Consider the following 72,089-nt stretch of genomic DNA (forward strand, 5'->3'; position numbering starts at 1 on the left):
TTCCTTTGACATGGACATGCCAAACTGGACAATTCTTCCAACATATTTCCACACAGAGAAATAACAGCTTATTTTATTTTTTTTACTTGGTCTTTCAGTCATGATACAAATTAATCACATTCCCAGTACCAGAGTAATTTATAGATTGGGTTGTGAATTAACTCTCAGGTTTAAGGATACTTTTGATTTTACATATTATGAGACTAAATCTGCAAAAAAATCTAATTATACAATTTGTATATTATTAATTCAGCTGCCCTATTGCTCACCAATCAAAGTTTGGAACTGAATATTACAAAAGTTTTACACACACACACACACACACACACACACATACACTTTTTGTTTTTTTCCTTAGAGGATATAGTTTGAGAAAATATTGGAATGGAATTTAAGAAACCTTGGGTCTACTTTTTTTTTATGTAACTAAATGATCTTGACTCATTAATGCCACCTCCATGAATATCAATTTCTTTGATAATTAACAGGCTTGACTAACATTTTCCAAGGTATTTGGTCATGTTTAACCATGATCAAGAAACTTCGGAGAACTCTTATAATAAGTGGATTCTAGAAGAACGAAGAGGAATGACTCCTGCCACTGCCATTTAAGGTCCAATGCTGTTGTGGAGGCCTGGGGAAGAGCCATATGGCTATCCAAGACCTTGCTTCACAGAGCTGGAAACCGTATTTCAGGATCTAGTAATATGCGTCATACCTGCAGAAGTTCCATGTTATCAGTACACATTCAGATAATGTCTTTTAGGAGTCCAAGCTACTAATAAAGTTCACACAGGATTGATGTAAGGATCCTAGGTTTGATTTATTTGTGTGGAGCACAATTATAATCACTGAATTATCAATTTAATTTTATTTACCCATGCAATTTTTTTTGTTGTTGTTGTTGTTGTTTTGGAGAGTTTACATAGGAAACTAACTTGTAATCCAAGAACTACTTGTCAAGCATGGAAGCACAAAAGCAGAACTAGGTATTATAGAAAGGTACATGGTTTAAAAAAAGGAACAAAAATAACTACATGAGTTTAAACTTCTCAAAATAGACAGTCCACAAATTCTTTGTTCCAGGCTCCAAGAGATAAGAAACCCGTGGCAGAATGTAAATAATTGAAATCTCAACTGATCTGAATTAGTATTCTATTGGCCTTTTTGATTTGAATTATAACTCAAACTCCTTCTCTTAGGTGGACCAGTAACACATTTTCTAGACCACAATTTAGATAGCACTAGAATATAGGATCATTTCATGTGAAGCCATGGAAACAAGATGACCATAATTTGCTATTTTATACCTGTTTTTCTGACATATTTAAAAGCCTTTACCTTTAACAAGGTTTTTTTTTTTTTCATCAAACAGAGTGAATGAAATTGTTAGGGACAATTTTTTTTATCACTATAATCATATTCCTAAATCTCTTTACCTTAAGTAGCAGATGCTGCTACCAGGCCAGTTTACCCTCTTCCATGAGAGGGGCCTCAACTTCAAATGTCCATCACCCACCTGTTTTACCTAATGCCTTTCTGTGTAAACCAAAGCCCTCTCTGCCCAGGGCACTAGAAGGGAAGTCCAGACCGCCAGTGCTGGGAGCTGTCTTGGATTAAAGACTGTTAGCAGTTATTGCTCACACCCAGCCCTCCTTTTGACACATCTAGGCCTGTGTTTAAATGATTCCTAAAATTCTCCAACAGGATTGTGCTCAGTTTGCTCACAGTGGGATCCTGCTTGCACCCTTTATTTGCTTTCTCTCCTTCCTATTTCATCTTCCTATGATCCAAACACTGTTCATGGAATCATTTTCCAAATAATCCATTTGTACTATGATCTTTGTCTCCATGTCTACTTTTGGAAGAACAGAAAACAACCCAATTAGAAATGATTCACTGAGCTTCTTCTATTAGTGGATAGTTTGCACTGTTTTATCTCATTTCCTTTTTCAAATTTAACAAGTTACTCTTCAAGGGTCTTCACAATGTGTTTTGCATACGATTTAAAAATATTGTTCAAGTAAAGAATGAGCTTAAAATTCTGAGTGACAGTTTTTCACTGGACTTAGATAACAGTGTCTTAGAGACTTGAAGGTAAGATCATTAGGAAAAAAAGTTGGTGGTAAAAAGGAAACTTTACAGACAAATTGGGTTTTGAGCAAGTTTTGAAGATATCTGTGCAACTGTGCATATCATGCTTTTGGGGCCCAATGAACTTGAACTGTAATTGGAAGACTACATGGGGAGTTTGTAGATAATATTTGAAAAGAGAAGAAAGCATATTGCAAGAATTATGGACAATAGGTTAAAGAGTACAGCAACCATACATGATGGAGTAGCACTGATGTATTTTACAATATAGAAGGATGATATTATAAATGAAGCTGTAGTCTAGTTACACAAATCTGACATCAGCAAATAGCACTGTGAGTAAGAGAAACTAGGATAAAAGACAATTGATCTGTTGTTAAAACTGACCCAAATAAATATTTTTCCAAGTTACCCAATACCTAGCTGTGCCATATTCAGGGCTCAGGCACATTTCAGGAAAAATTGATCATATTGGCAAAAAGAGATTAGAAAGGACAGATTAGGCAAAAATTGTCTTCATGCCATAAGGCACTAAATAGGAAATAAGCAGAGGCCCAAGCATGTGGGCATCACACATCATTATGTATATACAGAGTCCCCTGGAGCTCTGATAGCTGTTCTCATCCAGGTTTCAAAGCAAGTAATATGAAAGTGCCCACGAAAATGGGTTTTCTCTCTAAGGATGAAATTAGCAAAGAAGAAGAGCAGCTGCACCGGAGAGCTCAGTTCTAGGAAGGAGCACGCCCTGGAAGCAGAGAGATAAAGTGATGCTCGGGGAAAGACACAGAATGAGACACGGACACTTTTGCTTCCACAAAATGAGACTTCCATTGCAGTCTCAGAAACCTAGTGATGAAGTCCAGGATAGAGGTCAGGGAAGAGAACATGACTAAATTTTATATACAAGTGATTTCTAGTAAATTGCCTAGGTATATGTATCATCACAGTACTTTATTCATAGGACAGACTTAAAATGGTCTATCTTCTCCAGAGGGATTATGAGTGTTTAATAAGTGAGCCATCTATAAAAAAATATGTCATTACACCATTATGGTAACATAATGTTAGAAGAGCAATGGAAGGTGTTGAGGAATTTAAAGCTCATGCAAGGGACAGATGGCTTGGGTTTATATCTTAGCTCTGCCATGGGAAAAGTGATGCATTCACTCAACTTCAGATAGTTATTTTTGGAGATTCAAAGAAAACAGTGCACACAAAATTCTTAACACAAAGCTTGTATTAATATCCGCCGGGCCCAAACCCACAAGGGATTCTGGAGTAGACCAAAGTGAGGTCTATGTACCTGAAGCAGAGAGAGCACACCCAGGGAAGCCATATGGCCCATCAGTGAGGAGGATTTACAAGAGATCTAACTGCAGTTTTGGTTCAGGAAGAGTTTTAAGAAGTAAGGATTTATTCTAGATTTTATGCTTTCCAGGGTAGGGCAAATTTCATAATTAGGTTTCATAATTTTTATTTAGAATGCAAAAGAAATAAAGCTTTATCACAGGTGGAGAAAAGTAGTGACATATATTAGGCAAAGGTGACATGTTGGGTTACCTGTTGGATTCTATTGTATTGTCTTTTTATTCAGACATGATTACTGAGAGGCTTCGTTTTGCCTTGTTTCACTGTGGTCATGGAGTAACCCTGCAGCGTATCTTATGAAACTCCTTCATGTTCTGTAGCAGACAAGCTTCTACAATCACCCCCAATCCTCCACGCTTCCTGATATTCATGACGATGGGTAATTTTCTCCCTTAGATAGGGGCAGACCTAGGAATTTGTTTCAAAGGAATAGATTGTTGGCAAAAGCCAGAGGGTGTCACTTCCATGGTTAGGTTGTGAAGACTGACTTCTGTTTTATGAGTTCTCTCTCTATCTCTTTTGCTAACTTTCTTTGCCTCTTTCCCTTGACTTTTTGGCCTATTCTCTTTGGGGAAGAAAGCTCCCAGGAACTGGAAGTGGATCCTAGCCAACAGTCAGTGAGCAATTGGGGATCCTGGCTGGCACCTGGCATGAGCTCTGAGCTCATGAACTACTCAGCCTGATAAGAATGTTTTATCTAAGGCATTGGACCACACAAGTCCCATCATGTAGTCTGCTAACAATGTGATTTAGGGTACATATCTGACTTTTCTCTTGGAGGTTGCACTCTGAGTAGCTGAGGTCTGTTCTGCCTGTCTATGTATCTAAGCCATAGCAGAAATCCTGGGCATCCAGGCTCCCAGGAGTTTCCCTGGTAAATAACAATTTGCATATGTTGCCACACTTTGTTGCTGTGAGAATAAAGGATTCCTGAGGATTCCTCTTGGAAAGAGCACCTGGAAGCTAGTGCCCACCTTCTCCTAGATCTCTTTCTATGCACCTTATCCTTCTGCTGATGTTAATTTACATTATTTCACCATAACCATGAGGATACTAGGTACTTTGAATCCTGTGAATCTATCCAGCAAATTCTGGAGTCTCAAGATGGATCTGGCTTCTGAACACAGTCGCAGAGCAAGGCATCCTTGTCTCTTGTCTGATTCCTTGATTTTTTAAAAGGAATTTCCAAGTGCATATAATAAGTGCAGAGTAAATATCAGCATAATAGTTTTCTTTAAAATTACTCAACTCTCCTCTTGATAGCACAAAAGGCTTTCTAGAAAGAGACAAGTCCCTGCTGAGTTTTAAACATTTATTTAACAAGCAGTTAAAGGAGAAGCCAATCCATATTCAGTGATCAGCCACTGCAAAAAGGCATGTGCAGGAAAATTTATGGAATATGAATGTAATTACAAATATTTCTATCTTGGAAGACCTCAGATAAATGTGGCTCCCTTGTTCATGGATTGGCAGAATTAATATTGTCAAAATTACCATACTACCAAAAGCATTATGCAGATTAAATGAAATTCCAATCAAAATCCCAATGACATTCCTCATATGAATAGAAAAAGAAGTCATGAAATTCATCTAGAGAAATACAAGACTCAGAATAGCTAAAGCAATCCTTAGCAACAAGAGTGAAGCAGGTGGCATCACTATATACCAGACCTTAAATTATACTACAGAGCAATAGTAACAAAAACAACATGGTATTGGCACCAAAATAGACTGGTAGACAAATGGTACAGAATAGAGGACACAGAGACTAACCAACATAAATACAGTTATCTTATATTAGACAAAGGCACCAAAAACATACATTAGAGAAAATATAACTTCTTCAACATATGGTGCCAGTAAAACTGGAAATCCATATGCAATGAAAAGAAATTAAACCCCTATCTCTAACCATGCACAAAACTCAACTCAAAGTGGATGAGGGACCTAGGAATTAATCCAGAGAACCTGCATTTAATAGAAGAAAAAGTAGGCCCAAATCTCCATCATATTGGATTAGGCCCCTACTTTTTCTTTGATAAGACTCCTATAGTGCAAGAATTGAAATAAAAAAAATAATAAACGGGATGAATTCAAACTAAATCTTCTTCTCAGTAAAAGGAATAATCAGTGAGGTGAATAAAAAGCCTACATCTTGGGAGCACATTTTTACCACCTGTACATCAGATAGAGTACTAGGGTATATAAAGAACTCAAAAAGCTAAATGCCAAAAACCAAATAACCCAATCAATAAATAGGTCAAGGAACTCAACAGACACTTCTCAGAAGGTGATATATAATCAATCAACAAATATATGAAAACATGTTCAACATCTCTAGCAATTAGAGAAATGCAAATCAAAACTACTCTAAGCTGTCACTCCAGGCAGAATGGCAGCTATTAAGAATACAAACAATAAGTGTCGGCGAAGATGTAGGGAAAAGGCACATTCAGACATTGCTGGTGGGACTGCAAATTGGTGCCGCCAATATGGATAGCAGTATGGAGATTCCTTGGAAAACTGGGAATGGAACCACCATTTGACCTAGCCATCCCACTCCTCGATCTGTACCCAAAGGACTTAAAAACAGCATAGCCACATCAGTGTTTATTGCAGCACAATTCACAATATCTAAACTGTGGAACCAACCTAGATGTCCTTCAGCAGATAAATGGATAAAGAAAAAGTGGTATATATACACATGGAATATTATTAAAGCAATAAAAGTGAGTAAAATCGCATTTGGAGGTAAATGGATGAAGTTGGAGAATATAATGCTAAGTAAAGTTAGCCAATCCCCCCCCAAAACAAATACCTAATGTTTTCTTTGATATAAGGAAACTGATTCATAGTGGGGCTGGGAGGGAAAGCACGGGAAGATTACAGGAACTCTAGATAAGGGGAGGGAGGATAGGGGAGGGAGCAAGGGGTGTAAAAAGATGGTGGAATGAGATGAACATCATTACCCTAAGTACATGTTTGAAGACCCAAATGATGTGAATATACTTTGTTTACAACCAGAGATATGAAAAATTATGCTCTATACATGTAATATGAATTGTAATGCATTCTGCTACCATATATAAAAATTAGAATTTTTTTAAAAAAAAACAAAAGATGTTTTAAGTGGAGGAAATATAAAAACCTGGAAAGACCTATTTTATTTCCATGTGATTGTCTTTCTCAAAATAATTTTTCTAGACCCTGAAAATTAAACTACATTAAAATTGTGAATCAGAACCTTTCTCAGACAAGATCAGGCATCTTTTTTTCTTCTAACTTAAAATTATCACTTTTACCAGAAAAAAAAATATATATATACATACATACATACATACATATGTGTGTGTGCATACACACTAAAATTCAAATACATCTAAATATATTTTATATAAATTTAATATTTAATAATTACAAAATATTTTAATATGCCCTATATGATTTCCACCCTGTGGATAAAGTTTCTGACAAGAAAATATGTCATTAGAACTTTCTGCTATTTGAGATATTATAGAAGTCTCTATTGTAAAAATTATGCTCACTAAATGTCCATTAGCTTCTAATTTGTACTGATCATAATATTAAGTGTCATAGATTTGTCTCAAATCTATGACAAAATCACTATCTTTTATTGATCTTATAGTTACAAAATAATGTATAATAATAAAATTTGAATTATATTTATGAACTCATATTTAATTACTATTGCATGTAGTCATTGAATTGAAAAATAATGCATTTTAAAGATATGTTTAGATATATTTCACTACTGTTATTTCATCATAAAATTACATAGCTTTAAGATTTGTTTTGCTTAGTACTTTTCTGGCATGTAGATTTAAAGACTTTATTATATTATATACTTAAAACAACAGATGTTGCAAATATTTTCTTCAGTGGGTTTTTATTGTTTTAAAACCTCTTTAACACAGTCTCTTTACTGAATCCCTTAAAGGAGTATTTAATTTTCATGTGACAATTACTAAAATGAATTCAGCATTCTCAGCACAAAAGAAAATATTACCTGGTATCTAAATAGAATCATCACATTTAAAAATAATGTTGAATTATAAAGATGTATACATTTTTCACAGAAGGAGATTCATGGAAACAAATAATTGTTCAAACATTTTTATAAGATATATAAGATATATAATCCCCAAGGAAGCGAGTAAACAGAAATTATTATTTTTTTGTACGTGACCTTAATTTGGTTTCCATGTTTTTGTTTTCTTTCAATATTGTATTCCAAATTTTTCATTTAATTTTACATTCTGAATTTCTGGTGTTTTTTAGAATTGAAGGAACTAGAATGTAAAATGTAAAATATTTTCTTTGCATGTTGTGTTTCTGGTGGTCTATAAGCCTTCTTTATCTCTGTCACTATTTGTTTCATCATTACTAGAGACACAGCAAACCATTTATTAAACCAGTTTCATACTCATAGTTATACACTTGCTAAAACCAGATTAGCCAGAAACTAACACTGCAGTGAGATGGACTTGTGCATGGATTATTTATGAACCTTGCTCAAGATTATATGGCCATGGATAGAAACTTGAATTACTGCAAAAGGATAGTTGCCATAGTGACTAAAGTGCTCAGTGTGGGCCATAGATATGAAATATACAGGTAAGCCATTGGGAGTACAAGTGAAGAATATATCCCACTTGACAGCTCCCATGATTTGAGTATAGAATTGTCAATATATTATCTAGCTATTTTTTTTCAAAATGCAGGTATGATGCCCAGGTTTTAAAAATATAAGAAATATCCTTATTGGTAAGCTACATTAATACAAAATAACCTTTAATGACCCTATCCTATATAATGTATTTTAAGGAGAAGTTAAAATTTATAAATAATTTATTTTCCTACATATTTAGTTTCAAGCTGCCATGGAAACTCCCGGAGAAGTTTCTAAATCAACTATATATCACACAGCCTATATATCTGACATTCCACCCATCTCTATTTACCCCTTATAAACTTTAAAAAAAATGAACAGAAATTTCTATTATATGAAAAGGAATAATTCATTACAAAAATTCATATGAAACATTAATATCATCAAAAGTCAAGTGTCTATAGATGTCAGATCTGATCTCAGCTAATCTTCTACAGAGATAAATGATGTACCAGCTACTTACATGTTCCCAAACCAAGGATCTTTGAATACTTGGCTTGATAAAATGTCAGAAATAGTCAGATATATGTTCTTGAGTTCATTGGTCACATTGTCTTGTTTTAGTCAGGTTTTGCATTGCTGTGACCAAAATAACCAACTAGAACAACTTAGAGGAGGAAAGGATTATTGGGAACTCAAGGTTTAGGAGGTCTCCATCCATACACAGTCAACTCCTTTGCTATCAGGCAATAGGGAAGGGCCCAGGTGAGGAGAGATGCTTAGGTTTTGCTGGGGTCAGGAAACAGAGGGTAGAGAACCAGAGGGAGAGGGAAGGTGCTACTGTAGTACTGTAGTCTCACCTGCCCACAGTTCCCTCCCAGTGAGTCTATTCACACCAGCATGGGCTGATTAGGTTGCAGCCCTCACAATCCAGTCATTTCACCTCCAAATATCCCCGCATTGAGGAGAGCTTTTGGAGGACACCTCATATCAAACCTATAATAAGTTCTGATGTGAAGGGATTGGGGGAAAGAAAAGGCAGGCAACATTTTTGAAGGTTTTAATCTAACTCTGTTTTCCTGTGTTTATTTGAAAACATATCCAGGGACAGTTTCTTCCTGAAGAGAATTTCGATTCCTTAGATAAGAATACACGTAGCCATTCTAAGATAAGACTAAGTTATCTTCCTGAATTATATTTAGTTATTCATTTTAAAACTACAAAATTTAATTAAAATGTAGAAAATTGCTGATTAGTGTGATTATATTATCTATTTATTACTAGGATTATATTACCTAAACTATTTGATTCATAAATCATTTTCATTTGTAATTAATAAATCATCATCACACTGTCATATTAGCATATACATATATGTTTGTGTTTATGTATCTTAAATGAGTAGATAACTACCATTTGAATATTGTCTTTTAATATTTTCGTGTCTATTTACCTGAAAATTTTATAATTTTTATTTTCTATTAATGCTGAGTAATATTCCATTGTATGTATGTATGTATGTATATACATATATATCTATATCTATCTATCTCTCTCTATATATATAAAATCTCACATTTTCTTTATCCGTTTATCTATTGAGGGACATCTAGGTTGCTTCCATGGTTTAGCTATTGTGAATCCAGCTGCTGTAAACATTGATGTGGCTTCCTCACTATAGTATGCTGATTTCAAGTCCTTTGGGTATAGAAGGAGTAGAAAAGCTTGGTCAAATGGCAGTTCCATTCCAAGTTTTCTGAGGAATTTCCGGACTGCTTTCCAAATCGGTTGCGCCAATTTGCAGTCCCACCAGCAATGTATCCTCGTCATTCATTATTGTTGTCTGTATTCTTGATAATTGCCATTCTGACTTGTGTGAGATGATATCTTAGAGTAGTTTTGATTTTCATTTCTCTAATTACTAGAGATGTTGAACATTTTTTTTCATATAGAATATCATGCTAAGCAAACTAAGCCAATCTCTAAAAGCCAAAGGCTGAATGTTCTCCTTGATAACTGGATGCTGATCAATAAAGGGGGAGACCTGGGAAAAATGTAGGAACTCCGACAGGGCAAAGGGGAAGGAGGGTTGGGGTGGGGCAAGGGGGCAGGAAAGATGGTGGAATAATTATCCTAGGTACAGGTAAGACTGCACATATGGTGTGATGCTACATCATGTACAACCACTGCTACAATTATACAATGAATCAAAATGCATTCTGCTGCAGTATATACCTAATTAAAATAAATAAATTAATTAAAAATTTTGGTGTCTAAAATAATGTGATTTCAGTAACATAAACCTGTTTGACAAGTGTCATAAAATCTCTAAGAGATATCTCTGTGTATTCTTTCTATTTTGGAATCTGAGGAGAACATTAAACTTTTTTATTTCTTTTTTTTTTTAGTGTGTTACTTTTTACAGCAGACTCCTCCCAAAATAATGCCAACTGCACTTCTGCAAACTGAAATTTCCTGCAAATGTAGAATTTTTTTTATTTGTAAATCTTGATCCATCTAATTACCACTGAACACTATTTCATACAATACCATAACTATTTAATTATATAAATTCAGTTTATAAATAAGACCATTATACCAGATTTTCTGTTAGCATGAAACTAATTCCGAAAACTGTAAATTTAAAACAATTCCAAGTACTATGTTCGGAGATTTAGGAGAGAAATGTACAAGGCAATGTCTCTGGCCTGAGAGAATTCACTATGAAATCATTATTAGTCTTGGTATCAAAACAATAATGTTAGAAAAACTCTCAATAGATGTCGTCTTATTTAATGCTTACTCTGGAGGACATGCTATGCTAAATATTTGAGGAAATAATAATTCATTTAATAAAACAACCCAATGATGTGATTATAGAAATGAGATATAAAATATGCAGCATCAAAACATGTATTTTTCACTGTGGTGCATTGTGAGGCTGAAGGGTCAAACTTTCTAATTGCAAATACTTTTTCTTCTGTAAAGTCTCCAGCAATTGCTTATTCTCTCTGCCTCAGTTTCCTCACTTTGTTCTCAGAATAACACATAACATTTGTTCAGTTGTGTGTAAAATTACTCAAAAGCATTAAATAAGAACATGATTTAATATGTTTAGGGCAGTATTTATAATTAGTGTTTAACAAATAATATTATTCAAATAAACATAATTGATAATTTTTTCTATCTTGATAATAAACTATGACTTATATTCAAAGTTTATACACTTGAGTTTAAATGTATGACATTTCTGTCTCATTCTATGATGTTACAGGTTTATTGGTCTTAGGAGAACAGAAGAACTTGGTGTAATTTAGAGTTATAGATGTTAGTGTAAGAATCATGAATTTAAGGGTTGGGGTTGTGGCTCAGTGGTAGAGCACTTGCCTAGCATGTGTGAGGCCCTGGGTTCAGTCATCAGCACCACATAAAATAAATAAATAAAATAAAGGAATTTTAAAAAATTATGGATTTATATTGTAATTATAATATTTGACCAGGAAGCCCAAGTAAGTATTCATTAAAATCTGGAAAAAATTGAAAAAATCCATCCCATTTATTGGTTCTTGATTTTACTTTTTGCACTTTAGAATTCTTGTTAAGAAAGTCAGATCCTAGGCCTTTATGTTGAGGATTTGGGCCTGCTTTTTCTTCTTTTAGGTACAGGGTCTCTGCTCTACTGCCTAAGTCTTTGATACACTTTAAAGAAATACAGTAGATTAACAAACATATGTAAAAGTGTTCAACATCTCTACCAATTAGAGAAAAGCAAACAAAACTACTCTATGATTTCATCTCACTCCTGTCAGATTGGCAATCATCAAGAATACATGTAACAATAAATGTTGGTGAGTATGTGAGGGAAAGGGAACACTCATTCTTTGCTGGTGAGACTGCAAATTGGTACAACCACTCTGGAAAGCAGTCTGGAGATTCCTCAAAAATTTTGGAATGAAACCACCATTTGACCCAGCTATCCCACTCCTTGGTGTATACCCAAATGAGTTAAAATCAGCATACTTCAGTAATGCAGTCACATCAATGTTCATAGCATCTTACTTAATTCTCAATAGCTAAATTATGGAACCAACCTAGGTGTCCTTCAATAGATGAATGGATAAAGAAAATGTATATATATTCAATGGAATATTACTCAGCTCTAAAGAATAATGAAATTATGGAATTTGCCAGTAAATATATGGAGTTGGAGAATATAATGCTAAGTGAAATAAGCCAGTCCCAAAACACCTAAGGCTGAATGTTTTCACCTATAGGTGGATGCTAATTCACAATAAGGTGGCGGGCGGGGAGGGGGAAACTAGAGAAGAATAGCATTACCTTATATTAGGTAGAGGGAAGTGAAGGGAGGGGAGAGGAGGGAATGTGGGGATAGGAAAGATAGTAGAATGAAACAAACATATTACTTTAGGTATGTATTTGTCTGCATGACCAATATGATACTACAACATGTACACTAAGAAAAATGAGAAATTATATCCCATCTATGCATGATATATCAAAGTACATAATGTATTCTATTGTCATGTATAACTAATTAAAACAAATGTTTTTTTGTTGTTGTTGTTTTAAGAATACGAATAGGAATAAATGTTGGTGATGATGTGGAGAAAAGGGTACACTCATATATTGCTGATAGGACTTCAAATTGGTGCAACAACTCTGGAAAGCAGTATGGAGATTCTTCACAAAACTTGGAATTGAACCACTATTTGATCCACTATTTGATCATGGCTTATATCCAAAGAACTTTAAATCAGCATACTATCATGACACAGCCATATCAATATTTATAGCAGTTCAATTCACATTAACTAAACTATAGAACTAACCTAGGTACCTTTAAGAAAATGAATGGATAAAGAAAGTGCAGGTTATATACACAATGGAATATTACTCAGCCCTACTGAAGAATGAGATTATGGCACTTGCCAGTAAATGGATGGAACTGGAGACTAGCAGGCTAAGCAAAATAAGCCAGTCTCCAAAAATGAAAGGCCAAATTTTCTATGTGATATGCAGATGCTAACACACAATAAAGGCAGGGAGGGAAGAGTATATAAATTCAGTGGATTAGACAAAGGGGAACAAAGGGAAGGGTGGGGATAGGAATAGAAAAGACAGCAAACTGAATCAGGTTTCACTTTCTTATTTTCATATATGAATATACGAATATACGACCAGTGTAACTCCAGATCCTGTACAACCACAAGAATGGTATCATAATTAGAATGTTACAATCCATTTACATATAATAGATCAAAATACACTATACTGTCATGTATATCTAAAAACAACAATGACAACAACAACATCAACAAAAACAAAACAAATAGATGATATCATGGATACCTTCTTCTTTGATGCTTTACCATGGAAGTGGTACTGCTATTTTACAAAATTACAGGCCCAAAGATGTGAAATAACTTGCCTAACACTACCAGGTAGGAAGCAGCAGAGTTGGGATTCGAACCCAGTTCTATGGACTGTAACACTGTATTTCATTACAACTAATGGATATGATCTTTCCTGGATGAACCTAGCCCAAGGTACAGCATGAAAATAAGAATCTTTTTAAAAGATGGTCAAAATATTTTATTCTTAAATTCCAATAGCATAGAAAATTTATACTGGACAAGTAGAATAACATTATCATTTTACATTTAGAATTGTATTTTTAAAGACATCAATCAAAAATTAAAAGTGTGCAAAAGTTCAGGTAATTGAGAATTGAACAAAGGAATGTTATGGCTAAAAAAAAAGATAAAATGAAATAATTTTAACCCTGAGTAATTGAAAACTGAATATCCTCAGAAGTGCACATTTACCCTGAGAAGCCAGAGCTTAAGGGGCTGTACAACATGATGTTAAGAAACAAAGGAATAGAAGTATGCTGACATTTAATAATTATCTAAGATATACTGTAGATTGTTAACTGAAATTCTGTACAGAAATTGGATGTTAAATTTGGAGGCAAAACTCTTTGAGTCTCTGACAATGTCTCATATTCTAAGTCACAAAATGGAACAGCGTTTGGTTGAATAATTTTCTTTATTCTGTTCTCAGGATGAACATCCACTCTATATGCTGAGAACCTTTTCAGAAGGAAGTTGTTCAAGAGGCAGTAAGTATGTAAATCCACTAATTACATTACTGCAAATACCAATAATACATCCAGTAGTTGCTTCCTCAAGAAAACAATGTAGTCTCCACAATATATTCACTATAAAGTAAACTAAATATTTGTCTGACTGCTGAATAGAATTACTGTCACAGTAGTTGGTAGCAATATGAATCCTGATGGTATAAGTCGCCTGCACAGCCACTTGTCTTCTCAATGAGTCATGAATTTAGAGATGCCGGCAACTTCTCCATGGGCCTGAGATGCAGATGTTGTATGGAAAATTCATTTGAACAAATATTCATTTAACATGCATCATTATTATTATTTTGCTGATATCTGTTACAAAATCTCAAAGAGGAGCAATTTGAAATTGCTTTTGCATTCAGAATCAACTTAAAAGACATACACATCACTAAGGAGAACTTTGTGTATATTTTTTAAACCTGAGATGGGTCATGTATTCACTGGTGTTGTAAAAGAATTTGTTCACTATAACTTACTAAAGCACTTTAAGAGCCAGTTTTGTTTTTAATTTAATTTGAATTGTTTTCAAATGAAATACATCATTAAAATATACTATATAAGAAAAAGGGATGACTTTATTATTGGTGTTGTTATTGTGCATTACTGTATAAATCATATAATTCTCTGGTGTCCAGGCCTAGACTGCAGTATTCTTTCCTCTATAAGAGGATGGGATATTTTCTATAGCCCATAAAGGTTGTAATTTTTCTGATAAATAGTATAATATTTTGCCATTCTTGCTATACTATCAAACCAACATTTCTAGAGAGAGCAAAATCATTGCATGTGAATATTATATGAAAAGTAAACTCAATATTGTTCTTCCTCAAGCACGATTTCCTTTCATGTTTATTCTATACCATTGTCAATTGTACATACACATATCTCTGTGTTTCTCATGAAATGATAAAGGTACAAGTTTTCACTTGGTTTTATAGAACTTGAGTCTTAAAATGATGCTTGTGTTCAGTATTTAATGGACCATTCAGCTGTTTCTTTTCAGAAGTCCTATTGGCATTTATTTGATGGTGGCAATTCTTTAAGGGCACCTGCAGCCTCCCCGCTGGGGAGAATTTTTGCCCTCTGGTGTCCAGGCCTAGACTGCACAAGGACAGGTCATTGTGGCAATTAAAATAATACCTACATCTAAAAATGTGCTTTAGTGAAGCAGTAAAATAAGACTTTATGTTAACTGTCACTTGATAATATGATGCCATAGAAGTATGGGTTATTTTCCAAAATCAAATACACGTACAAATAGATTTTAAAAATGGAAGCAAAATCATCTTTGTGATCACCATTAAGACTCTACCTCCAAATGGGTTCTTTGGGTATTTGTAGCTTAATTATTCATTTTTCCTAAAATGTAATATCAAGCAAATATTTAATTCTCATGATTATGAAAAGTAGGATTGCCTCTGCTTCTTTCCTTACTTCTTTCTTTTACATGAATTCTTCTGGATTAGACTTTTTATTTGCTTTAATTAGCATCACATTGAAAATTTCTTTCCTCTCTCCTGTGCACTTGTACTATTCTCATAACTGCAGAAGCTCTCTTCAACCTCTTCTTCAGTGCATTCTGCTAGAAGAAAAGCTATGCTTTCCTTGGGGTAGTCTTAATAGATTTATTGTGCAGAAAGGCAATGCATACTTTAAATTTTACAACGGGAGATGACAAAGCTTGGGGCCACTGGTTTTCAAATTTTAATTTGTTATGTATGACAGCAAAATGCATTATAATTCATATTATACATATAGAGCACACTTTTTCATGTCTCTGGTTGTACACAAAGTAGAGTCACACCATTCATGTCTTCATACATGTACTTATGTCCATCACATTCCACCATCTTTCCTACCTACATGTCCTCTCCTTCTACTCCCTCCCCTTTGCCTTATCTAGAGTTTATCTAATCCTTCTATCCCTCCCAACCACATTATGAATCAGCATCCTTAAATCAGAGAAAATCTGGCTTTGTTTTTTTTTGGAATTGGCTAACTTCACTTAGCATTATATTCTCCAACTCCATCCATTTACCTGCAAATGCCATGATTTCATTCTCTTTTAATGCTGATTAATATTCTATTATATATAAATACCACATTTTCTTTATCTATTCATCTACCAAAGGGCATCTAGGTTGGGTCCACAGTTTAGCTATTGTGAATTGTTCTGCTATAAACATCTATATGGCTGTGTTCCAGCAGTGTGTTGTTTTTAAGTCTGTTTTTCTTAAATTTATTTTTAGGTGGTACTGAGGATTGAACCCAGTTCTCACACATGCAAGGCAAGCACTCAACCACTGAGCCACAAACCCAGTCCCCTATTTTTAAGTCCTTTGAGTATAAACCAAGGAGTGAGATAGCTAGGTCAAATGGTAGTTCCATTTGTAGTTTTCCAAGGGTTCTCCATACTGCTTTCGATATTGGCTGCACCAATTTGCAGTCCACCAGCAATGTGTGTGCCTTTTTCCCCACATCCTTGTCAACACATATTGTTTGTATTCTTAATAGCTGCCATTCTAACTGGAGTGAGATGAAATCATAGAGTAGTTTTGGTTTGCATTTCTCTAATTGCTAGAGATATTGAACATTTTTCCTATTTTTGTTGATTGATTATATATCTTCTGAGAAGTGTCTGTTCAGTTCCTTGGCACATTAGAAGAAAAATTAGGCCCAAATTCCTTAATAAAACTCCTATTGTGCAAGAATTAAAATCAAGAATCAATAAATGGTTTCAAACTAAAAAGCTTCTTTTCAGCAGAAGAAACAATCAATGAGGTGCATAGAGAGCCTATAATTTGGGTACAATTTTTTATCACACACACACATCAGATTGAGCACTAATCTCGAGTATATATGAAGAATTCAAAAATCTTAACATCAAGAATCCAAATAACCCAATAAAAAAATGAGCTACTTGTTTTTGTCTTTTATATTTTTATTCAGAGACTTTAACTTATAAAATAAAACTACATTATCACAAATTTATCTCACTGGAATAAAAAAACCAATATACAACAATTCCTTCAGAATTTGTCCTTCATTTTATTTGGCCAAATGAGCATCCAATTGTTGAATGGAATATTTTATTAGTTAGCATCATCTATAAGAAAAAATAATGTAAATGTTAGAAAGTTCTTTTCCTATTTCATGGGTAAATCCACATGTTTATTGCTTCCACCTTTTAAAATTGTTCCAGTTATATTGCAGTATACATAATTCTTATTTTATTCATATATATTCCATGATTTTTAAAATTTTGCTGCACAAAGTGATTTGTTGTGATACAGAATATTGAAGATAAAAGTGAAATGAAAAATACACCAGTTAACTTCCAAACTGCTAACTACTATTTAGTATCTTCAGAATGATGAAAATTTCATTCTTCCAACTTTTATCTATTAATTAATGAATTAATTAATATAAAGACCATTCAAACCCTAGCTGGTTGTTAAACATCCTTTGAAAATATAAAAAAGAAAGAAAGTGACTGACTTTGAGAAATATGTAATTTAGTGAAATTCGGGAGATGTTAAAATGTGTATTTTAAAAACAAAGTATACAAAAATCCAAATATGGATTACTAAAACAGTTTATGCTGACATGAATGACTCTCTGGCCATGTGGTTTGATATATGATTAGAATCTAGAAATCTTTCTTGTTATTTTTCAAGCTACTTTATATTTTTTTTCCATCATTGCCTGTACATTAGAGCACTGTCAATAGCTATGTACAGAAACTCTGTGCTGTTATTCAATGGAAAATAATTGTTCATATGATGATACTACACTGCAAGATAAGATAGAATATTTTTTGTGAGAACTATTTATAAGTAAACTATTCAAGAATACACTAAATTGATTTCAACACGAAAAAGATCCTTTCAAGAAAACTGCAAATATTTTTAAAATTCCTTGTATTAAATACTGCTTCTAAAATTATAAATCTCAATCAACAAAATATGTACCCCACACAATCAGAATATGAAGAAAATACATTTGTCATGTGTTATCATTTCCTTATCATTTCTGTAATAATAGTGACTCGCAAAAGCCAATATTAGTGTGCATTTTAAAATTTTCTCTTTTCTTATCCAAACACATATAAACATTTATATCTAGAAATATATTTCATATTGGAACAAAATATATTTAATTAAATATTGTACCACATGTTCTCTCAAGCATTATTCAAGAATATAATTTTCAAAAAAAGTAAATCTCTCTTCACTCTGTCTTTTTTTTTTTTTTTTTTTTTAAAGAGAGAGTGAGAGAGGAGAGAGAGATAGAGAGAGATAATTTTTTAATATTTATTTTTTAGTTCTCGGCGGACACAACATCTTTGTTGGTATGTGGTGCTGAGGATCGAACCCGGGCCGCACGCATGCCAGGCGAGCGCGCTACCGCTTGAGCCACATCCCCAGCCCCTCACTCTGTCTTAATATATCCTCATTGTTTGGAAATTTGCTTGATATATAATAGGCATTTTTAAAACAACCCAAGGCACATTCCTAGCAGTGATAGATGAAAGGGTATTTTTCTCAAATCCTGCTGACATAGAATTTATTTGTCTTCCAAGTATAGCAAATATATTCAATGCAGTATGGATTAATTTGATCCTAAATCACTATTTTTATAATTTCTTAAATTTATCTGAGGATTTATTCAGTTTTATATTCTATTTTGATTTCTTTCTGCAGATTTTTTTTATTCATATCTTTTGCCTCTTTTCATTGAATTGTTCAAATTATTTTCTTATGAATATTTCTATTGAACATGTAAGCCCTCTTTCTATCAATTGCCATGTAAATACTTTAGAATTTTAAGTTATTTATTTACATAGAGTCTTTGAGAGTCAATTTTGTTGGTATATCAATTACTAAACAATTTAATGTCTTAGAGTTTAATCAATATTATTAGAACCAATTCTGTTGAATAATTGTCACTTTTGGTTCTAATGGATACATATCTTTCATATTTCCTGTTGAACAATAAACATTTCTTCAGTTACAGTGAATAACCATTCCTATGGTGAGGTACTTTTTAAGTATTTCTAATATTAAACTTGCATCACTTAAATTTTGTATGATATGATCATCAAGCATTTTTAAGCTGGAAGAATAAGATACAATGCCATGGTTTCTGAGATCAATATGATTTTATAGAGACAGAAACTAAATTCTAGGTAATTTTTCTGCATTCAATTTGATGAAACTTAATGGAACAAAGCAAAAATCAGAAAAATTTTCTAAAAATATTTTAAAATATCGAAGTATATTTCCATTAGAAATTCTGCTTAAGAAATTCAAATTGTTATTGCCCCATGAATATCATTCACCCAATGACACAAGTTTATGTCTTATGACACACACAAAAATCTAGTATTATTTTCTCATGCAACAATATCATAATTGTTTTAGTTTTTGTTTTTGTTTTCTTTTTTTTTGGTTATTTGTTTCTTTGCTCTTTTCTTTTTTGTTGCTGGGGATCATATCCACAGTTTTGATTATGTTTTGCAAATGATCTACCACTAAGTTTTCCACTCAGTCCCTATCCATTTGTCTTGTGGATAAGAACAAAAATAAGGCAATAGTGGAGTTATTTTTTTATTATTTAATGAATGCTTTTCCATCCAATATTGTAACTGACAAAAGAAAAATGATTCACACAGTAGCAAAGATATTAGAATGTTTTTTTTTGAGGCATATCTTATCATAAATGGTCTTCCAGTTTCACCTCAAATTTTTTTTAAATAAATAAATCTTTGCCAGTAAACTTTATTACAATGTCTGTGGTATAACATTGGTTTTAGTTATGTTTTAATGTTTTCTCAGTTTGATTTAAAAATTTTGTCTATGTATACAGTAAATATGTAATAAATAAGTAAATAAAATTTGTCATTAATGTCCCTCAACATCCTAAGGAAATGTTAATTTTGGAAGAATGATATAGATAATAAAGTGTAACAAGCTAAAATACTTCAGGAAACTGGAAAATTACACTCTCTAAATTGCATTTAAGTCTCAGTTCTCATAGAATATTTCATTGTCCCAAGTTATATCTATCCAAATTGGGTTGACACAATACATAGAAACTTGTTCTGAATATTTTTACATGCATTACATATGTATTCGGTTTTTATAACTATTTATTCTTTTCAGGGAACATTATGAGTGGGGAAAAATGGTGACCACTTTATTCTTTTCAGTTTATATGCACATGAATTTTCACTGTTCAAGTGTTTGAAAGAATACCTTTTCTATTTATCTGAGAGGAGCCCAATATTTCCTTTAGAAAAAAAATAAAGCTGTTATTGCTTGGTGTAATTAATTTTGATGATCTTCATGAGGATTTACGCAAGAAATAAAAGGAAAACAAAATAACTATGGTTACTCTTGACTTAGATATAGTTGACATATTTTTCATATCTTCCTCACAAAGTACAGTCTTGTAATTTTTGAAGGGAGACTTTCCAGGATGGGCTTTAGTTTTCGGTACTGGCAGTTGGTTGTACTTGTCCTTCAAGTGAAAATCCTATAATTTCTATCTGACTGCAGTTTGAAACAATACACTAGGAATTATTGTCATAACATCATCTATTTCTCAATATCAATTATATATGTATATACACATATATATCATGACTCTGATTTGAAATAATAATTTACTAGGAATTATTGGCATGAAAAAATAGATATTCATATTTATTTCTGGTTGTTTATTTTCCCCAGATGTCATAAAGCCTTGAGAATCATTTCTCCAATTAGAGTTCAGGAAGTGTTGGAAGTCTTCCTGAAGGCTGCGTAGGTGGAGAGCCCCAGGCAAATCTGAGGTGCCTGGGCTTCCCTGGTCACTGTCAGGTAGCAGACATGCACTTTAAATTAATTTCAAGTCCAAAATAATAAAGGATGATAGAAGCACCTAAATGGGCATAAGACAAACTAAGGGTAATTTTTTTTCTATAAATATCTCAAGGGAGACATCCCCTGGGAAATATGGAGGCCCACTGAGATCTCTGCTAGGAAGATTTTGAGTGAGTTTTATCAGCTGTTTTAATTTATCTATGACTTGAATTCTGATAACTGATCAACCCACACTTGAGTTTCCATTTCCCTCTATTCTATCAGGGATTTGGGTAAGATTTTAGAAACAGGAAGGATCAAATTTTAAGATTTCTTGAAGGTGAATTCCTCAGAGTTGGGGTTCACGGGCTTCAGACATAGGATATTGAAGGACAGCACTGAGCCACCCTGGCCGGGGACACACCACAGCAGAAGACACCAACTAGCTTGCTTCCCGTCGGTACACTGCCTCTTGTCTCCTCTTTTGAGTTTATTTATGCAAGCAGCAGATATATGTGTGACCCATCCTTTGTTTTATAGTTTTAACTTCTTTCCTCAGCACATTTTGTTGACAGCCATTTTGAAGTGATCAGGTTAGTTATTCTAATTCATAGTTTTCAATTACTACAAAGTTTGAATTATGTAACAACCTGGACAAAGCACCATAGCAGGTACAGAGTTCTGCTGAACAGCATCTTCCTTCAGATATCATTGTCCAACAAAACGAGAGGTAAACGTTTATAAAGAAAACCTGTAGTGTAAGGATACAAGAATTCCAAGGACTGATTATTAATGCAATATCTAAAATCAGAAAATACCTGTGTAGAATGTTGAATTTTAGAGTTTTGGTAATGGGAGACAATCCATTATTTAATAGAAAAATATTTTAAATAAGTTTAACATGGCTAATCATATGCCAGTTTTTTGAATATTACATATATTTTTTCATTTTTTTGCTACATCGAACAATTTCTTATTTTGAAATTGTTTTAAAAAGTGTTTTTGATAATTCTCTCCAATACTTTTTTCATATTGTTTTAAAATAATAGCCACTGTTGCTAAAGAGAAGTGATGTGCATGTTTAATATCTACACCTGACTTCTATAGTGAAACATGCTTTGTACAGCAGGTCACCAAGGAAGTCTAGTCAACAGCAAAACAGGTTAGAGCCACCTTGTGTGTTTGGGAAGAATGGAGGATGAGATGAGGGAGGCCGATTAACTAGCTAAGCAGTTACACAAACATAATCGATTTTTACAAGCATTTTAGAAGTAAACAATGTTACATGGGAACTACTAGAGATCTATTCAGGGAAAATAAAATATTTTATTTATACTGAAGAGTCTGAAGCATTTAGATAATTCTTCAGCTCTTCCTTGTCCCACTCTTTCTGTAACTTCCCTCCTCTTAAGCCTTCGGTGTGCTCTGTGAGTTCCCTTGCTTTCTTTTCATGTCCTTAAAAACATTCCACACTTCCCCTTTCCTATCGACAGGTGATTGTTCTTGATTCACACTCTCCTTCTCCAGGGTTCTAAATTCTGCAAGGGAAGAAGCCTTTAAATATATATACATATTTGTTTTTATCTTGCTCACTATTGATAGTATTAGAAACTGCAGATGCATAATAAGTTAAGTAAATACATTAACTAATTCCTTGAACTCAGTTGGCTTATCTTTCAGCAACTTGCCAATAATTATTGCAGTTATTTTGTGTGATTTCTGTTTGTTTCCTCTTCCTCCTCCACCTCCTCCTGTCTTTCTCTCATATTTGTATTGATACTTAATTAATCACTAGTCACATAAATATGCATTAATATCTACAATATGTTAAGCCATGTGGTTTAGTAGAGGAAAAAAAATAAAACAAAACCTGCTTCCTGCCCTGATTCAGAATACATTTCATCATGTTTCAAGATAAATAATTTTTATGTGTTTGTGTCTTTTCTTTCATTGTGGCAGAATGCCAGCTTTTACTTTCTTGATATTTTTTTGTTTGTATCCCACATTGTTTGTGAGTCAAGGGTTCTTTGGGAAGTTGTGCATTGAAATACAAGAAAATAGAGCTCAGAGAGTTAGAACTGGTATCTTAAACCATCCAGCCTGGTTAACAGACACGTTCTTTGCTTCCTAGGACAAGTTCAAGCATCACTTTTACCAAGAAGGAATATGCATAGTAAAAATATAATGAGAACATATATCAAACATTTAGTGTTCCCTTATACTTTATAAGTGGTTGATGTTGATCCATTTTTGCTACTGTAGAACAACAGATATTATACAGAGAGCATTACCTGTTGAACTGTGATTGTTTTTCTTTGTTCTAGCAGAGGTTAACTATGATGTTTTTCTCAGGGAAGGTGGTTAGATTGAATGTTCTTTAAAGACCTTTTTCTTCACCTTCATAAAAGTAAGAGAATTATATATGTAATATATAATTATATATGATATCTGAACTAAGGCCATGCATGTACAAATTAATACTCTGATTATTTTTATGCAGTATAGACTATAGTATGCCAAATTTGTCTATATTAATGTTCTGTCTATTTGAAAATTTAAATTGCCCAATCTATGAATGGATATTCAATTTTATGGAATTTCAATAACATAGTAACAAAATGTATTCAAGTGGCCTCTCTGTTTTCTAGAGGATAAATAATTCTGCAAATTTGTACTATAAAGCCTATGACTCATTGTCAAAATTGCATGCATGGAGCCCAGCACGGTGGCACATGCTTGTAATCCTAGTGGTTCTGGAGGCAAAGGCAAGAGGATCCAGAATTCAAAGTCAGCCTCAGCCAAAGAAGATGGTAAGAAACTCAGTGAAACCTTGTCTCTAAATAAAATACAAAATACGACTGGGGATGTGGTTCAGTGGTCAAGTACCCTGGAGTTCAATCCACAATCCATTCCCCCACCAAAAAAATTACATGCATTGACATGAATGCCTGTTCATATTTTAATTTTAATATCTCATTGTTCTTCATTTGATCACTCCTAAAATCAATGAGAAATATGGAGAAATAAAGGAGATAAAGAATACCCAAATGACCCCTTGAGTACTTTCTATTACTTCTTTGGAAGGTTGGGGAGACAGGTCATTCTTTCATTGTCTTGCATACATGACCTTCAAAATAGACAGGATTATGTTTCACAAAAAACGTGGTTAAACATAAAAGGATCAGTACAAGTTAAGCATTAATTTCTTAACAAAAAGCAATTGTAGCTTTTTGAATCAAGTGTAAACAAATAAACATTGCAATTTTCTTCTAATTTATTTAATTGTTTTTAAAGAAAATTTTTGTAAAATTCAAATTATAGCAAGAATTTTTGTGTCTGTTTTGGGAGCTTGTTATATACACTTGGTTTAAATGAGTGTGAAACAAAATGTAAAATCTAAATTTTCAAAATGCATGGCCTTAGATGATATTTAGTTGGCCTTTAGCAGTGAGATATCAGCCTAATGAGGTAGCAGCAAATGTTTGGCATGTGTGGAACAATCTGTTTCTCAAACATTGTTAGCTGTGTCTTTTTCAATAAATGTTCTTTTGTGAACTGAAAATGCTTTATTTTCACTCTGGGTAACAATCAGACAGGTGGGTGATGCTTCTTGAACAGGGACACTATACTATACCCAGATGACAGAGTCAAGGTGAAATTAGAGTTGTAGAACAAACCCTGACATCCCATGATCTTTACCTGTATTGTTTTGGACTCTGTTCTCTTCTTCCTTCTGTGGACTGACTCTAAGCCCAGCACTCTAAGTTGCTTCCATAAATATGAACTCACCACATATTGACAACTGGTACAGATTGTGTAGCTATTGTACTTCTGTTAGGAAAGGATGGCATTCTGCTTAGATGTATGGTGTTTATGTTAGAGGGTTACACACTTTCTGCATAACTATAGGAAAGAAAAGTCATGATACAGCTAGTATTGCTGTCCCCTGTCTGTTGACCAGGTTATTAGAAACATAGTGACCCAATGTCTTATTCTGGCTGTAAATATCAATAGCAATGATTAAAAAAAAAAAAAACATTCCACTTTCTACTTATTTATATGGTTACTTTTTTCTAGATACTGTCTTCATATTTGATATCCTAATATTTTAGGGTTTCTATCCTTACTTTTTGTTGTTATACAAGAAGCTGCTATTATGTCTATGAATTTATGAAGATTCAAAATGAACTGCCACTGCAGCTACAAAACAGACATTTTTACTCTCACAAGAGTAACTTTTGGCATGTATTAAATTTATTATAAAGTTTTCAAATCATCTCCCCCTGCATATAATAAATTTTAAAAAGCAATTTAGAAATTACTCATAGAAAAGTGAATTGCCTCGAAATCCCATGAGTTAAAATTATGTCCTTGAGAAATCATTTAAAATAAAACAGACTTCATTAAGTGAGAAAAATAAATCCCTCTATTAAACTAGCACCCAAACTCTAACAATGCAAGTAACAAATCGCTAGAGGCTCCAAATGATAGGATTATAACCAAGGTTAATTTCTTTAATATTTTGAAAACTAAAAAATTGCAGTCTGGAGAAAAGACTATATTAAGTCACAAAGTTGTCAAACTATCATGGGAAAATAACAGATTTGAGCATTCACTAGTCTTGTGATAAAGCCCCCTTGAGTTGGCAATAAATGATGAAATTGGAAAGCACTTCATAAATAATTTTGGAAATATTTAGAGGTATAATAATTAAATCCCAAAACCTTGAAGATGGAGACAAGTCATATAAATCCATTGGGAGGAAAAAAAAATGCAAAAACTTTTTCTCATGGAAAATGATTCTTGTTATTGCTCTTTGAGTGAATTATGAATTCTAAATAGTTTCTTTTCTTTTTTAAAAAAAAAAGAGTGAGAGAGGAGAGAGAGAGAGAATTTTTAATATTTATTTTTTAGTTCTCGGCGGACACAACATCTTTGTTGGTATGTGGTGCTGAGGATCGAACCCAGGCCGCAACGCATGCCATGCGAGTGCGCTACCGCTTGAGCCACATCCCCAGCCCTAAATAGTTTATTTTCAATTGGAAATGCACCTTTAGAAAAATTCATATTAATCTAACTTTAATTTACTTCCATTCAAGAAATACTTATAGGACACTTGTAATGGGCAAAATCGTGCTAGACTCCTAAGATCTCAATGCTACATATAAAGATATAGGAGACATATTTTGGGAAAAGTACAGTAAGAAAGCGTAATTACAAATGAGTGGGACACAAATCAGCTTCATTTTGAAGAGTGGAGATAATAGGAACAATCAAAAGCAGGTGAAAGGTATTTCAGAAGGAATCAGCTTGAGAAACAGGAAAAGATGGGAGATTTTGAATACACAACAAAGTAGTATAAAATTAAAACCTGATAGCTTTCCTTCTCATAGAAGAACTTGAACTTTGATGTGTTAAGAGAAGCAGCCTGCTTCAAGAAATTTTTGTGAAACAGTTATGCAATTAATAAAAAATTAGAACATTGTTCCCCATTAGGTTTCAACTGTGTGTAGTCACAGTGAATTGTAACAAACAGCTCAACAAAGACTAACATACTAAAATATTTATCACACAAAATTGATTTTTTTGAGAGGAAACTCTAAATGCTTTCTTCATTATTAGTTTATATTTCAAGATTTACTCTGCCTTTTGACACATATTTTTCTGGAAATGTTCATTTTATTAATAATCCCTTTAAATACTTCCTTTTCTAAAATCATGACTCTTTTTTTTAGGCTTCTTATGATTTAAAAATTCAACAAATAATCGAATTTTAGACATTTTATCTTTGTTGTTCTATTTCCTCTAAGATTATGTCTATCACTTTTCACACTTATTTAGATTTTTTTGGCTCTAGTGCTGTTATTTTTGACTTTTTCTTTTAGATACTTTCTTTGCTTTTGATCTTGTAGTGTTTCTTTCACTAATGCCACAGTTTGAATGAGTGCACATGAATTTATTAATTTTTTCTGCTGATGATTTGAAATTGGGATATTTTTATTTTGAGATTATTATGGCTTATGTTAACATTTACAATTTGAGTAATAGTCTTAAACTTCTATTACTAGATTTATTAGAATTAAATGGCTACATAATATTGATCTGATTTTCTCATTGATAATCATCATGAAAGTGGACATCAGCATATCCCATTATACACTTTGCCTTTTAATTTTGTTCAAATTTTGATTTCTTTTTTTCTGTGATGTCATTATAATGTGTTATTCTATAAACATAATTATCACAATTTCTTACACTTTATTGTATTTTTTTAATTGACACATAATTACACATATTTAGAGGTATAAGGTGATTTTTCATTCATGTATATGTTGTTTAATGGTCAAATCAGAGTAATTAGCATATCCATCATTTAAAATTTTTACTCATGTTGAGGACACTCAACATTCTCTGCACTAGCCATTTTGTGATATATATGCACTATTGTTTTCTATATTTGACTTACTCTGCACTGTGACAGCAGAACTTACTTGTGTCTAACTATAACTCTGTGATGAAACTGTCACCAATCTCCAACTCTTCCACTCTCCCAAATCTCTGGTAGCCACTATTCTACTCTCAATTTCTACAGATTCCACATATGAGGGAGATCATGTGGTACTTGTGTTTCTGTGCCTGGCTTATTTCATTTAACATGATGTCTTCCAGGTCCAATGATGTCATCACAAATGATGAGATTTCACTTGGATATGCTTAATCAACATTTTCTATTTGTTGATCATTATTTAGTCATACCTCAATCATCACACAGCTTTACATGGACATCAAATGTCCACCTGATTTCGCCTATGCTGTAAATGATTACCTCAAAAGAATCAGGGTTGTCTGTATCTGTGCATGCCAAAAAAAATTTTGAGCCTTTGTTGAATTTCAAGTCCTAGAAATATTTTGTCTGATAAGACAGCATCTGTTTATCTGGTGGCCTTTGACCACAACAAACCTATTCTGACAATATACTTTATGCTAGGGTCATTAGGCATAAATGTGACCTCTAAAGGGGTTGGAGTCTACACGTTAGCCATAGCAACACAAATACGAATAACCCTCTCTAAACCCCTAGGCACCGAAGGCTCAGGTGAGTTTCACCTGTTGGCTATACTTCAAATATGTTGCCACATACAACATATATGAGGACCACAGAAAATCTATACCTGGTGGTGTCCTTGAATTCTGCCCTGGGTATTTTTTTCTTGCAAGATTTTAGTCTGCATTCCTCCATAAACCCCCCCACCCCCCAATTGAAACCTTTTTAGCTTTTATTTTAAGATAAGATCTCACTAAGTTCCTTAGGGCCTCCCTAAGCTGCTGAGTCTGGCCTTAACTTGTGGCCCTCCTGCAATCCTCAGCCTCCCCAGTCACTGGGATTCTCAGCACACTCAAGGGCACAAAACACCACACCTGGCTTAGTCTGCATTCTTGTACTGCAAGAAATCATATGCAAGGTGTTGAATTCTCGCGTGGTCTAGGGGTCCCTGATTATGCTCTATATTTACCTTTGCTGAGTGAATTTCAGGACAAGGTGAGCAGAGGGAGGTGTCCTCATTTCAGGAAATGTTTAAGTCCCTCTTCTGTCATGTCCCGCTTCAATGTTCATGACTGTAGCTGTGAATACTTTTTCTTTCTTTTTTTTTTCCTTTGGCTACATCTTATTTGAATATCATTTGTGTAACTGATTTCTCTTTCATTCTTTTCTGAACCTCTCTGTGTTTTTGCATTTTTGTTTCAGACACATTACATTTTCTTTAATTCCATTGAAATCTGACAGCATTCACCTAGAAGTCAGTAGCACAGTCTTTTGATGTATAGTTTTCCTTGTGTATGTTTTTATTCTCCCCCTTTGTTCTAATGTTTCTTTAACTCTCTTCTTCTCAAACAGTTCCATTCTGTTATATTTTGTTGTTGTTGTTGTTGTTGTTGTTTTTTGGATTTTTTCTCTTTTGAAATGTGGGGTTCCTGATGAAGAATGGTTTAACTGAGGGGCCACATTAAAGAGAGGAGCTCATAAGCCACAATGACATCCACCCACTCTTGATAAAATCTTTCCATGAATATTCTCTGTAATGATAATTCTCATCCCTGGAAAAAAAGGAAGTAAGTAGAGAAACTTTAAAGCTTTCTATATCCTGGTTCCCTTAACATTTATTTCTGCTAACATGACCAAGGCTACCCTCAGCAGTAATTTCTCCACAGTTTTTTCTTTCTGAATTGCCCTATTGAATAGTTGGCAGATGGTGTATTTTCATTTTTGGCCTCTTTCTCATCATATGCTGCCTTTTAAGTTGCTGGAAATAATGGCTTAAATCAGCTGATACTTAAAAATGGACTGAAGGGATTGTCATTTGTCTGTCTTTAATTCTAGATTAAAACTCTTTTGCAATATACATCTCTTTTCCTATTCTCCCACCACTCCATGGATTTGAGCACTGTTCTAGGAGGTTCTGTCTTGCTTGCAGGTCAGCCACAGAACTTCTGTCTTTCTTCTTCAAGATGAATGCTGTTAACTGAGGAAGCCTATGTAGTAGTGCTCATTTCTCAGGTTCTTTTTTGGACGTTTTCAGGGAAGTTTGATATGAATGAGAGCTAACTGCAGACCACAAACTCACCAACATATACCAGAGCAAATATTGCTTCACATACAGACAGCAAACATTTGTGTGTGTGTGTTTGTGGAAGAGAGAGGAAGAGTAAACAAGAAAATCTCATAAAATCTCTTTTTAGGAGTTGGATAAAATCCTAGTTTTCTGTCCTCCAAGGTTCTTTGATCATAACCTCACATGAAAATTCCATAAAAAATAGAGGATGATATTCTAAAGGCACAATTCTGTCACCCATAAGACTGTTGTCAGAAAAATAGAAATCCTTCAAAGAGACAGGTTTGTTTAGAGATCAAGATTTTTACCCTGGCTAGATTATTAAAGAAATAGTGAGTATCTAAAAATATTATAGCTGTTTTGAACCTAGCATAGATCCATAATTTAAAATTGTGAATCACTTTGGATATTCATTGTTACTTAACAAGCCAACAATTTTTTTTTTCTGGTTATGGGGATTGAACTCAGGAGTGCTTAACTGAGCCACATCCTCAACCCTGTCTTTAATATATAGATATAGATATGAGACAGGGTCTCACTAAATTGCTTAGGGTCTCTCTAAATTAATGAGACTGACTTCAAACTCATAATCCTCCTACCTCAGCCTCCTAAGCCACTGGTATTACAGGTGTGCACCACTGTGCCCAGCTAACAAGTCAATTCTTTAATCAAAAGCACATTTTTTACTTTAAATGCCTTCATGAGCAAACTCTAAGCTATTGATCTAATTACAGGAAATAGAAATAGTTTAAATCTACCTTAAGTTTATGACCTTTCTGTTATAATAGCAAGTAACTCACCCTGAGAGTATTTTTCTGACTAAAGCAACTGGTTCCAACTGGTACAAGCTTACCAACAAACAGTGTCATTATGCTAAAATCTTTAAATCCTTTCAAACACATTGCAGACATGAGAAAATAAGTGTTTAATTTACTTTGGGAGATAAAAGAGCCAGATTCTGAAGACAGCTTCCAGGAATACATAGGACCCTGCATTGTTCTATTATGACACTTTTCCATACACTAAGAGTTTAGATGGTCATTCATTGTATTAAGGAAAAAATTGGGGGCTGGGATTCTCAATGTTACCCTACTGCAGAAAGGAGAGTTGGTAGGTTTCTCATGTCTACCCATTTTTCTGCCAAATATTGTATTCTTGCTCAAAAGTTTTCAGTTACGGTAGATAGGGTAGAGAGAGGTGAGGGGAGGGGAGGGATAGGGAGGGGATGAGGGATAAGAAGGGGATAGGAAGGGTAGCAGAACACAACAGACACTTGTTTGGCAGTGTGTATAACTGTGGCTGTAAAACCAATGTGATCCTGCAATCTGTACACGTGGGAATAATAAGAATTCATACCCCATTTGAATAAAATGCATGATATATAATATGTCAAGATCAATGTAATGTTTTGAGCAACTAATAATTTCTGATGTTTTAAAAAATAGTTTTCTTTCCCTTTATTTCTTTATATGGTTTTCTTTCCCTTAATAACTGTTTTTGCTTTAATTATATTTTCAGTTTAACATAATCTCAGAGTTATAGAAAATGTGTGCAAGATCACGTGTTTACAGCAGGGTGACAACCTGTTCAGCACCTCTGATTTTCTTTGTAGAAAGTTTTTCAATTTGAGATTTCTGTTTTTCCTTATTATTAAGTCAAGCTTAGACCATTTTCAGGAATACTCAGGGGTATATTGTACACCCTTCAATCAGGAAACACATCATACTTCTTTGTTCACTGCATATGATAACTTTGATTATTTGCAAGCCCAGAGACCTGGAGTATTTAATAGATTCCTTGTCTCTATTAACTGTTCCCTAGCTCATCAGGTAGTTCATTAATGTAATTAACACTTCTTATGTAACTCTCAAATCATAAGATAAAATTATTGGATAAAATCTTATCACTTTGTAATATACTAAAGCAGTAAATTTCTAACTGACCACAATGTCTGTAGCACTGTCTCTATTGTATTCTTCATGTAGCTTTCAATGTCAATATTATAGAATATGAAGTTCCTGACAGGAACTTGCATCTTGCCTGCTACAGTGCTAGAACAATTTTAAGAGTGCAGTATGTATTTCAAAAATATTGCTGAGTAAAAAAAAAAAAAAGTAAAATGCAAATTTGAGAATGCAATTTTCAAGCTTAAAATCCTATTTTACCTCACAGATCTTAAGTCATTCTTCAAAAAGCCTTGGCCTAGTAAACGAGATGCAAGCTTACTACTCTAAATTTATCATTCAACACCCTTTAATATGCCCTATTGCTCCAGTGTTACAAAAAAAATTATTATTTTTTACTTAACCCATCGATTTCACAACAAAACACTTTTTATATGCTGTTACTTTGGCCTTCTTTTGGAACTAGCTGTAGACCATTTATAATTCAAACATGCAGCTCAATTCTTGCTTGATTACCATGAATCCTGTTTTAGTGTAGACATAGTTTTCTGTGCTCCAGTAACATATTTCTAAGCACTTAGTTCACTGAACTGTAACTGTTGTTCTCTTTTTCTGGCTCATTTTGTGTAAGGAAAATTTATTATTTATCTTTATATCTGCAATTCATAACTAAGCATATATAATAGACAATCTCTATACATATACACATATATGTATATGTATATAGATGTATTGAGATTTTTATACACACACACACACACACACACACATATATATACACATATATATGTTGAAAAGGTGAATGCTAAACCCCATGCTGTGTAATGCCTCACCCCTAGTTTGCTTTTGCTGCTATTACAGTTCTACTCATCCTTCAAAACCCAGTTTATATCTCCTTCAGGGGATGTAGCCATTTTTCTTCCTGGAAGTCCACAATTCCTCTCTGCTCACATCATTCTTAATCATTTAAATGAGTTTTATTTGTAGCATAAGTGACTATTTGTTTTTATACCTCCCAAAGTGAACTGTAAACCCAATAACAATAAAATCTATGTTTTGGTTCCCACTAGATATGGTACAATCATTATATAAACAATAATTCCTTCAGGAAAAAGTTAGCATTATAGTGAGCAATTATTAGAGCTTTGTTAGAGTCAACTCATTCAGCCAACAAAAGAGCTGAATCCTGTGGGGAAGGATGTTTTTGGAGGATAAAAAGAAAATTTTCTATTATGTAGGAAAGTATAAAATTGACTGATTGGTTTAAAAATGCCACTCAGATATCATCTGGTTGGATATAGTCTCTGTGACCAGACCACAAAGACACATTGCATTGTTGTTTCACACATGCTTTTCTTTCTGTGAATTGTCAGCTAAGTATACACCATGCAAGGTAATTATTGCTAGTAAAATGTCTTCTCACATTTCAGTAATGACTCACGCTTTGTAAACCACATTACATACAATAGATCTTTATATTATTCTGGCAAAGCAGGCATTGTCATCTCTAAGTTTTAGGAGAGGAAACAGAGTCAGTGAATGCATGTTCAAATTCAAATTCAAATTCCTTTCCTGAGTTCTGTCATGTATTCAATTATCAGAGAAATAAGCATTTGTAAAACGATGGCAATACAGACAGAAAGGAAAGTAATGGTTTGGGAACTCAGATTTTTCTGTTGGTTTGGCAGCTGTAGGAACTTACTCAGGTGTAGATGCTAAGTGCTTTAAGTCTGGTCATGTTCTCAAATACATTCAGTAGGAGATGGCATAGGGTCACTTGTTCGATTCAAATTCAGTTTAAGATGTCCCAGTTGGAAGAAGTACAATTGTAAGGAAAACTAACATTTTCACCATCCCATTAGATTTATTAGTTTATAAAGTTAAATTTTAAGTGAAATAAAAACACAATAGTTGTACATATTAATAGGATAACATGGTATTTTGATACATGTAGGTGTTGCATAATGTTTAAGCCTAGAAAACCTATCTATGTCCTCCAACATTTATCATTTATGGTGAAAATGTTCAAAATACTTTCTTCTAGTGTTTTGAAATGTCTAGTACATCATTGTTGGTTGTCATCCTGCTGTGAGTAGCATACCAGAACCTCTTGCTCTCAAGTAACTCTAACTTAGTACCCTTTGAGCAGTCATATCCCTTCCTACCTCTGCCATGTTGCTCTAGCCCCTGGTAAACATCATTCTCCTCTCAAACATGAGCACATATGAAACAATCTATAAGATCAGGATCTATGAGCTCAAGCTTTTCAGATCCTAAGTATGGGTGAGATCACAGGGCACTTGTCTTTGTGTCTGACTTAGTTCAAGTAACATAATTACCTACAGTTCTGTTCATGTTGTCACCATGACAGGATTAGATAGTGAATGGACAGTGTTCGCCATGTTTATGTGCCACCTTTCTTTTCTCATTCATCAGTTTGTGAACTTTCAGGCCATTTCCATTTCTTAGCTATTGAGAAAAGAGCTGCAATAAACTGGGGGTGCAGGTCTCTTTGACAGACTGATTTCATTCCCTTTGGCAATTATATCCTAACTTTATATAATTTATATCCTAACTTTTTGGAAATGTTTATTTAGGTCTAGCGCCTATTTTTTACCCAGGTTATTTTTTTGTTTTTATTTTGTTTTGCTGTGTGTTGGCATAGTCGTTAATTACTATCACTACCTCTTCATACTGCTTTTGCTGCATCCTTAAAGTTTACTGTTTTTTCTCCAATTTCATTTGTTGAAAGAATTTTATTTTTAATTTTCTTGATTTCATTCTTTAACTATCAGTGGTTCAGAATTAACTTGCTTAATTTCTGTATATTTTTAAAGTTCCCAAACTTTTTCCTATTATTGATTTCTAGTTTTATTACAGTATGGTCAGTAAAGACTCTCCATTTGAGAGTCTTTTTGTTGGTTTAAAAATGTCAGGTTGGATCTAGAACTTGGAAAAAAAAAGAAAAAAGAAAAGAACGAAATTCAAAATAATGAAATAAAGAAGGAAGGAAATATAGACTGTCAATTTGGGAAATCGTTTGAATCCTTACTTTTTTATTATTATATTGAAGTTCTTACTCTGACATACATTGGAATATGAACACCTCATTGAAGCAACAATAGTGCTTTCTCTCAGGACTCATTCCATTTATACCACAAACAGTTCAAATGAGCTTATAAAATTTGCTCTTTCCCTATCCCATAAAATCCATTCATATTTAGTAAAATATTATACTGATTATCTCATAATGTTAATATGAAATTATTTTGTGATGAGGCATCTTGAAAATGAAGTGACCTATTTTCAAAGCATTTAAAAATTATGGTTATAAATTGTCACATATTGCAACTGAAATGTCCCCAAAACCTCATGGGTTAGCACAGTTCCCAATATGCAAGTTTCAGAGGTGGGCTTTCATGCAGTGATTAGGGCATGACCTCATCAATAGGTTAATGTTATTGTTGATTTAACCCACATAGAGCTGAATGGGCTACAGGGATTCCGAGACTTGTTGGATGAAATAGGTGACTGGGCGTGCACCCTGGAGGGTTCTTCCACTCCAGGGCCCTGCACTGATTCTCTTTGCTTCTCAACTGCTGTGAGCTGAGCAGCTTTCCCCCTACTACACCCTTCAAAAAAGATGTCTGCCTCACTTGAAGCCCAGAACAATAGATTTGGCTGGCCATGAAGTAAGACCCCTGAAACCATGAGCCCCAAACAAGTTTTTCTTCTCCCCTAAGTAGTTCTTGTCAGGTGTTTTTATCAGAGTAATGAAAAGTTGACCAACACAAAAATCCTCCAACTCACTGATTTATAGTTTTGAAGAGATCAGAAAGACACCTTTAGAAATCTAATTGAAAGTCTGGTTCAGCAATCTCAATGCCCTTCAATAAATGAATGGATAAAAAAATGTGGCATATATACACATTGGAATATTACTCAGCAATAAAAGAGAATAAAATCATAGCATATGCAGGTAAATGGACAGAGTCAGAGAAGGTAATGCTAAGTGAAGTTAGCCAATCCCCAAAAACCAAATGCCGGATGTTTACTTTGATATAAGGAGGCTGATTCATACTGAGGTAGGAAGGGGGAACATGAGAGGAATAGACAAGTCTATATAGGGAAGAGGGGTGGGAATAGAAAGGAGGGCGAATGGGTTTAGAAATGATGGTGGAGTGTAATGTTCATCATCCAAAGTACAGGTATGAAGACACTTATTAGTATGAATATACTTTGTATACAACCAGAAATATGAAAAATTGTGCTCTATATGTGTAATAAGAATTGTAATGCATTCCGCTCTCATATATAAATAATAAAAAAAGAAAATCTGGTTCAGTTTGGAAACAGTAAAATGTCCCTTCAGAACAAATAGCCATAATTAATATATGAATACAGTACTTTAAAAAGTGGAATAATGAATATACAAAATTTGGTTTAGAATGCATAATCATCTTGGAATGGGTCCGCAACCTTCCTAATAACTGAGTCATATTGACAAATTATAATTTTTGTACTGTTAATTTTTTTAGCATTTCTGCCAGAGTACTCGACATGAATTACACTTCTAAAAATACATTTTAGGTTTTGTGGCCATTCTCTTCCAGTAACTGAAATGAGTCTGTACTATTTGGACGAATTAGAATATAATGAAAAAGTAATCTAATGACCAGAAAAGTTCAGGAAATGCATCTCTTTACTACCAGGAAATAATAAATATTATGCTAATTCCTATTACAGTTAGTTTTGATAATGAATGAAATATTAATATAATAATGCACAGTGATGCAATAATATATGAAATGGAAATATAGTTGAATTATTTTTTCCTTTCTGCATAAGGAAAAAAATAAAAGCTCATTTGCCCCAAATTTTAGAATACCTTTCTTACACAGATTGTGTTTAAAACATGATCTAAAATGTTTCTAATTAAAATATGATTTCAGGAGTAAAATCCAAAATAACTTAAATTTAATAAAATAAAGAACTATTTTATTTTTAAATGGTATGTAGAATATAGTATAGTTCTATTAGTATGTATTTAATTAAATTACGATTCCATCATTTTCTTAAAAATAACATTTTACAGTCTTCATATTGTCATTTTTGTGCCCTTCATAATTTTATCTGTCCAACTAAATGCTTTGCATAAATATATCTTAAATTGTATGAAGAAAATGTATTGCTTAATCATCATCATTAGAACAGTGATACCCCCAAACATTATCTGCTTCTACATTTATGTTTAGTATATCTTGAATATTATGATAAAAAATGACAACTGAAGACTCTAAAGAATTCTGAAAGAATCCATGAACATAAATAATTCACATTTTTACATTATCTTGCAAAATCAGTATGATGTCCATATTCCACATATTTGGCATTTGTAAAATTTTATGGTTAACACTGATCATATAATGCAGTTCAAAATTTTTAAAAAAATTTGTCTGAGTATTTTTTCCAGCCTAATCTTCCAATCTATTCCCCCATTTAATGAACTGTTGATTAATAATCAAGTCTGACACTCATGAGACCATGGCAAAAGGTGTATAACAGGAAAAATCATATTTACTGAGTGCATTGTAAGGTGCAATCACAAACTGCCAAGAGATTACCATGGCATAGAATAATCAAGAGGTTCTTGGAGGCAGTTTTAAATAATGTCTTGAAACCAGAGCAAGATATAAAGTTTTTCATGGAAGAGAGAATAACATCTCTGAGAAGACACATGGAAGAAGGGATGATTGTGATGTAGACAATAAACATTATTAACATAAGTTTGAAAAAATCTTGCATATTCATATTTGAAAATAATTGGAATTAAAATATGAAAGGTTGGGTGGAAAACAGATTGTAGAAGATGATGGAATTAAATTGGAAGACTCTTGATTGGTTACAGAAGTTATAAAAGGAATGAGAAATCACATATTCTTCTTCCCCCAGTCTAATTGCACAATGCATGATTTTGCCATGCACAATTCATTCAAAATAAACAATCAAACTTCTAAACTTCACTGTTCAATGTCTGGCATAGTCAAAGAATTGTCCAGTTTTTGAAAATAAAGTTTATGAGACAAAACCTTTTTTTTTTTTTTTTAAGAAAAGAAGTAACAATGATTTCTTATACAAATATTTGTGGAGTCACTGCCAAGACCTAGACAGGTTTCTCAGAAATCCCAGGTAGAAACCGATAAGGGGCCCTAGGATTTTGGTCAACTGGAGCGTTCTTGCCTTGCTTAAATGTTGTGAGTTTATTTGCTTATTTTTAATGGGAAGTCAAAAAAGTCAAGTCTACCCATTTTCTCTGCTAACTATCCTGAATTTTACCTTAAAAAAAATGTTTTTTATCTTGCTTTGTCATCCAGAGTGATGGGAGATTCCTAGTTCCTAGACATTCTGAGGAAGTTTCAGGCCTTGTACAAATAAAAAAAAAAAAAGCAGTTATTGTTTTGCTGTTTTCTTTCAGCACTTTCAGATGTGAGGGTGTCAGTGTTGGCCTCTGGAAACTCAGAAAAAGAAAAGGTCGGGTGCCATCCACAGCCTCAACTCTTCCCATTTTATCTTCTCCAAGTACTACCATCTGTCTGTTGCTACGTGAAAAAGCAAAGCTAATTCACACCTCTGAAGTTTCCTAATCAGCACATTGTCCTTTTTAAACAACTGTTTGGATCTTGTCTGAATTATGGACACATTAAGCTTTTAAAAAGTGTTCCAAAGAATTTCAGATACTTTTCATTTCTGTAGGCTGATGAGAAGAGGGTGAAGAAAATAAAAAGCTTATGTCTTTCTTTTTCTGTTTGCATTTATATGTAAAAATTGTTTAAGATGATTCAATGTATCAGCAATAAGAGGTAACAAATTATTATGAAATATCAACCAACTGTTATATTAAAAAACTATGGAAGTTATTTCTTCCTTTAATGAAGCAAAAGTTACACTATTATGTCCAGTTCATTATGAAGAGATGCCACTAGTTCCATGCCCAAGATCTGTTTGTGCACCTGACAGTATTGTATTTCATTCCAGTATTGTATTTCATTCAAACAGGAATACGTGAGATACTGATCAAAGTGTTGTTGCTTATATGAACACCATCATTTAATAAATTCCGTGGATATCTGTGTGTAGAAAATATACATATGTAGAATAATATTTTACTTAAGAATATGAGAGGCTTATTTCAAACATAAATAATTTTTTTAAAACAACAAAAATAATAATTTTAAAACACTAGTATCTAAAATTAGAATAGGCCAATATATGTGTGGATTAATAAACATTACTAAAAAGTTTTTAAGATCAAATAATGAGAAGTCATAGCATATTTTAATAAATATCTTTTGTATTTTTGTTATGTCACTTAAAAATGACATGTTGCTAGTTAGTAGCATATAGGAGTATAACCATGCAAAATTCCATTTCCTGTCCCACTAATGGGGTGTACTATTTTAATGTGATCCTCAAGCAGGTTACATGATTGGCTTTAGATCTGATGACTGACTGGTGGTAATGGGAGGAGCGGGCTGATCCCAGCCCACCTTCCTGAACCTCAGTCTAATGCCCCTTTACTCTATGCTAACTGACACTAATACTTACATTTCCTCCATGATGCAGCATGTTTATTATGAATTTAACACATTTCTCTTCATACTGGTAGTAAGTTATATCATAAAATTAATGAAAACCTCAGTAGAGGAATTGGGAAATCAGTAGTAGCTGCTTATGTGAGTTGAGATTCATCATTATGCTGACTGGTATTTAAGTTATTGTGGAAACCACTATTTTTTTTTTTATTATTAATTGCTCAAGACAATACAATGATCTTGACATATCATACATTTGATTTAAATAGGGTATAAATTCTCATTTTCCACATGTACAGGTTGCAGGATCACATTGGTTATACATCCATGTGTATACATACAGCAATCCTAGTGTCAGTTGTATTCTGCTGCCCTTCCTACCCCCCTCCCCTACCATTATTTAAAAAAAAATACTTAATTCCATATAAAACCAAAGGAGAAAATTTTCTTTCATGCTAAATGAATTACAGATACAAAAATATATTAACAGAAATTAAATTTAAATATATGATATTTATCAGTGAGCAAAAATTACATGCAAACTCAAAGCCTATATGTACTAAGAAAACAAAGGCTTTTTGACCTAAGAAACACATTTTTAAAATTTGTTCTAATTACTTATACACAACAGTAGAATGCATTGTGACACATCATACATAAATGGAGTATAATTTCTCTTTCTTCTGGTTGTACATGAGGCAGAATCACACCAGTTGTGCAGTTATGTATGAATATAGGGTAATAATGTCTGATTCATTCTACTATTGTGGATTGAGCTGCTATAACTATTGATGTGGCTGCATCATTATAGTATGCTGATTTTAATAACTGAGTATAAACCAAGGAGTGGAATAGCTGGGTCAAATGGTGGTTACATTCCATATTTTCTGAGGAATCTCCATACTGCTTTCCAGAGTGGTTGCACCAATTTGCAGTCCCACCCACAATGTATGAGTGTACCTTTTTCCTCCACATCCTTGTCAACATTTATTGTTGACTGTATTCTTGATATTACCATTCTGACTGTAGTGAGACAAATTTTTGATGACAAATATTCTTAAGGAGCGCAGAAGAGTGACACAAAGATAAAGGTAACATAGTTTTAATGTAACCTCTGCAGGAACATTTGTAGTGTTGTTTATATACAAAATATCACCAAAGAAATATATTCAGGCCAAAGACCGTCTGCCTTTGGTCTTCTCAAATCTTATGAGAGGTGAACAAAACCAGGTTTACAAAGATAAATCTTTGTTATTAATGATCAGAAGAATGACCCCTTTTCTCTTCCTCTTTGTTCAGCTTCTTGAGGAAGTAGAAATGACCAGTGGAACATCTGTCCTTTCAACTGACCAAGCCCACAACCTCTTTTCTCTTTTATTCTAAACCCACACTTTAAGAGGCATCAAACACAAAGATAAATAAATAAATAAATAACCTCTACAGATAGCTTATTTGGTGTGGTAGTGGTGAAGTGGTGAGGTGGTGACCTTCACTTTCTGCCCTCTGCTTCCGTGCCTGTGAATTAGGCTGTAGAAAGATATCACCATGTAGTGGCTCTGGTTGAAGGCATCTAACCAACCTCAAAATAGTGAGATGACTGCTGGTCACCTCTACTTACTCAAGAAGCTGAGCAAATAGAAAAAGGTAAGGGTCATTTTTCTGGTCATTAAGATTTATCTTTGTAAACTCATCATTAAGCTAACTGTTATGTCACTAATAAAGTCAGATGCTTCTAGATGATAGGACTCATGATGAAAATAGTACATTGTTTGTGTAGGAGTCAATTGTCAATTCCTCTGATATAAAAATGACCTTGATAGAATTCTTAGAAGTAGTGTCTAAGCTGAAGACTTTTATAATTAATTTATCTATTAAATGACTCAATAAAAGGAGAGCAAACCGTCACAAAGATAGTGTCTCCACTGAAAACTAACCTCACATTTATCACACGGGGATTGTTTGAAGCCAAAATTGAACCAAAAATTTTGTTTCTTTGGAGAAGAAAGAATGGTCTATTATTTTTCATAAAGGACTGTCAGTGCTGACTTCAGTTCCACAGATAATGGAATGACTCTGAGTCATCACAGTGGTCAGACCTAGTAGCTACTGGAAGTGTGTGCACCCCGGCCAGGTGAAGGGCATGGAGTGTGAATCCAGTTGTGTACATTGCAGAACCTGGGCTTTGTTGATACTATGGTGCTACATAAAACATAGATCTGATCATGTCAGCCATGAATGGCATGGGAGGCAAATCCATTCCTGAAATAGCTTCTTTCCTTGTGAGGACCTAAGGCTGTTCATCTATGATAGAAATTCTGCAATATAATCAGCCAGTCAATACAGTGTTGGTTGGGGGATCAAAAGTTGTTGCTACACAAGGAGGGCAGCACTGATCTCCCATGTTCACAACAATGGTCACAGCTAGCTCTATTTCTCTGGAGCATTTTTCAGGGAAACTTGAATCAGTGTTCCCTGGTCTGGATGACTCATATTTGACTCAGACAACTACTTTCTTATTTTACTTTAAATAGAGTCATTATTTTGCTTTGACGTGTGTTTCTGGGAGGAGACATTAGTCATATGACTTTAGATTATTTAAGAAGAAATATATGGGATCATGAGAGGTAAAAGCAGAACCTGGACTGATTTGGAGGAGAAATTATGGTTTGAGATAACAATGATTTTTGAAATCATTGTTATCTCAAAGAAGCACTATGAAAAGCAAGTTCAGGAAGACTTAGCTCTGTGTGTCTGTGTGTGTGTTTGATATGTGTGCATTACAGGGCACGGTAAAGCAGGCAGGAACATGTTCATCCTGCCATATTGAAAATCCTTAGGGTGGGAGAAAATGGAAAGTTCAATGACCTTGAAGCAAAAAGATGCTGAAGGTCAGACAACTTTGTGACAAGTGAATATTTCAATATGTGCTTTTTATCAGCCAGAGACTTATCATTGATTTTTGCTTTTTGTACTTCAATTCTAAAGCTATGTGACACCACAAAAGGTTTTCAAATGAAAAGGGACATCATTACCTCATTAAATTTTAATTATAAAATGATTAGTCTGAATACAATGTGGAAGAAAGTGGCAGGAGAAGAAAGGCATGTGGGGTAAAAGATTATTAGACAACTGCAGGCAGGAAATGAAAGTTTCCTGGATGTATATGAGGTACATTGTACAGTTTGGAAAGAGATTGGGGAACTAAGGGGAAAACATGTACAAAAGGTGATGGTTGTTTTCCAGAAATTGCAGAATTATCATGTATTTAAACAGATAATGATACAACTGATTTAGGGAATGAGTTTGGTTTTTAAAACATTGATTTTGTATTGTCTCTGTACTAAGTTTCAGAAAAAAAAACATTAAATCTTGAAACAGAGCTAATCTTTAAGAAACCAAAAATTTCATTTAAGCCCTCTAGAAATATAAAAGCTTCAAAATCCACTTCCATATTATATTTATGTGTGTCTAAACATTTACATTTTACATATGTTTATTTACACGATTAATATATAATGAGCTGGTTTCATTTATATTTGTTTCTCCTAGTTTAACTAAAACAAAATCAGAAAGTTGCTAATTTGAGTTATTTTTCAAAATCTAGGAACAAACACTAACTCTTGAGATTTAAGAAATTCAGAAAGCCATATTTTTCTCAAGTGTGTTGGATTTGATAAAGACTATATTGAAATATGTATAATGATATTAGTTGGATATATTTTTATTAGAGAACAAGGGTCACCCAATGTATTATAAAATCAACTGCCCACTCTTTTTGGGGAACAATCACTTTATAAAATGACATAAGGTGAAAAGAAAGTAAGATGACATCTTAAGTATTACTTAGCATTGATGGAAAACAAAGAAATGAATGTATCAGTATAGAGAGGTTTATAAAAATTTCTGAAAAAATAAATTTTGCCTAAAATTTGACTCTCATAAAGGGGTTTGTTTGTTCATTTTATTTATTTATTTTCAATTGGGTTTTTTTAGTTATATATGATAATCAACAAAACAATTTTGATTTATAATAATACAAGTATGGAATATATTCTAGATGGGACCCCATCCTTGTGGATGTATGTGATGGTAGGATTCACTGTGATGTTTTCTTATATGTAAATAGGAATGTTTTTAGTAGATTCCATTTAAAATAGCTCCCTGAAGTTAGACTTTTCTGGTTATTTAACCTGAATGAAGAAATCTATGACTTAAACTTTTACTTAATTTGTATTTGTACAAAATAATGCCATGAAATGTCAGTTTATAATCAGCGACAGTGATTTTATTTCAAGGTTATCTTTTATTCTGGTAACAAACACAGTGTATCTTTGTTGGATAAATTTGAAATTTCACAGATGAAAACAACCTTTACATGTTCACTGAATGTCTTCGTTTGGATTGCTCTATGATTATCTGAGTATGAATAGCTTATGAACACAGATATTTATTTCTCACCATTCTGGAGTCTGAGATGAAAGTTCTTGCATGTCAGTTCTAGTAAGGCTGCTAATTTCATGACCTAACAACTTGCCCAAAGCTCCCTCTCTAGGTACCACCTCACTGGGGGAATCATTTGGACCCATGGATTTGGGGATAGTGACATGCATTATCCTCAACAATAAGCCCCTTTTAGTGTTTTCCTGCTTAGGTTAGTTTAGTTATTTCAAAAACTGATAAGTGGGAGTATTCAGAGACACTTTTACCTTGGTTTACTATTAAAGTATACAATAAGCAGTGAAAAGGACATTTTCAAGATACAAGACAAAAAAAATGTTTCTCATTCTTTATGTTTTCTACTTTTCATTTTATGAATATGAAAATTTATTAAATTAAATCATGTATTTAAGTAAATATACCAGGCAGAGGTACCCAAAATACTGAGCTTCCCTGCTTTTAATTTCATTTTAGTCTTAAAGAATAACTGAGCCAAGGCCATTTAAACAATATAATATAATGTTATATAATTATATTTTCCTATTCTGTTCCTTACTCTAACTTCATGTTCATTAGGTGTTTGGGGAGAATAGGCTTGAGTAAGCCTATATCATTAAGCCAAGTCCATTATTTGTTTCCTGAATAATAGTCATAACATTATATAATTATTTGTGCACAAATACATATATGTATGATATTATATATATTCAGTTATAGATATATGCATGTATACATGTCTCTATCTGTATCTATGTCTTTATCTATAATTATTGGTCTGTATTAATTCTTCATATTCTGCTTTAATTATACTTTGACTACACACAAGACATGAATCATTTGCTATGGAGTCAGAAAATAAAGGCTGAAGATACATGATAAAATTTAATTTATTAATACAAGCATACATAAGAAGAGAAATAGCTATAAAAGTGTTACTGCAAGGAGAGAGACCTCAATCCTAACACAGAAGAGAGAAAAGTGAGGAGAAAGGGGCAGAGAGAGGGAGGCAGAGAAAAGGAAAATAGTTCTAGAGGCCAAATCCTAAGCTCCATCAGGAAGAAGTCTCAACAGATCCAAGGGTGGAAAGCTGAATGTCAACCCAGTCTTCTTACTCATCCTGGTTATGCAAGGCTACTCTTTGGAAGCAGCTACCTTGATACCTACATGTTGAACAACTCTGCCTTTACAAGAAGACTCTATGGATTTCCCTCTGATCTTTAAAATGCTCTCAGTATAGATTAGTGACTCTTGTTGCTGTGACCTACGTGGCCGTTAATTCAGAAACCAGAAGGATGATTCGTGGACCAAGAAAAGGCAGACAGACATAGAGAAAACGCTCTGGCCAGGTAGTTCAGCCAAGCCATGTTGAGCCTTGACTGACACCAGAGATAGCCCCTACTTTTGTTATAAAGGTTTTGCCATCAAAAGTTTATTTTTGAGAAAGTTTTAGCAAAGCAGGCAGTCTGGAGGATGCAGAGAAACTTGTGAGACATGAAGGTCTTATTGTTATGCCTCAAATTCTCTACCACTTGGGAGTTGCTCTCTGAATCCAGGACTCCCACTGTTAGAGCTGTGTGCCTTGCACTTAGCCACCCCTGGCCAGCATTACCATAGCAACCGGGGCACCTGGCCCAGCACTTTTGTATGGGCAGCTCTCAGCACAAACACAGCCATGAGGAAATCAGAGACCATGGTTCGAATCACCACTTCGCACAACTTGTAGTGGCGTAGCTAGCTTATGAAAGGAAAAACAGGCAATCATCTTGTTTACATATTGACATTTGAAATTTAATTTGAAAAAAAATATATATATATATTTTAATTTGATTCAAACTTCTCAATATTCAGACTTATGTTTCTTGTCTTGTATAATAATATATTGTATGTTTTTCCTGTATATAATTGTCCTTTAAATTCGTTAGCTAGTGGAATAGAAGAAAATATTTGGAGAAAACTGAAAGGCCTGTGCACTGACCACATGCTACTAGCTGTTTTCTCATCAAGCCAAAAATTTCATGTTGTGACTTTGCAATTCACAAAATATCCGTGGCTCCAAGTGTTCCTATCTCTGCTTAATGTCTGGCTGTAATTTACATTTAACTCATTTCCAATTTTGCTACAAGTATAAATTAGGATGTGATAAAGATACCTTACTTTCACTTTCTTGGAAAAATCTCATTTTTGCAAAGATATAAATTTATTATGTCAAAGAACAGAAATACTTCAAGAGTATTATCAAATGCACTTATAATTATAAAAATAATTTTCTCTCTTATGCAAAATTTCACTATATGTTCAATTATGTTCAATTTCAATCTCCTGTTTGGCATAGTAATTATGTTTTGGTTAAAATTGATTTGAATTATGTCTATAATTTTATCTCTTTTAGTAAGATTTAACACATATATAAAATTATTTGACATTGTCTTCTGCAGATTTTCTGCTGTTTCAGTAATCATTTTTATGATTTGACTTTTAAAGAGCACCTAATAAATTTAGAATCTTAAGTGTTTCTATTTTATGCGTTTAAAGGTTTTTTCCAGTTTGCCAGTTACCTTTAAATTTTATGTGCATTGTTTTAAATTATTTTTGTGGTTAAATCTCTAACACTTTATATTATTTAGAGTCCTTTCTTAAGTCAACATAAAGAATATACTTCTTCTGAGTTCTAATTTAAATTTCATTTTCTTTCAAACTTTAGGTTTTGTAGAACTAATTTAAGTTTTTACCTTTGCTTAGTAAGTTTCCCTAGTACAGATGGTTTTCAACTTATGATGATCCAATATAAAGGTTTTTCAACTTTATAATGCTTAAAATTTATATACATTCAGTAGAAAGAATGCTTTTAAATTTTTAACTTTGATGCTTTCCCAGTTTGGCATTACCTGGAACCATCTATTTTGTGATGCTGGATAGTGGGAAAAGCCCCAGTTCCCAGTCAGCTACAAGGTCACAGAGTGGAAGAGTGATGCTCTGTGGTGTACTATGCTAGGAAGCAATCATGTTCACATGTTAGGTGGCTAAATAAGTATCACTTATGGTACTCTCCACTTATCAATGGCTTTATGGGAACACAACCCTATGATTAAGTTGAGGAGTACCTATCTGCATTATACATTTCATAAGATATCCTTTATTCAAATTGTTATGTAATTGATCCAAATGTAGGTATAGATGTATATATTTATATGTATATATTTGCATTTTTGCATTGGTTTTATTGCATATTATTTGTTTTTCCAGTGTTATTAATATACACTAAATACTGATCTAAAAATGTGCAAACTCCCCCAATTACTCAAACAGTTCATGCCTATATTAGTGGTATTAGTTTTAAAATACATGCATGTTAAAGAGAAATGAAATTATGGCATTTGCTGTCAAATGGATGGAACTGGAGACTATCATGTTAAGTGAAGTCAGCTAATCCCCCCAAACCAAAGGCCTAATGTTCTCTCTGATATGCAGATGCTAACTCACAGTAAGCAGGGGAGAGTAGGAAAGAATAGAAGTACTTTGGATTAGAGAAAGGAGAATGAAGGGAAGGGAGGGGAATTAGAAGTAGGAAAGTTATTAGAATGAATTGGACATTGCCTTCCTATGTTCACATGAATACATGACCAAAGTCATTCCACATTATGTACATCAGAAGAATGGAAATTTGTACACCATATATGTATAATATGTCAAAATGCATTCTACTGTCCTGTCTAAAAGCATAACAAACAGAAAAAATTCTAAATAAAAAAAAATAAAATGCATATTTGTTTATGGATGTGAATATTAGCTTATATATGTGTTATATATACGTATATGCTACATGGAAGTGTTTTAAAAAGCAAAGATTGTAATTTACATTACATTAAAACTTAAAAATGAAACTTAAGTATTGATATTTTTATTAAGTTAATTGTTACCCATAAGGAATGCTGATGTTTTTTCATTTGTAGATGTTTTACTTTCATTTCTTAGTAAAGCTTTGAATCTCACCCCTACCCAGATGTATAATTACATGTACATAATATATTTCTTATTTTTTCACTTCATTTACTTTATTCATATTACCTAAGGCAATTCATAGAGGACTATGAAAATTATGGTAAGTGTTAAATCCTTTAATATATAGCAAACAAATGAGTAGCATCAAAGGAACAAAAGCTATGAATTTGCTTCTCTGATTATAGAAACTTGTAAGACTAAAGGGCTATGAGTCCTAGTTCTTTTTTTTTCTTTTTTTTGTAAAAGAAAATTCATCAAATAAGAAGGGTGACTGCTTATAGGACATAAGAATCAATTGTAGTTGTGACATAATAGTAGCTAGAAAATCAATCTATATGATCTGAGATAGACTTCTATTTTCCACATACATACACAAGCATGAAAATAAATAATACAAGGAGTAATTTACTTAAAATATACAGCTAAATAAACCTAAAAATAAATATGACAAATATTCTAATAAGTACTATTTTTTTGGTGCAGATTAATTACACAGAATAAAGAATTTCATTTTGGCATTATGATACATCCACTCCCCAGTACCTCCTGTGACCCAGCCTCCCACTGATACCCTACTTCTACCTGTTGATATCTTTTCTACTTTCATGGTGTGTGTGTGTGTTTGTTTTTTTAATGTTTTGTATTCCCCCCACAAACTTTTACATATTAAAGAAAACTTAGTATATCTCTTTCTGCATCTGACTTATTTTGCTTAATACAATGCACTCTAGTTCTTTTTATTTTCCTACAAAGACATAATTTGTTCTTCTTTATGACTTCTTTATGACTGAATAAAACTCCATTATTATATACTATATTTTATATACGATATTTTATATACTATATTTTCCCAGCACCAATTGTTAGTGAGGTTGTCTTTTTGTATCTTTTGGCGAAATTATCAAAAAACCGGATGATTATATCTTTGTGGATTTGTCTCTTCAATTCTATTCCATCGATCAACATCTGTGTTTGTTTCTTTGTTCGTTTTCACTGTGATGCTATTTTGGATACTATGGTTCTCTAGTATAATTTGAGATTAGGTGTTTTAATGCCTCCAGCTTCACTGTTTTTTGGCTAGAGGTTGCTTTAACCATTGTGAGTCTCTGTTCTTGAATATAAATGTTAGGATTGTTTTTTTCTGGTTTTGTGAAGAATAGCACTGTTTCTTGGAGGGTATTGAATTGACCATATAGATCACTTTGGGTAATATGGTTATTTTAAATATTAATTCTGCCTATGTGGAAAATGGAGATCTTTTCATATCTTCTTCAATTTATTTTTTCCAATCTTCTGTAATTTTCCTTATAGAGATATTTTACCTCCTTGGTTAAATTTATGCCTAAGTATATATGTATGTATATTTATTTATTTATTAAAGCTATTTTCAATGAAATTTTGTGTTTGTTTGCATGTCTTGAATCATTCTTGCATACCTCAAAGAAAACCAACTTGATCGTGGGTTTAATATGTTGAATAAGATTTGTTAACATTTTATTAAGATTTTGGCATTTACATTTATTAAGAATTTGTGATTGTATTGTTCTTTATCTGGAATGTCTATATCTGGCTTTGATTTCAAGGTAATACTGCTTTATATAATAAGTTTGGAAACATTTCTTCTTTTTCTATTTCATAGAAAAATTTGAGGAACATCAGCATTAATTCTGGTAAAAATTTACATGTGAATGCATCTGGTCCTAACTTTTCTGTATGGGGGGGGCTTTTTATTGCTCTTTCAATATCATAATTTGTTACTGCTCTATTTAGATTTTCTATATTCTCTTGGTTCAAATTTGGAAGATCATATGTGTCTAGAAATCCATACATTTCTTCTCCAAAGTATCAGAATAGAAAAAAAAGTTTTCAAAATCATCCCTGTGGGATCCTTTGGATTTCAGCTGTGTCCTTTGTTAATAAATATTATATATATATATATATATATATATATATATATAAATATATGCATATATATATATAATATTATATATGTTTTTAGGTAAAGAGTGTGAAAACTTTTACATCTATGATTTTATTAATATGGGTCTTTTCTGTTTTTCTTTTGATGACTTTGGTTAGCGTTTTATCAATATTGTTTACTCTCTCAAAGAACTGATTCTTTTTATCATTGTTCATTGTATTTTTTAATTAGTCTTCTTAATTTCAGCTCTGATTTTTATTATTTCTTTTGTTCTATTAGTTTGGGGATTGATTTATTCTTGCTTTATTAAGACCTTAAGACATATCTTTATGTTGTTGATTTGACATTTTCTTCTTTTCTATACAATGTGGGCAGTTGTAGCTACAAACTTACCTCTGAGAACTGCCTTCTAAGAAGTCATTATTAAAGAAGCACCTGCTGGTGATTTAACTATGTATGTTATATACCTATTTTTGCAAAATTCTTCAAAGTATTGGTATTTTTATTTTAATTTCAATCAAGTTGAATCACTTTTAATTTAAGTCTTGGCATGATCAAAGAATGCAGTACTCTAACAAAATGTAAATAAGTTTAACTGCTTAGCACATCAAGAATATAATTCTCTACCATATCTTACTTCAGGAATCACCTAAATACACCTAAAAACTATGGTAACTTACACAGCAACTCAATACATATATTTTTAATAAAGTTTTGTTTTAAATAAGGTACAGTTTTTAAAATTTTTACTTTTAATTTCTTGTATTCATATCTGTTCCTCAGTTTTAGAATAGCAAAGTTGTGCTTATTAATTTCACAAAAACATGTGAATTAGACTTGCATTTAAAATTAAGATTTTAGAGGAGGAAAGTTACTAGAAAAAAATTACTCATGTGGAAAAAATTCCATAAAAATCAAATAATTAAAAAATTGATGTGCTCCTCTCTTTTCACTTCACTTTATATTTCTACCTTTATTTTAAATTACATTTATTCTGCCAAAATGAGTGTCATCTATTTTGATAGATTCATTTGTTTATTTTTCTTGCAAATACAGTGCTGTATCTCCTAGATCACTAAACTTTAGTTATGATTGACCCTGGTAAATAGAGCAAGATACATGAGGCAACTCTAACTTAAGTAGGTGTCTGAGAAAATACATATGGCACATATTTAATTTTTTAGGGATTTTAATTTTTTTTTTATTTTTTAAATTTTGATTAATGGATGACTTTTTTGCTTTTAGTTTAGTTCTTTGTAAACTGGATTTTTGATACTGTTGTGAATGTGTGCATGCACCTGTGTAAGATTTCATCCTGAGTAAAAAAGAACTTTTGCTGAACAGGGAAACCTGAAGCCTCCCTGTTCAACACGGTGGCATTAAGTCACTTTTCTTCACTTCAGAATGAAAATTGAGGTTACCATCATCTTCTAGTGTCAGAATAATAGACCTAAGCCATAGGGCAAATCAGCTCTATGTCTTTTCTTATTTAAAACAACTAAACTAACTGAACATTAGTATAAGGAAAACCAATACATGTCTATTTCTTTATTATTTCAATTTCTATGAAATTATGAAGTAAAAATCTTTATTTATTAATTTTTGTTCCATATGAACACAGTCTGGGAAACATCATGGTTATGTTCAGGGACACAGGCAGTCATAGAGATTTTTAGAGGTACCTGTCATTTGTGCTGTTTTTTTTTTAATGTGCATTAATATATGATACTGCTGTTTCAAACAACTTGTCCTCACAGAACCCAGAGAATACCCATCAGTTTTTATTGTGATACTTTTTTTCATTCTACTCTTTCACCAGATTAGAGTATGAATTGATATGTTTGTAATTAAATATAAGTTTTATTAAAGAAAAAGTAAATGTTGCTGTTATTGTTATAAAATTAGTGGGCATCTGTGCTAAAGTTTTCAAATGTCTGCATTTTGATGATAGGATGCAAGACAAATAGGAATGTCTGCGTTTTGATGACAGGATGTAAAACGAAAAAAAAACTGTGAAATTTTTAAAATTTGAGAAATACAAAAAGTAAAAATTAACGAATAGCATATAAATAAATTTATAGAAATAATTTTTGGCCTTTTACTAGTGCTTTCAGGAAAATGAGTGTTACTTGGTATAGGATATTGTATCAAGTTTTACAAAAGCTGCCTTTTCCTCCATTTTTTTTCTTTAACTGTTCATATTATACAGGATAAAAGTGCATTTCTATGTAGCAGTTTGCTTTGTTTTTGTTTGCTTTCCTCTGTCCATTTTTTTTATTACTAATCAGTCCTTCAATTTTGTCAAGAGTAAGAATATTTAAGTCCATGGAGAGATGTATCTATGAGAGAGTGTTTTCAAATAAAATTAATTCAGCTCAACCTAAGTTCTGGTAAACTGTCTAAATAAATGACAAAGAATATAATAAGACATAAAGAACAAGGGAAAAAAAGTCTTTTAAAAGCCAAATAGGATGAGATTCGCTTTCCTTTTTAAACCTACACATTTAACAGTCATCATATTTGTTTACTATTTCTGAAATCCACTTTAATGATGTCCAGGCAAAGACTAATAAACAACATAAAGGAAAAAGTGACAGTTGCTGCTGAGATGCAGCACGCCCTGGTTACTTAGACCATCTGCCAACTTTGTTCTAAATGGAGAAGCCATTTCTCTTTGTCTCTGTCCCTCCTGGGCAGACTTTCCAAGATGTCTGCACCCATCTGTGCACAGGGCCCATCCTTTCCTCCTCTCCAAGTGTTGCTACCTTTTTTAGATTCAGAAGCATGTATTCCCATCTTGCTATTGGGAGTGGTTAAAAAGTGTCACATTCATAGAAGATAGTAATAGTTTCAATCTTAGAACTTCCTTTCTCCTGAAAGCTTATACCATTATTGTTGATGAGGTTATGCAGTGACTATAATTTTTCAATGAATATTCATTATGGTGGTATTTAAAACATACAAGTAACTTCTTCTGCCAAATGCATAACTTAAGATAGATTGTGTTTGAACTTTGCATGAGTAGAAATTCTGTATATCTTCCTGTAGCATTTTCTGGCTTCAGTTATACCCTATATTAACATTTATTTCCCTAAGTAATTTATTGACCCAATTGTTTCTGAAAATTTATGTTCACTAGCTGTTTAGTTTAAGTACTGGGCTAGATGCTATAGAATATCTGACAAAGATGCATTTTCTAGCTTAAAGGAGTTTACTGTGGTAGAATAGTCATGCTAATTATTCATTAGAATCAATAAAACATTTTATTTGTTATGTTTTCCTTTGAGCTAACAAAAATAACAACAAAAATTTATTAAGTCCTATGAATAGTACAAATTGCTAGATGAAAACAAAAAAATATATAAATGATATTTGCTACCTGAAAAATAATCTTCATTAATTTTTAAACCAATACACTTTCATCATTTACCAAAAAGATTGAAAACAGCTAGTTTGAAACATTTATATGCACATAAAATAGTTTTAATATTCTCTTTTCCAGTGAGAAAAAATAATATACATAAAATAAAAATGAAATCAGTAAAACATTATATAATACAATAAAAGTAGTATATTTTTGTTCTCTTTAAGTTACTCACTTGTGAATTTTCTATATTGTTGAGTCTCATATTTCCTTTTCTGAATGTGAAAATGAAATCTGGATGATAGACAAAATTAATAAAATAGTTCCATTTAAAATATGCATAGACATTTTACTCTTAATTCATGTGCTCTGTATCCTAGAACCCAACCAATAGCAGATGGAAAAATGAAGTTGGTCCTATGGGGTTGCATAAGTACTAAGACAATTTCAATATTGTTTTATTATCTTTATTGACTAAAGAATACAGTGTAACAACTGTTTACCTAGGATTCATATTGTATTAGGAATTATTAGTAATCTAGAGATAACTTAAACTATTGGTTACCTGCCAATATTTTAGTGCTTGATATAAGGAAATTGAATATTTAGGGGATTCCTGAGCCAATTTCCAGTAGATATTGGGAGGGGGGTGACTATATGTAATTATATTTTATTAGCATCTGAGATGCTATTTTATTTAAGGTAAATATTTTATGGGATAATCATGATCAAAGAAGATAATAATGAGAAACAAGGACCAAAATGTTCTGTCATTAACAGAGTCTCCTGAGTCTCTTCTATAAATTTGGGCTGCTTATTCTAATTTTAAAGTAGCAAATTAATGGTATTTGTATACATTTTAAGAAATGTAACAAATTATATATTAGCTCCTGATATGCAAGTTCCCTTCAAAAATTGTTCTCTCTCCTAATTTAGAAAATAATAACAATGATAATATTAGCCTAAATAAAATCTTATTGACATAAATCTCAAAGAACATGCTAGAAAATGAGAGCAGTTATCTGCATGCTTACTTTTTTTTATGATTCTAAATTACTATCATTTGTTCATTCTCTGAATACATTAACTAAAGAATGTAGTCTATTTATTTTTCTAGTCCCTATTAATATTAAACATTTGGAAGAGATTTCTTGTAGCAAATTAACAAGGGAATCCCCACATGATCTACCTCACTGAAATTTTGAAAATGCTGTTTTTGTTTTTGTGGTAATTTGAGCAAAATTAAATGATCCTCTATTATGGTGAATTATTTATTTTTGGTTTGCTATAACTCAGCTTTAGCACATCCTTCTATTCCTCAACCTCACATCATTTCAGGAGGAACACAGTCAGTAGAACATTTTGACTGCTGCTGCAAGAGTTAAAAAGAACATGTAATATCTGCCTTTTGTATGCTTAAACTACCCCACTAAGTGACTTGTTTTCCTCCTAGAGTTTCAACATATTAAGCATAAGACTTAATGTGAACCATGAGGAAGATAAGATTTAATATTTACAAAGACAGTACAACAGGGTTCTGAAAGAGAAGAGGGTGTTCACAGAAGGCAGAATATCTTCTGCCTCTAGTGAAGATTACAAATCTCAAATATGGTGAACTCAATTCAGAAGTCAAACATAACCCAGAAGAGAGAAATCTACAGATGAGAATTCAGAATCTAAAAGCAGAAAGAATGAGAGAAAGAATGAGAGAGATGCAGATAAAAAAAAAAACAGAAATGATAGTAATTCCTAGACAGAGTAAGGTACACAGGGAAAAAATAAGTCAATTAAAGCAGTCTTAAAACTGAGTTGAAAATACATTTTAAAAAAATTCAAAAATAATCTTTCTCTGTACTTACTCAATTTTGACATGACATGTATCAATTAAGAGTGCTTTAGAAAAATTTTTACATGATTTATCTAGTATTTTCAGAAATTAGCAAACACTGATTTCCATTGCATCTAAAATGCAATTACTAAATTAGAATGATTTTCATGATGTTTTTTCTTTAACTCAGGTCTATCAATGAAAAGTTTACATAAACTAAAATTCATTGTTTTGTGTGTATGTTCTATTCTTTCTATGAAGGTATAGATCCAGTTACTTGCACAATCAAGATATAAAACAATTTTATTGTCCCTAACATGTCACAATTTCTATGACAGCAGATCCCCACCACATCCCACTCTAGCTCCTGAGAAGCACTTATTTATTTAAGTGCTTTTTGTTTTTTATATGGTTTTCCCCTATTCTGATTAATTATCAAAGTTTAAGGTGCATAATAATATTCCAAATTACACCAAAATATTCTTTAAAAATTTAAAAGTAAAATGTACCTCTGATGATTATTTAACAAGATGATAATGTGTGTGTGTGTACCTTTGAATCTGCTTACACTGGCCAATTAACATTCTAATAGTAAGTGGGATGAACTTATCAGTAACTTTTAGGAGGGTGTCCTGCACTTTCCCGTCATAACAAAGTTGAGAATTTCTTTTTCTTTTCAGAAATTAGTAAATCCTCTTTTATATCAAACATGTTTACAATGTTTATTCATAGATTTTCATTCCCAAATATCTATTTCCGTATTTCATTGTAGTACTTCCTATGTCACTGAGAGTTCTCTAGGAATTTTGCCAATGTACTTTGACTTCATGCTTCAAATTGGTTTTATTGATATTATTCTTTTGATAAAATTATTAACTTTATGACAATAAATTTCAAGAAAATAAATCTTTTGATACTTCGAAGTTGTGTGGGAATTTTAAAAATAGCAATAAAATTGAAATCTGGAATGAAACTCTTCAAATCTAGAAAATCAGATGCTTGATCAATCTGAAATTTTGATGCCTCAACTCATCAATTTAAAACTCATGAAACTGATGCCTCAGTTCCTCAACTTAAAACTCATGAAACTGAAACTGAGAGAGAGAGGATGCCAGTCTTGGAGAAGATAAATATAATTTGTAAAATATGCAGGATGTGTTTACATTTTACATTCCCTTAAATACTGTGATAGACTCAAAAGGAGAGTGGGGCGTATGTTGGGAAGGCCCGGGCCTCAAGCTTGCTTTACCACAATGGGACTTTCTATACCACATCAACTTTCCAGAACCTATAGTTTCTTCCCTTGGAATAATAAATGAGTATCCCAATGTTCTTTCACATTTCTAAAATATCTTCTTTATGCACATCTCTCAAAAATTTATATTTGAAAAAAGCCATATTTAAATTCGTGTATTTGCAAAGACAGGCCTGATAATGTGGCATTGTCTTTGTTATCACACAGGTCATATGACCCACTACAATTTTGAGGGAGAAAACTTAAAATTAACAGAATAAGTACTAAATAAGGTTCACTGAGTCTAATTCACATATCCATAACTGTGTAGTTAAAAAGCCATTAGCAAGTTGAAGAATATAACAGCAATTCTATAAATACATGAGTCACTTTCTTTATGTTTCCAATGAGATTCCACTGGAGACATTAATTATGAACTTAATTTCCAGACTACAATGCTTCTTGTTAGCCATCACTGTAATATCCATAACAATTTATTTTTTGATAGATTTTTGCTTAATAATTTAGTTTGTCATGCTTCAGTGATTTCTGTCATGCCTGAACATCCAGTGAATGATCATTGTAATGTCTTTAAAAACTGATGATAGACACTTATAAATACCTTCTAAATATGTATTCACTTATTTAATGAAATGTGCAGTGACCTTCACAAAAAAATCAAATGTGGCTCTCAAAGCTTAGAAAGCACAGTGAATGTATTAACTATAATATGTAAAATTTAGTTCACTTGACTTCTATTGCTGTTCTTTTTATGGAAAGTAGCAAAATACATTTAAACATTAAATGCAAAATTATAATATATATAGGGGAGGACTGAGGGAAAACTTGTGAAAAGAAATTAAGACAAATTAGTTAATGAAGCCATAAAACTAAATTATGCAGAATATCTTGATTTATTTGGCAGATAGTACATCTTGTTACATAAATGTCTTATAGTTGTCTGTCAGTATCCATGGAGAGAAGTGGTACCAAATGCCCCTAGATAACAAACCCTTAGATGCCTAAATTCCTTGTATTAAATGGTATGCTATTTGCATAGAACCTACAAATACCCTCCTGTGTACTTTAAATTATTTCTAGATTATTTACAATCCCTAATGTAGTTATCATATCTGTTTTTTAGGAAATAATAAAAAAAAATGTTTATTCGTGGTCAGTACAAATATAATTTTTTCTCCAATGTACCTAGTCTGCAGTTGGTTTACTCTGAGAGCTCTGTTGAATATACAGAGTCAGTAAGGTGTGTGTCTGTGCACATCAGTGTCTGCATATATACAAACATTACATATAATCTATTCTACATTTTATTTGATAAATTATTATATTAGTAGATAATAAATACACTCAACCAATAATTTATTAGAAGAGTAAAACAAACATTAGAATTAACATTTCCATTCATAATAGGACTATCTTCTCTTGAATATATATATATGTGTGTGTGTGTGTGTGTGTGTGTGTGTGTGTGTGTTTGTGTGTGTGTGTGTGTGTGTGTGTGTTTGAAATTGAAAGGAAGGCTAAATTCAGAACCATTTGGATCAACTTTTCATTTTATAAGAAGTCTGTGGAATTCATACAAGCATGTATCTGCCTAGCATGTCAAAGAAAGATGAGAAATGGCATTTTTACTCTGTTCTTGGATGAAACATGAAAATTCAAAAAAGTGGAAATATATATTTTGATAATGTTGAAGAAATTGCATTTCTCAAAAAGTTTTGTTTGGTATGATTTGGGGGAAAAAGTTATTTGGTCTGTGTACTAAAATGAACTTAGATTTTTCCCTTTAACCACTTTAATTCTTACTGAAAATAATTGAAATTTTGCATTGAAATTTACATGACAAATTATTATTCATATTCTCTATAAGTCCATATTAAAGTATTGTATATAATTACTTTTCTCAATAAAGAACAAAATTTTATTCAAATTCATTCTTGTGTATATAAATAATTTCAGATTTGAAAAAATTAAAATTTTACATTCTACATTTGACTAATAATAAAATGTGGATATGCATATGTATATACATATAATTAAGCATATATTTATATATTTCATTAATTCTGAATTTAAATTTAATTTAGATTTTTTTTCAGTATGCAGATATTTCTTTACAGAGAAATTATATATAAGCAAACCTGGATTCAAATGGTTGTTATCCAATGATCATTTCAAAATCAATTAGATTCAACAACAATATATTTTTCCATACATACAATGTATTGTTAATGTGGTTATGTCTCTAAGCTACAATATACATAACTTACTGTGTAAGTAAATGCTTTAAATTTGCTGAGAAAAGCAATTGAAAGTACCATTACTAAAATCAAGCTTGTAATATAGAGAACACAGGGTCAAGATGGTGTCAACTCTCTTGACAGACAATTGCTTTCCTGAAACATCTTCCACTCCTTCTTAACAGGGGAGTGGTTGCCAGTCCCATGCCACTGCCATATGGGGATAGAAGGTTTGCTAAATCTTTTTCAAAAGTACAGTCATAGCACACCCTGTTTTCATTGTGCTCTTTACTCCTGTTCTTGTCAGGTAAGGCTCAGAGGACCCAAGTCCCTTCTCATCTTCCTGTCTACAGTTGATATAAGTCCTGCATGTTCTCTATTTCAACCTGACTTGTATGTATCCCAAATTCTGTAACTCTCCTGTGGTGCCTATTATGTTTCATCACAAAATCCCTTATTCTTTCCTTCTTTTCTTAACATAATAGAGCCCAATACTTAACAAGGGGACCCTGCTTCTCCTGTAGCTGTCTCAGTGATGGTGGTTTTATTTTTTCCCATAGACCCTAGACTTATAGGCAAGGAATTCAGCTCTTTCTTTACCTTGCTAGTCATTGTTTCTTTCAGAACTTTATTTTTTCATTTTTCCTGAACTGTCAGCTTGGTGTCTCATGACATTAGCTTATGTATCCACACCCCTCATGGCTGATGTCCCCTGACCATGGGTCAGTGCACTTCACTTCAGCTTAAACTCTAAATATTCTCTTCAAAACTGTGGGAAGCCACTCCTGAGCTATTTAGCGTCTTCACTTGGCCTGGAGCAAGGAGATTTGGGTCTGGCATTAAATGCTACTTTGTGACCCCTCCCTTTTAATGGACTATCACTGCTTGTGACTTCAGGCTTCCCTCTGCTAGGAAGGCAGCTCTCATAGCTCCAGAACTGGGCATGAACCATTGGGCCTGGACAGCCCATCTCCTGTCTTATTTGGTGCAAAACATTCTGTAGAAAACCGTTGAAGTTCCCTTGTATAAATAAAGCAAATGCGGGATTGCTCTTTCTCTCTTCCCAGTGTGGAAGCTGAACTCTAAGGTCATGGAGCCCATCGACCCTCGCTTTTCAAAATTACATTATGTGTAGTGTTGTTCTTCCCCACATCTTTTTCTTAGCTTTATTTTGCAGCCAGTCGACATCATGCAGAGGTGATGGCTTTCCATGTGGGATGTGGACGAGACAATACCATACCTGTTTTATTCTTGAGGACTTAAATCTAGAGTGAGATGATATTTTTGAATCTCCAGCAGCTTAGAATCTTGAATTCTTTTAAAATTCTTCTTATAACCTACCACTGCTACTCCCTACGTTGGTCATCCTTTAGATGCCATTATTACCATGGGAGCCCCTTGGGAATTTAAATTTCATGGGTTCTTCCTTCTAATGGCACCCTCTTTCATTTCAGTTCATTTTAGTTCACAAACTTTAGCATGACATGTCCATTTATTCTTTATTTTTACATGTTTCTCAGATCCACATCCTACTAGATTTTTGTCAACCTTTATTCTACTGCTTCCTATACTAGCTTAAATTTCATTGTAAGTTGCTGTACTTACTTTGTTGCATATATCATCAATTTTCCCATCCAATTTATATCTTTATGAATTCCAAATATTTGCCTATTTTAATGCTTCCATCCACACAGTTAAATGTATCTAGGCAACAAACTCGAAAATACTGGATATATTCTTTCAAATTTAAACTAGCCTCAATCAAGTCATGAAAGTTTTGCTAAAATTACTCTGTACTCCTTTTCCATATCTTCTAGGTGATTATTTCATATATTTCTCAATTTCTCCTAATCACTTCTTCATTCTTACTTCTAGTTGATGATCTTTTTCTTGCTTAGCTGAAGATTAAAAAAATCAACATTTTTTCCCCACACACTCTCATTGTCACAGCACCTAATTGTTAGTATTGCTTTACAAACAACCACCCCACAGGCCAAAATGCACTTTGTGTTTCCTAGGAATGGCAGGCAGTAGCCAGGAGCTCCACTGATCACAGAGTTAAGGGTACACCGGGAGTTGCCCAGTTGCACATCCTTGCATTTTAGTTTCCATGTCCATGTATTGTGATCGTTAGTTGAGATGGACTAATCTTTTCTAAAATCCACCCTGTTATTTCTTACATACTCAAAAATGAGTGAATCTATTCTTTTCTTTCTTATATTACTAAGATTTTACTCTCTGTGGAATTTGTCAGCATACAAACATGCTGTTTATTTCTTTTATTTGAGAAAGAACAAAAGAAACCACCTTCTCATGATTATCCCTTCTCTCTATATCTACTGCTCACCCAGATCCCCTTTATAGAAAAGTCCTTAGGAAAAAAAATTTTCTCTACAAATCCCTTCTAACACACAAACCTTTTTTTCTGCATGTTTTTGATCTCATTGAACAACTGAAAATCACTCTTTTTAACCTACATGTTGCTGCATCACATGCCAACTTCTCTGTATTTGCCTTATCTATGATTAGAATTTGACAAAGATATTTTATACACATGTTTTGAAATATATTATTCATTTGGATTCCAAGTTATTATACCCTATCAGTCCTCCCCCCCAATTTTTGGTGCATTGTAGTTGTACATGATGATGGGATTTTTTTTCACATATTAATACAACAACAATGTAACAATGTAATTTGGCCAATATCACTTCCTAGCACATCCCCCTTCCTTCCCATTTCCCACCCTTGGTCCCTTTTCTCTGCAATCTCCTTTTAGTTTTCATAAAACCCCCACCAAACTGCTTTTCTTTTTCCTCCTTAGCTTCCATGTGTGAGAGAAAACACATGACCCTTAACTATCTATGTTTTCCTTATTTTACTTAACATAATGGTCTCTAATTGCATCCATTTTTCCTGAAAATGACATAATTTCATTGTTTATAGCTGAATAAAACTCCATTGTGCATATGTATGTATATATATATATATATATATATATACCCCACCTTTTCCTTATTCCTTCACCCATTATGGACACCTAGTTTGGTTCCAAAGTTAGGCTATTGTGAATTGTGCAGCTGTAACCTGGGTTTGCATGTGTCACTCTAGTATGATGACTTTAATTCTTCAGGATAAATACCAAGGATTGACATAGCTGGATCACATAGTGTTTTCATGTCTAGTCTTTTAAGGAATCTTCATACTGATTCCCATAGTGGTTGTACTAATCTACAATTCTATCAAAAATGTAAAAGTGTTCCTTTTTCTCCACATCCTCTCCAGCATTAATGTTTGTATTCTTTTTTTCAATTGGTTCTTTTTAGTGTATATGACAGTAAAATCTATTTTGATGTAGTTATACAAGCATGGAATATAGTTTATTCTCGTCAGGGTTATTTTAATTTCTGATGACTGTCATTCTCACTGGTATGAGATGAAATCTCAATGCAAATTTGATTTGGATTTCCCTAATTGATAATGACCTTGAATGAACATTTTTTACATGTATTTGTTTACCATTTGTATTTCTTCTTTTGAGAAGTGTCTGATTCACTTGTCCCTCTCTTAATTGGGTTCTTTGCTTTGGGGTGTAATGTTTTTTGATTTCTTAATATATTCTAGATATTATCCTCTATTAGTTTTTCTACAAATGACTGAATACTCCTTCTTATTCTCCTTTACTGGTTTTTCTTTTTCTTTCTCATTTTTCAGTGATGAGTGGCCTTTGATATCAGTTTTCTATCCACTCCTTATTTCTTTCCATAATTGGCTGATTTGATTATAACTTTCAGAATCTTGCTTTTAAATACTATCTGTATGTCTTTGTAAGTGACTATATTTGTTCTTATGACTAAGAGTCCTAAATTTAATTTGCATTTTCTAAATATAATTAAAATTGTATCTGAACAAAAAATAAATTCATATTACCTATCTTAATACTCATAAAAATATAAATCACCATTATTTTTTAAAGAAACTTAAAAAATACAAATCTTACTTCTCAACATGCAAAGTTTGGTATTGGATATAACAGCATCACTAAGACAAGCTTTTAGGAGATTTAGCACTCAATGAATTGAGTACACATAAAGACAAGCCTACCCTAACTAGGAAAATATATTTTTGACACATGCCAGTACTACATTTGTACAACAAAAATTGAAAACTAAAGTTAGTAAAAATGTTAATGTTATGTCAGTATGAATGTTTGCAATCAAATATACAGAGAAACATAACAATATTGACCCTTTTACATGAATTTAAACTGCTAAGGAATTTAACTCACTCTACTATTTTAATAACCTGCACAAATTCTCATTATAAGAAGCACACACTGATATTGGTGGGGATCAATGAATTACAATATATGGAATATGTGGTCTCATGTTTGGCACCTAGTAGAGACTATACACAATTAACATTTTAAAGGACCATAACTACATATCAAATAGGATTGGGGATTATTCCTCCCAATAAAAAAAATTTTCACTCAATGTGGTTTGGTGTCTAGGAAGGCATGCCTTAATTCATAATTAAGATTATATAGACAATCCGTAACAGCATGTCTAGGCAAAATCACAAAGGGTCATCCTCATTCCCTTTAATAGAAATATCATCTAAATATGAATCAAATTCTATTTTCTCCAAGTGATTCTTCTATATTTCCATTATCATTATATTAAAAGGGGGGGACTCTTACTTAAATTTCATGACTATTATAAAATTGTGCCAATGAAATTAGGGAAATGGGATAGTTGAGGAAAAAAAGCAGCTTAAGGTTTAAAGAAAACAAACATTGGCTTAATTTTATCCAAAATTAATGTGTTTGCTAGATACTTCATTAACTCTACAATCTAAATCTTATATAAAATGTCATTCAAAACCTAGGAGGAGCAAGGTGGGAGAAAGATTCATGTTAACAAAGTTTTTACTCAACATAAACTATATTGGTAGTGACATTCTGTTGGAAATAAAAAAAATAGATTCTTACATTCAAATTCTTTTGGCACAAAAAGACTCACTACCTGCACTTGAATAAGGAGGATTCTTAGGCTTATGAATGACAGTGAAGGTCTCTGAAACAATGCTGTTTAGATTTGTTACAGCAGAACAGCTCTTTCTTCTTGGGGTTCCAAGTAGTTCTTGACTTGCACACCCCTGCGGAGATTCAAGCATAGATAGCCCACTACTTTCTTTTCTGAGAACTGCAAGGAATCCTCCTCAAGACAGAGTTCCCTTGTCCCTTGTTTCCCCAAACTATCAGAAATGCTGCATTGGAGTTTTAGCCACTCATCCCTCAGAATGTGATATCTCCAGTAGGGTCCTTGTAGCAGATTTAATTGGTTAAGTGGAGCTCATATTGGATTAGGTTGTGACTCTGATCCAACGTGATTAGTGTGAAGAGACAGAGACACACAGGGACAGTGCCCTGTGACAAAGATGATGGAATCATGGGGCTTGCAGGCAAAGAGTGCTGAAGATTGTGGCAACCCCAGAAGGCAGAGGAGGCACAGAAGGAGTGAGACCTTTCAGAGGGAAAGTGGCCCTCCTGACACTTTGATTCCAGTCCCCTAGTCTCCAGAAATGTAAATTTAAAAATTCGATTTTTAAAGTCATCCAGCTTGTGCATTCTTTGTTATAGCAGTACTTAGACAATAATGACTTTAAGATTCTTTAGAAGTCACTGAGCTCAAGACACATGTGTGAGAGGGATGGGATTGGGGAGGGAGAGGGGAAGTGCTGGGGAGTGATCTTTGCCAAATTTTAGTGTTATATTGTGTGCAAGTATGAATATGTAAAAAAAAAAATCCCATGATGATGTACAACTCTAAATGCATCAACAAAAATCGGCTGGGGGTGGTGGTGGTGGGGAATACACACCTGCATCTCTGCCTGAAATGTAACATTTCTTTCTGTCTGTGTAGTAGCAGCTATTCGTTCTGTATTCTTCTTTGTAATATTAATTGGTTCTTTAGGGAACCACCTCAAAGTTCTGATATGTTCTTTCCATTTGATTTTAGATTCTATTCCACCCCATTATAAATAGGACCTTAATTAACCTTCTCAAAATGGATTCTCTTCCAAGGATAGCTTCCCTGAAAACAATGTTACAGTGCTAGTCAACTGCAGAAGCCTCATCACTTGGAAAAGCTATTTACAGAAATGGCCTTTGAATATTAAAAGCTTCCTTCACTTGGAACTTATGTAAACATTGTAATATAAATGTAACTTTTCTTGCCCTGCAAAAAAAAAGACATTCTGAAAGGTAGAAAAACAAGCTGCCTTTGATACTATTCCTAGATAATATTGTGATAAAACTATAACATAAAAGGAGTACAATTCAAAAACTTCAAAGATGTTTAACTTTTAGCAAATCGTAATTGTATGCAGTTGAAATAGGTAAACTAACACTACTATAACTCTTGCTGATTCTACTTCATATTTAGAATATATGTAAAGATGTTCTTATTCTAAAATAAAGTATTCAATGCATATATTTAGAATTGAAAATTTAACACACCTTAAGGGAAAGGCCTAATTTCTAAAAAGAAAAAAAAATTAAATAAAATATTATGAGGAAGAGTCATTTAAAGCATTACTTAGAAGAATTGAAAGTGTTTGAGATTAAATAGTTTCATTTTCCCACAGTCTATAAAGGTACTGTTTTCAGAGCTGATAATGGGCTTTGATCAAATAAATGTATGTCAACTTTCTATAAACCGTCACCCTATGAAGCTATAATTACTGCTCATATTTTTTAAGTAGCACAAAAGTCATGGAATTGTGGAAAGAAATGAATAAACTAAGCAAAAGTCTAACTTGAATCTTGAAATCTTACTTGAAAATAGATTATTTAATACTAAAAATGATTCCCAGAGTCCTTTTTCTTTTATTTTTTGGTACCAGGGATTGAATTCAGGGGCACTCAACCACCAAGTCACATCCCCAGCCTTATTTTACATTTTTTATTTAAAGACAAGTTCTCACTGAGTTGCTTTGTGCCTTGCCATTGATGAGGCTGGCTTTGAACTCTGGATCCTCCTGCTTCAGACTCTGGAACCCTCGGGATTAGAGGCATGCACCAAAGCGGCCAACATCCCCAGGATAACTCCTGAGACACAAATATATGGATTTGCTTCTTCGACTATGCAGAGGAATACTGTATATGTTGCTGACTGAAAAATTTGATACAGAGAGAAAAATCTATAAAATTTCATGTATAAATTCCAAACACAGAAATGAATATCATAAAGTAAAGAGCAATACTTCTTGATAGCTCTATTTTATTAAACATTTTCCTGTTATATATACATGGCTGGTTGTTTTTATTATATGGATGGCCCAGGATATGCACCTACTGTGGGAGTTTAGTTTGGTGCCAATATGTTAATGCAAGAGAGAGTTCTGTTATGGCATGTATGTAAGACTTTTGGTATCCTGGGAATAATTTTGAGAAGTAGAATTGAAAGTTAAAGAAGAGAAAAATGCTGCATTTTATCATTCAGAAAAAGATTCACAGTATATACTTAATGTTAAGATTAAAATTGCATGTTAGTAAAATAACCTTATTGATGTCCACATTACCTTAACACACCTGTGGTTTCATTTGTATTTCTGAATGCATTTTTCAATATTACTATTTTTATACATATTTAAAATATATTTTACAAACAACTTTGAATCCTACCTTTTTACTGAATGTTAGTTTGTTAGCCATTTGGTTTGTGGTCAAAACATAGACCCCCCCCCCATTTGTCATGAGTGCATAGTAATCCAAAATTAGGTATGCTATTTCCATGAAAGAGCAACTGTCAGTTATTTCTAATTTTTCATTACTATGAATGCTTGTTATTGTATCTGTAACAATTGAAAAAAACTGCTATCAATAGATGCACTGAATGAGATACTGCTGTATATGAATAAATTAAATAAATTTTTATTCAGTTTATAGTTGTGAGTATTACAAAGTCATATAAATCCCAGTACCAGTTCTAAAAAATTAATGTACCAGTTTTCAATTTATCTCACACCACCTTTGGATTGTATATAATATACTAGTCTATGTTGCAGACCCTGCGACCACACAACACATCCATGCTGGCTAACATTAGAAAAGTTTCTGCAACATTTTTTTTTTGAGGGGTGTGGGATATCAGGGATATCAGGGGCCCTCAACTAATGAAGCACATCTCTAGCTTTGTTTTGTATTTTATTTAGAGGCAAGGTCTCACTGAGTTGCTTACTGCCTTGCTTTTACTGAGGCTGGCTTTAAACTCATGATCTTATCTATTTCACTCTGCTGTTCTGTATATTGAGCAAATTAGCTTATCCAACTGTTTAGAACAGAACTTTGTACATAGTGATAAAAATCCACTGTATTGATGAGAGAAAAAATTACTATCGTTTACTAAATATAAATTGATACTACTGATTTTTTTAAAATATATATTCAAACTTTGAAATTTAAATCACAGAAAATCCAAACATTAGTTGTGTAAAAACAATAGACATTTGCAATTTTGTCATACCTCTAATAGGTTCCTTCTCATCAAACTTGCTACATTTTCTCATAGCTGTGCTCATGAACATTTATGGTCAAGTTGTAAAACAATAACCTTCACTGGATGACACTGAAATTATTTTATTTTTATCATGAAAAAAATGAACGTGTTAAGAAACTACTTTGAACTTTACAAATATGTTTAACACTAAAGGGACATACATGTATGTGTGGTATTTAATAAGATAGAGAGGAATTCAAGATGGTAGAGAAGAGAAGGTAACTTTCCAAATAGTTCTGTGATGTGGGACCAGGAAAGTAAAAAAAAAAATAGTTTCTTTTTAAGGTCAGTTAAAAAAAGAAATCATACTAGGATTTAGTACTGGACTCTTAAAATGGCCTAAGGACTCACAAGTTCAGGTACAATAACATAAGTGAAGCAGGAGGAATAATAATACCAGACCTTAAATTATACAACAGAGCTACAATGACCAAAAAACATGATAGACCAAAACAGACATGAAGACCAAGGGAACAGAGCAGAAGACACAGAGATAAACCCACATAAATGCAGGTATTACATACTGGATAAGGTTTCCATAAACACATTGGAGAAGAGATAGCCTATTCAACAAATGATGCTGGGAAAACTGGAAATCTAAATGAAACAAAAGGAAGCTTAATCCCTATTTCTCACCCTGTACAAAACTCAACACAAAGTTGAGGACCTAGGCATTAGACCAGAGATTCTAGACTTACTAGAAGAATAATTAGGCCCCAAATTGCATCATGTCAGCTAAGGAACTGAATCCTCAATAAGACTCCTAAAGCACAAGAAGTAAAATCAAGAATCAATAAATGAGACAGGATCAAATTAAAAATGATTCTTCACAGCAAACAAAACACTCAAGAACATGAAGAGAGAACCTACAGGATGGGAGAAAATCTTTACAACCTGCAAATCAGCTGGAGCATTAATCTTTAGTATATATAAAGAACTCAAAACCTTAATACCAAATGTACAAATAAACCAGTCAGTAAATGGGCAAAGGAACTGAACAGGCACTTCATAGAAGAAATACAAATGGTCAACAGATACTTGAAAAAAATGTTCAGCATCTCTAGCAATTAGAGAAATGCAAATTAAAACTTCACAGAGATTCCATCTCATTCCAGTCAGAATGGCAACAATAAAGAGTATAATTCGGTGTGAGCATACTTTGTATACTGAGTTAGAAAATTTTGTGCTATAAATAGATAATTATGAATGTAATGCACTCCATTATTGTCATGTATGTAAGAAATAATAATAAGAATAAGAATACAAGTAGCAATAAATTTTGGCCAAGAAAGGGAAAGAAAGGGGCACGTCATACATTGCTGGTGGGACTGCATTGTAACCACTCTGGAAAGCACTTTGGAGATTTCTCACAAAATTTGGAATGAAAACACCATTTGACCCCAATTTTCCTACACACTTTAGTATAAAACCAAAGGACTTAAGCAGCATTTTACAGTGATGCAGCCAAACCAATTTTTATAGCAGCTCAAATTACAATAGCTAAGCTACAGAACCAAGGTAGGTTCCCTACAACAGATGAATGCATTAAGAAAATGTGGTATATATACACAATGAATATTACTCATGCACTGAAAAATGACTTTATAACATTTGCTAGAAAAATCCATGGATCTGGAGACTATTGTGCTAAGTGAAATAAGCCAATCCCCCAAACAAATGTTCTTTCTGATATGTGAATGCTAATACACAGAAAGGTTGGGAGGGGGAGAATAGAAGTTTAGTAGATTAGACAAGGAGAAATGAAGGGAAGGCAAGCAGGAAATGAATGGGAAAGTCAGGGGAATGATTCTGACATAACTTTCCATGTACATATATGAAATACAACACAGTGAATTTGTACCTCATGAACATCCACAACCCTGGGATTCTAATTAGAATAAGATGTACTCCATGTTTGTATAAATAAGTCAAATTATACTCTACTATCATGTATAACTAAAAAGAAGAAAAAATAGGAAACAATTAAGATCTAAAATAAAATATTAGCTCAAATGTTTGTCTTCGTGTTTTATCAAATCATTCTCATTCAGTCTAGGTTTTAGAAAGGAAAATAGCAGTTTGTATTTCAAATTAACATGCCCTACTTCTCATTTTCAGATTGTAGAATTATCCTGTTTTGTGTTGTTTTCCTTTTCCCATCTTGTATCAGTGATACAATCCTTATTAGAATTTGCATCTTGACCACAAATATTCATGAGCATAGTCATCAAAAAATGCAGCAGACTTAATGAAAACAGATTTAGTACATAATCATGCCTTTTATGGAACACTCATTCTTCAGCATATGAACTCCAGTTCTCTCTCTCTCTCTCTCTCTCTCTCTCTATATATATATATATATATATATATATATATATATATATATATATATATATAATTTTTTTTTTTTTTTTTTTGCTTAGAGTCTCATTCAGTTTCTAAGGCTAGGTTTGAACTTGCAATCCTCCTCCTTCAGCCTCTGGCACTACAGGCATGTGCCCCTGCATCTAGCTAGTTTACTACCATTATAAGATTGAAAACCAAATCAATACTTTCTTTAAACAATCGAATTTCATAATTTCCAATTAGTTTCAATTTCTTAAAACATAATCACGAGACATCTTTAGATATATGATCTATGTCCATACTACAGGGAATACATTATTTTATTATATTCCATTCCCTTTTCCGGGGCTTACTAGATAAAATAAATGAGTAAATAAAGTCTAAATCTGCATTGTTCAAAATTAAATTATTCTAGCATCACCAAATATTTTGTCTGGATGATGGTTTTTAACAGATAATACAACCTGTGCTTATTCAATGGAAAATCTGAGGGCTACTTGCACCCTGAGGAATTTAGTCTTGTATTAATTTTCTGGTCAATTCTTCCTACATTCTTCAGATCATAAGGGAACTCATTCACATCGTCAGTCTCTGGATTTAATGTAGAACTTCGGGAAGTATGTTTCCTTGTTTAATTTTTTACATTCTCAAAAGTCTTGATGGTTTGTTGTCTATTTCATTTCATAATTTTGTTGCACAAGTTTGTTTTAGTTGTATGAATTTGATGTAATTTGAAATTGTTTTCATGTGGATTTTAGACTCAACCCTTTTTTATTATAAATTATAATCTTCTATGTTTAAAAATTAGCAACATATTTAATCTACTATTTATTTGTTATATGGTTAGTTATTCCATTTTATGAATTGATATATTTTAATTTTTTCATGAAATGCTTTTTAATGTTTTGTGTGAAAATTATTATTTTGATTTCTCCTTGAATCTTTTGCATACTTCAGACTTTTCCATTTAAATTATTGCATATTACACTTCCTATTGAATAATGTACTTTAGTATTATTTAATAATTATTTTTATGAAATACACGGAGAGCATGCCCTTTAGATTTCTATTCAACATTCCATTTTTAAAATTTCTATATTTATAAATCTTTAAGAAAAAACATTCTAATTCATCCTAAATGCATAATCATGCTAAAAAATGCAAATAGTGTAAACATTCAAAATAAAAAAGCAAAAATTTTGATTCTTGACTTGAATCTCATTTCCATTCCAGAATATTGAATTGTACCTACAATTCAAATATTGAATCTCAAAATTTGGTTTTGGGTTTTCAAGAAATATACTCAACAAGTTACTAAAATTTTTTAAACCATGTGTTATTTTTAACGGCATCCTGGCAATTTACTTAATCCTTGATAATATATGTATATCAGATTGATATAAATATGGTATCTTGGTTTAAAATTTTTAACAAAGAAATATGAATATCAATGAATTAATTACAAATTAAAACTGATTCTTGGCAACTTGATGTTAAGTTGATTCTATGATGGACATTAGATGATAAACCATTGACCTTTTATCATACGTAATGTGTATGACTGATACAGCTCTAAATAAATAAAGTCATAAAAAAGGCAGAGAGAGATAAATAGATTTAGGGCAGAAAAATAAAGAGATCAAAGTTGACATTTTGGTGATAATCACCTTTACTTATCCTTTTTCTTTTTGTTATTAATTGTGATTCATTTTCATATAATTATAAAGGCATGAGATATAATTTTCTCTAATTAAATCCGAAGTACTTCCATTACCCTCCCCTTGTTCCTTCTCTACCCCTCTCCCTCTACTATCCTAATCTTTCTGCTATTAAAGTTTATTTTTAAAAAAATAATAATAATGCCTTGTGGATCTACATAAAGGTGAGAATTACTGCAGTAATTATATATGTACATAGGAAAGCTAGGTCAGATTCATTCCCATGTACTTCCCTTGCATCATTATCTCTTTCCCTCCTCGAAAATCCCTTTTCTGTTCCATTGATCTTTCTTCTATTTTGATGGAATCCCCAACCCCTTTTCATTTCTTTTCTTCCTTATTTGTATTAACTTATAATATGTGGATATCAATTAAAACATTCAATCTCTGACTTCGTGGGTCTGGCTTTTTTCACTTAGCATAATGGTCTGCAGTTCCATTTATTTAACAGCAAATGAATAATTTCATTCTTCTTTACTTTTTAATGGAGTAATCCTACATCATGTATATATGTATACCATATTTTCTTTATCCATACATCTATTGATGGCTATCTAGGTGGGTGATATAGCCTTAGTAATGTGAATTGTGATACTAAAAACATTGATATGGCTTCATCAGTATAGTGTGCTGATTTTAGACCCCTTTTGGATATATATCCAGGAATGGGATAACTGGGTTGTATGGTGGTTCCATTCTAAGTTTTTTGAGGAATCGCCATACTGCTTTCCAGAGTGGTTTCACTAATTTGCAATCCAACCAAAGATGTATGAGTGAACCCTTTTCCCCCACATCCTTGTCAACATTTACTTTCATTTGTATACTTGATAACTTCCATTCTTAATGGAGTGAGATGAAATTTCAATGTAGTTTTGATTTGCACTTCCCTGATTGCTAAAGATTACCTTTCCTTCTTATTTAAATGATATTATCCAGGAGGAGCACAGTGCCCCATGCCTGTAATTCCCTTGACTCTGGTGGTTAAATCAAGAGGATTGTAAAATCAAGGCCAGCCTCAACAAATTTGCAGGTCTTTCCTTGAAAATTAAAAATTAACAGGGTTTGGGATGTAGCTTAGAAATATAGCACCCCTGGATCCAATTCCTAGTGTTGTAGTGTATAAAATACATGTGCATGTTTAAACACATGCACACACATACACATGTGTATATATATACATATACATGTAGGAAATAAACCAGTCCCAAA

Source organism: Ictidomys tridecemlineatus, chromosome 9 (assembly GCF_052094955.1).
Source record: "Ictidomys tridecemlineatus isolate mIctTri1 chromosome 9, mIctTri1.hap1, whole genome shotgun sequence".
Classification (NCBI taxonomy): domain Eukaryota; kingdom Metazoa; phylum Chordata; class Mammalia; order Rodentia; family Sciuridae; genus Ictidomys; species Ictidomys tridecemlineatus.